The sequence below is a fragment of the Pan troglodytes genome, chromosome 23, assembly GCF_028858775.2.
Source record: "Pan troglodytes isolate AG18354 chromosome 23, NHGRI_mPanTro3-v2.0_pri, whole genome shotgun sequence".
NCBI classification, from domain to species: Eukaryota; Metazoa; Chordata; class Mammalia; order Primates; family Hominidae; genus Pan; species Pan troglodytes.
In genome coordinates, this window is record NC_086016.1 from 11,636,741 (window position 1) to 11,708,829 (window position 72,089).

Sequence of the window (72,089 nt, forward strand, 5' to 3'; positions counted from 1 at the left end):
GGGTTGCCAGGGTCCGTGGGGCCCAGGGCAGGGGCTGATGGGAAGACACTTTCATCCGTGGGGGACCCAGGTCCCGCTTCTTTGCGGCGCGTTTTTTTTTTTTTTCTCTGCCACAGGTGTCTCACCTTCCCCTAATGAGCATTCTGCCCGCTTTGGGATACCCCTATTGGGCACGAGGCGCACCCTGGGCTCTAACCAGGGTCGCCAGTGTCCACGGGGCCCAGCGCAGGGGCTGATGTGAAGGCACTTTCGTCCGTTGGGGACCCAGGCCCCGCTTCTCCGCGGCGTGTTGTTGTTGTTTTTTTTTTTTTCTGCCACAGTTGCCTCACGTCTCCTCCCTCAAACCTCACCTTCCCCTCATGGGCCTTCTGTCCGACTTGGGGTACCCCTAGTGGCCAGACGCACACCCTGGGTTCGAAACTGGGACACCAGGGTCCCCGGGGCCCAGCGCAAGGGCTGATGCGAAGACACTTTCTTCCTCGGGGACCCAGGCTCTGCTTCTCTGTGACGTTTTTGTTTTTGTTTTTCGCTTTTCCCCAGGTGCCTCACCTTCCCCTCATGGGCTTTCTGCCCGCCTTGAGGTACCACTAGCGGGCCCAAAGCGCACCCTGGTTTCGAGCCAGGGACGCTAGGGTCTCCGGGGCCCAGTTCAGGGCTGATGGGTAGGGACGTTCGTCTGTGGGGGACCCAGGCCCCACTTCTGGGCAGCGCAGTTTTTTTATTTGTTTCTCTGCCCCAGGTGTCTCACCTTTCCCTCATGGGCCTTCTGTCTGCCTTGGGGTACCCCTAGCAGGCCGAGGCGCACGCTGGGCTCGAGCCAGGGATACCAGGGTCCCTGGGGCGCAGCGCAAGCGCTGATGTGAGGACAGTTTCTTCTGTGGGGGAGCCAGGCCCCGCTTATACGCGGCGCGGTTGTTTTTTTTTTTTTTTTCTCTGCCCCAGGTGCATCCCCTTCACCTCATGGGCCTTCTGCCCGCTTTTGGGTACCCCTAGCGGCCTGAAGCGCACCCTGGTCTCGAACTAGGAATGCCAGGGTCACCTGGGCCCAGCGCAAGGGCTTATGGGAAGACACTTTTGTCCGTTGGGGACCCAGGCTCTGCTTCTCCGTGGTGCGGTTTTTTTTTTTTTCTGCCACAGGTGCCTCACCTCGCCTTCCTCAAACCTCAACTGCCCCTCATGGGATTTCTGCCCGCTTGTCTTCCGAGGCTGCGGTGTGGATCTCACACTGCGGCCGCCTCGCATTGGCTGGGGAGAACCTCGGTGGGTAGGATTCAGATGGGCTTTTGGTTTCCCGTTTTCCACACTGAACCCTTCTAACTGGTCTCTGACCCTGATTATTAAGGGCTGCAAACAGGAAGGATTTTATTCACCATCGATGCGGCTCCGAGTAGTCCCAAAGCGAGGCAGTGCCCCCAAGGTCTGTGCTGAGAACGCTGCTCTGCCTTCGCGGTGTTCCCCGGGTGTGTGCTGAGCAGAACGCAGCTCCGCCCTCGCGGTGCCCCCCGCACGCCCGCCCAGGTCTGTGCTGAGGAGCACATGATCCGCTTCGCTGTATCTCCGAAGTCTATGCAGAGGAGAACTCACCTCCGCCCTGGCAATGCTCTCTGGGTCTGTGCTGAGGAGAAGGCAGCTCCGCCCTCGCAAAGGCACACGGCGCCGGCGCAGGCGCAGAGAGGCGCACGGGGGTACTCCTAGCGGGCCTGAGGCCTACCGGTGGCTCGAACCAGGGTCTCCAGGGTCCACAGGGCCCACAGCAGGAGCTGATGGGAAGGCATTTTCATCGTGGGGGACCCAGGCCCTGCTTCTCCGTGGCGCGAGTTGTTTTTTTTTTCTTTTTGTGTGACAGGTGCCTCACCACTCCTCCTTCAAAACTCACCTTCCCTCATGGGCTTTGTGCTCCCAAAGCTCCCATTGGGGTGCACTTAGCGACTGTGGCACACACTGAGCTTGAACCAGGGACACCAGGGTCCGCGGGTCCCAGTGCAGGGACTGATGGGAAGACACTTTCGTCCTTGGGGAATCAGGCCACGCTTCTCTGCGGCGAAGTTTTTCATTTCTCTGCCCCAGGTGCCTCACCTTCCCCTTATGGGCTTTCTGCCCACCTTGGGGTAACACTAGTGGCCCGAGGCGTACCCTGGGATCAAACCAGAGATGCCAGGGATGTCAGTGCCCAGCGAACGGGCTGAGGAGAAGACAATTTCCTCCTTGAGGGACCCAGGCACTGCTTCTCGGCAGCGCGTTTCTTTACTTTCTCTGCCTCAGGTGACTCACCTTGCGCTCATGGACCATTTGTTCGCTTTCTGGTACCGCAAGCGGTCCCGAAGCGCACCCTGGGCTCGAACTGGGGTCGTCACTGTCCACTCTGCCCAGCGTACGGCATGATGGGAAGGCACTTTCATCCATGGGGGACCCAGGCCCCGCTTCTCTGAGGCGAGGTCTCCTGTTTTTTTTTTTCTGCCCCTGGTGCCTCACCTCTATTCCCACAAACTTCAAATTCAACTCATGGGCCTTCTGTCCGAATTGGGGTACCCCTAGTGGCCCGACGCGAACCCTGGGCGCCAACGACGGATGCCAGGGTCCCTGGGGACCAGCGCAAGGGCTGATGGGAAGACACATTCGTCCGTGGATGACCCAGAAACGGCTTGGCGATGCATTTTCTTCTCTGCCCCAGGTGCCTCAACTTCCCCCCATCAGCCTCCTATCTCTCTGAACCTGCGTCGGCGCCGTGCGCCTCTCTGCGCCGCCACCGTTGCTGGGGGATGGGTCCCTGAGACTTGGCGAAGTAGGAGTACTGGACTCGCGCACAGGCACTGTCTCGCAGGTTTTCAGGTGCGCTTGGCGTTTCCTCCGCTTTGAGGGGCAGGTCTCCAGTGGCCCCCGGGCGCGGGCCTGGACATCACTGTCCGTCTCGTCGTCGCCCACTACGGCCTCAGAGACACGGGCTCACTGCATGTGCTCTTGGGGGACGTCAGGGCCACGTGTGGTCACACTGGCTCCGGCTCGGACTAGCCTCTGTCTCTGTTTGCCCGTGTCGCCGGAAGCCGCGTTGAGATGCCGGAGCCCCCGGGCCTTGGAGATGAAGGCAGGCCCTTGCTCCACCCAGGAAGGAGGGAGGCAGTGGGCTCGTGGGTCAGTGCCTTTGCAGCCGACAGCACGCCTTGCGGCCCTGGGGATCTTTCTGCGCCCCGGCGAGAGCCTTTCCGCCTCACTGCATTGTAACCCCATTCCCGATCACCGGGTGGGATCCATCATCGGATCCCAAGAGGAGTCCGCGCAGCCCAGCCGGCACCCCGAAGCTCCTCCTTCACCGGGAACCCAAGCAGAAGACCGATCAAGGAGGTCCTGACGACAGGACTCCTATGGGTCCGACCCTGGGTCTCCCGCAGGCCCCTCTGGTAGTCCTCTTCCCACCCGCCGCCTGGGGCTGCGCCGCAGCCGCCGCCGCAAGCTCCAGCACCGCCGCCCCAGTCCCAGCAGCCGCCGCGTCGCCGCCATTTTTTAAAGGGTCCGCAGCCTGACTCTGCCGAGTAAGGTGGGGTGGGGCGGGTGAGTCGGCCTCGCCAACGCGCATGCGCGAGGCCCGAGCCGCTGCTTTGGTCACAGTGACCGCCACCGTTGCCCGGGGATGGGTCCCTGAGACTTGGCGAAGTGGGAGCCCTGTGTGATCGTGCGTCAGAGTCGGGGCTGAGACCAGCCCCGGCCAGGGCAGTTACCGGGACGGTCTCCGGAGGCCGGGATTCCCGGAGGGTCCACCAGCAGGAAGAAACCCCAGGAGGAAGAAACCTCAGACATATCGCCGGGGAGGCAGCGTGGGATCCCAGCCTCAGGCGTGCGCGGACGGTGTGTGGGTGAGTCTCCCCAAAAGTGGCGGCCTTGTGATGTCGAGGACAGGTCTCCCTGTGTGCCCGTGGGCTGCTGTCTCACCGGCGGCTCGTAGTCGCGGAGAGCAGAACCCGGCAGCTTCAGGGGCTGCCTGGGGGTGGGTGTTACCTGCTGTATGTCTGTGTGCGTTATGGGGGTATGTGTGCGCGTCTGTGTGTCTGTGTGTTTGTGCGCGCGCGCGCGTGCGTGTCTGTGTGCCCACTACTGTCTCTCTCTTAAGTCTCTCTCTCTCTCTCCCTTCTCGCTCTTAACGTCGCCCTCTCTTTATGTCTGTCCGTCTGTGTGTGCGTGCGCCTTGGGACACATGTTCCCTGTGCGCCGGAGGCTGGGTTTCTTGCACGTCGGCCTTTCTTCTGGTCAGCCTCTCCCCGCGTCTCTGCCTGGGTGTTGTGGCCGGTTGGCAATCGTTTTCCCGGCGGTTCCGGTTTGGGGGTCTGTGAAGGCCTGGGCAACGTGGGCATCTGCGTGGGAGCCATAGGGGCTTTCATTCCCTCCCCATCCGGAGCAGCCTCTTTGCTAGGCTAGATCCAGAGGACCGCTCCCCAACCAAGGACAATGGCCTCCCAGGCGCTCATTGTCCACCCGCAGGAGGGTGCCCGCAGACCTTCCAGAAGATGCTTCTCACGCCTCTCGCCCTCTGCTCTCATGGAGAAATCTAGCCACAGCTCGACGCAGGGACGGAGAAGGAAGCTGTCAACGGGATGGGGCAAGCCTCTCTCTCACTCAAAGGCAGTATAGAGGTCCACCACAGAGGCATATCTAGTATGGTGCCCACCACCTCATCTTGGGGCTGGGTGAAGGGCAAGTGGCACTGCAGAAAATAGTAGCCTTGTTCTCTGTCCTCAAGTTGTTCCAAGATTGCAGCCCACACCAGTGCTTGGGCTTGTGAGAATGGAGGGCTCTCCAACAGTTCATAAACAAGCAGTCTGCCGCAGGGGTGAGAGGAGCAAAAGACACCCCCACCTATGCTTTTCCATGGAACATCAAGTCCCTCAGAGTATAATCTCTGCTGGATTTTTGCTTCCTTATTTTTCTGTGTTCAAGTTTCTTCTTGTGGTGCTCTAGCACTCTTCCGTCAATATAGATATTGGAATTAATGATTATTTATCCATAACTTTGCTTTCTCTTTCTGAGAATAACTAGATTCGAATATCTATAGTCAGTCATATTGAAGAAAAACCTCAGAAATATACTTCTTAGTAACTCAACACCCAAGAGCAAATCATAATGGAAATTATAAAATATTTTTAATTAAAAAATGTACACTACATTATAAAATGTGTCATTTTAGAGGAAAATGTAGAACCTTAAATTCTTATTTTATGAGGACAACAAATTAATATTTAAAATGTTTTGAATTTATTGGAAGAAGTTAGAAATATCAACAGAAATAAAAGGAAATAAAAAATACATGCATAGTGATTAAGAATACAGGGAAAGAAAAGTCAAGAAATATGGCCAAAAGTTTGTTAGTTGTTGTAGGAGCCATATAATTACAAAACTATGGAGAAATGGCTTGATAAAATTAAGAGAAGAAACAAGTATGCAATCTCAGGAATCAAAATAGGAAATAATTATACATCAGGTGTCAAGAATTTTTTTTGTTTTTTGGAAAGGATCAGGTGGTAAATATTTTAGGTTTTTGGGCTATATGGTTTGTTGCAACTAATCAATTCTATTGTTGTGGCATAAATTGACAGTATGTCAATGAATGAGCATGACAGTGTTCCAGTAATACTTTATTTATAAATACTGTCTGGCTTATTTGCCACAGTTTATTGAGTTTTGTTATAAATAATACAAATATCAAGAAGGTAAATTAGTGTAGTATGAAAACCTTTAATTCAATAAATTTGGAAATATGTGTAAAATGTGTGCAATTACTTGAAACAAGCATTTTTCCAAAAGTAACCTAAAGTGAAAAGAAAAATCTGAATTGTGCTACAACAAATGCATGTAATCAGTAGTCAGAAATCATATCATAAAGATAATTTCAAGCCATGATGACTTTACTGGCAAGTTGTTTCAAACATGAAACAAAACAATAATTCCAATCTTACATACAATTCTTTCTGAGAATGAAACAGGAAAGAACATACTCCATTTCATTTTATTATGCTATTATGACTCTGATATTATAACCTGACAAGGATAGTAAAGGGAAAGTAAATTAAACACCAATGTAATTTATGAAAATAATGAAGGAAAACTTAAAAAAGTTCCATGCAGAAATAAGCAATGCATTAAAATGTAAGACATCACAGCCAATGTTTATTCTAAGAAACCCTGGGAAGCAATAATGGCCTCATGTAAAGGTATCAATTAATATGATACACCACAACAAATAACTTAACAATATTATAAGCATATTTAATTTTATTTTCTTAAAAAGTCATACATTTTAACAACCCGAAATTAAAAGAGAATCTAGTTTAACTGATAACATTTGTTTTCAAAAGTTCTATTGAAATTATAACACTTAACAATGGAATGTTAAAATATTTCCTTTGTGATTGGGAACAAAATAAACATAGATGGTACAAGCAATTTTATTTATCCTTTTGCAAGTCTTAGACTTGGATAGGATTGTAAATATTAAAAAAATAAGAATTATGAAAGAGAAAACAGATTACTATGTTACCGATGACACTAAGTACACAGAAAATTCAAAATGATTGTAAGATACATTATACTAATGAATATGAGCTTTTAGCAAGATGCTTTGACACAAACGTATTATGCAATATTGAAATGCATTTCATATAAGTAGAGAACTTTATTTAGATGTGTCAATGTGGCTTACTCTCACAAACATAATATTTAGTGGCATGATTAATTCACAAAAGAATATGTACAGTATAACTCAGTTTAAATAAAGTTCAAATAAACATAGACATAACATTGACATAAATATATTCTTGAATAGAAAGACTTTAATGAAATCACTTCTCCCCAAAATTAATCTTTGTAACTAGTGCATCCAAAGTAAAACCCAGTAAGGTTTGATTTAGATATTGACAAGCTAATTCTAGAATTTATGTAAACTCTAAAAATATTAAAATTCAGTTAATAATTTATTGAGGAAGAAAGAATATATTACAGGAAATATTATAAGAATTAATGCAATGTGGTATTAACAAAGTAATAAATAATCAATGAAATGGAATAGGTAGACTACAGTAAGGAAAATATAAGAACCCATGATATGTAAGAAAGCTAGTATTATAGATCAGTGGTGAAAAATAAATTTGCCAATAAATGAGAGTGAGAAAACTGGCTATACATATGGAAAATAATTAAAGTGATTCTTTACCTTATATTATATGTAACAATCAATTCCTTGGCGATCAATATTTAAATGTAAAGCCAGGAAAAATTACAGAAAACCCGACAGTAAAACAAAGAAAATGGCTTGCACATGTGCTTTACAAAATGTAAAATATAAGTGTCCACCATACATATTTAGAATCACTTTAACTTATTTTTAACACAAAAATGCAAATGAAAATGTTTTATATGTACATTATTACTTATACAACAGATTGACCAAAAACAGTCTGACAAGAAAGACTTCTGGCAAACATATAGAGCAATAATAATTTCATATGCTTTCCTGGAAATGGAAATTATATCCGTTTTAAAAAGAGGCTTGTATTACCTAGTAATATTGAAGATGACCATATATTCTAATCAGCAATTGGCTTTCACTCCTTATTTTGTATGTACGTGGTTGGCCACTAAGAAATGTGATCCAAAATATTTACAGGCTCAGTTAAGTACTATAAGCAATGCAAAAGTTAAACAACAGTAGAATGTGGTAGATTCATACAGTGGAATACTACACTTTAGAAAAACATAGATAACTTTATTTAGATATGTTAATGTGGCTTACTCTCACAAATGTAATATGCAGTGATATGATTAAGTCACAAAAGTATATGTACAATATAATTCAGTTTAAATAAAGTTCAAGAACACAAAACAGCAAGTTGGATTGTTTATAAAATGTTTACTGGACACTAAATCTATAAAGATAATAATAGAAATTATTTTAACACATCCTTCAATTACCTTTCATTCCTCCAGAAATTTGTTGAAACCTCTTGAATGCCTATGACCTTTCTCATTTCCTCCACTGTTTAATTTCCTTTTATACTTTGTTTAAAACTTTGAATGGACATATGAGAGATGAAGTCATATTTTTCTAAAGTTCAAAAATATTTTGCTTTAAAATATAAGTAGTGATTAAATTTCTAAGAATTGAGCAATAGTTGAATGTTATAAATTTAGTTTTCATGAATATTTCTCTCTCCACATTTCTTCTTCTCAACTTGCTCATATCCCTTCAAATAACAAAATACTTAGAAGTATTTGAGTCAAGTTAGATATATTTTTGAAGATATTATTTGCTTATTTATCTATGAGAGGTCAACAACAACTTCCATGAATATTAGGAAAGCAAATGTCGGTAGGTCTATTCACTTCAATATTGAATTCACCTATATCTGAAATTTAAATGTCAGTGATAAGACTGACAGAAAGTGACAATTTCTTTAGGTAACACAGCACTAAGTGGCAATACTTTAATATTGTCACTATTACATTTTTCAGATATACAATATATACTTTACCAAGCATCCTAGTCTATTATGTTCTAAGGATGAGCTGTCTTTATACAAATTCACAATAAATAGCTGTGTAAATAAGAGTTACCATTTTTATTTTATAGCATAAAATGTATTTCAAATAGTTGTACAAATCAGATATGTTATAAAAGAAACATATTTCCTATTATTGAATTACCCAAAGTTGCTTACCTAACATATAATCTTGTGGAAGAAAATAGGCCAGTGAAATTCAGTGATTATTCATTATGATCAAGGTGATTAGTACAGAAATCTCCATGACTATTCTGTGCAGTGTCTTTTCTTTAACAATATTTTATAATCATTCTTATTTTTACTTTCTGTAGACAAATCCTTTCTTGTTTTGCCTCCTTTTAGGTACCTTTGAGATTATGAAAGTATATAGTAAAAACAAATGCACACACAAAACTATTCGGTTGGTATACTTAATTTTGTCAGAATAGATTTAGTTCAGGTATATTCCAGTGGTTTCTTACTGAGAGTCCATCCTAGTCCCCTGATTATTACTTGAGTGTTCAATGATGGTTTTTCCTTCATGTTAACAGGAAATAGTTTTGGTTTCTGCTAAAAATGGCAGTTGCCACCAGTATGTGTGAGTTTTATTTCTTAGAAAATAACTATATTTTATATTTGGTGAATATCTTAGTTTTGCATTTAGTTTGCTAAGCAGAATCAATGCAATCACTATCATATTCTATAGTTTTTCCTAACAGATTGATAGAGTAAAATGTATGGTTTTTGTAATTTTTAACATTTGTGTCCAATAAAATGACCTTATATAATTTTTTTCTTGTTGGTTCTTTTTTTTCCAGTCAAAGTTTCTTCTTTAGTTTCTCATATAATTGATTCAAAACTCCTAAGTGATGATCACAGTAACCTTAGGTATTTCTTAATTCTCCATAATAAATATAGCATCTGAGCCTAATTTCTTCTGGGAGATTTATTAACTTTTAAGATTATGTGTCACTTACATAATCTAACAATGCATTTTGCATACTAAAATGATGAAACATTCTTAATGAATTTAAATAGCTACTTTATCAGAAACAGGAGTCATAGGTTGAATTTTTATGTGAGTAGTAGAGCTAAGAATATTTGTAAAACAGCTCTCCATGATGGGCTCCAACAGGATGAAGTAAGACCACCTACCAAGGAAGTAAGATCAATCCCAAAATGAACTGTACATGAAATTCTGCTCTAAGATCTTCTTGCTTTTTAACATGATTTCAGAAAAGGCTAATTTTTGTAATGGACTACAATACTTGTTTTGCTACATAAGCTTTCAGGATTTTTTTCTTTTATTTTTATTTTAAAATTAATTTTTGAGCAGCATTCTTGACTGCAAGAAAGCTTCTGTCAGTTTCCCAAATTACTCAAATAACATGTATTTTACACTGAAAATCATGAGCTCCTTAACTCAAAGCTTTTCCTTGTTGTTTTTGTAACTATTTACCATACAATTACTTGTAAATGAAATGTATAACATAAATATGCGCTAACATAAAGGAAGATGTTTAAATATTTTTTAAACTTCTGAAAAAAGATAAAATTCTCAGTTTTTAAGAACATTGTATCTTTCATTTTATCCTTCTTTCTCCTCCAAATATATTAATAACTATCCTTCTATTTGTTACCTTCTTTTACTTAAAGGGACTAAAGTATAAATCAGGTAATTAATACACAAAACTTTATTCTGTCCCTTGCTTGTAGCACTACTTCATTCCAATTTCCTCAGAGTTTATTATATAAAGCAGACAGATTTGTAAATAAGTATTTTACAGTCTACATTTATTTGATTATGAAAATGGGAACAGAATAAAATGTGAACAGATAATAAACTTTACTTGTGTGTTTCTCCATCTTTTCAAGTTGATCAGGTATATGCATGGCATTTTAAATAATATGTTAAATTTAGAGAATACATTAAATAGAAAAGAAAATTGTGGGAAATAGGAAAGCCTTTCCATTAAGGTTTTAGATATAAAATGTTCTATTCAGTTACAAACTAAACCTAAAATGAGAGGTTTTTTTTGTTTAACTGAAAGAGCTAGAGAGTAATTAAAGGTAATTGGCATGTTATTATTCTTAAAAGGTTCGCTTTTCTGTTCTAAGAATACCAGGGAACAATTGAATAGATAAAAAGCAAACTATAAATTGCCAAATAGATCTTTTGTATAATAATACATCTCCCAAGACAAAAGATATTTCAGACCCATAAAAGATAAGGGAAGTGTATTTGCCTGACTGGTCTTGCATCTTGCCTGACCACAATGAATTTGCATCAGATTTTAAACTCACACAGTTATAAAATATCTTAATGTGTTAAGAGGGAATCAAAAGTGAATGTGATTAACTTGAAGGAACTAGTTGGCAGACTTTAATATTAGGCTAGTAGAAACTATTTAATAAATAAAACTGAAAGCAGAAAAATACTTTTCTTAAATAACTATTAGTGGCAGATTGATACTGTTAATATTATTGATTCAATCTGGGAAGTCCTCCCTCTTGCCCTTTCTCTACCCAGATCTTGCATTCTTTTGCAAAATAAGAACAATACAAACTCATTATTATTATTATTATTATTTATTATTATTTTTTTTTTGGAGACAGAGTCTCGCTCTATCGCCCAGGCTGGAGTGTAGTGGCGCGATCTTGGCTCACTCAACCTCCGCCTCCTGGGTTCACGCCATTCTCCTGCCTCAGCCTCCCGACTAGCTGGGACTGCAGGCTCCCGCCACCATGCCCGGCTAATTTTTTGTATTTTGTTTAGTAGAGACCGGGTTTCACTGTGTTAGCCAGGATGGTCTTGATCCCCTGACCTCGTGATCCGCCCGCCTCGGCCTCCCAAAGTGCTGGGATTACACGCTTGAGCCACTGCGCCGGGCAACAAACTCATTATTAAGTCACTTATTTACTACTCTATTCCTCAATGAACTCTTTTGTAGACTTCTACCCCATCTATAACCAATGCAGTGGTACTCCTCCCTCTCATATTTAGTTTCTCAGCTCAAGTAAGACTTCCTCAGAGGTTTAATCTAATTAATCTTCATCTAATTAAAATAGAAACCCTTACCCATTTATTCTGTCCAAAGCAACATGTTTCCCCTCCCCTCCCCTTCCCCTCCCCTTCCCCTCCCCTTCCCCTCCCCTTCTCCTCCCCTTCCCTTCCCCTTCCCTTCCCCTTCCCTTCCCCTTCCCTTCCCCTTCCCTTCCCCTTCCCTTCCCCTTCCCTTCCCCTTCCCTTCCCCTTCCCTTCCCCTTCCCTTCCCCTTCTCCTCCCCTTCTCCTCCCCTTCTCCTCCCCTTCCCCTCCCCTTCTCTTCCCCTTCCCTTCCCCTTCCCTTCCACTTCCTTCCCTTCCCCTTCTCTTCCCCTTCTCTTCCCCTTCTCTTCCCCTTCCCTTCCCCTTCTCTTCCCCTTCCCTTCCCCTTCTCTTCCCCTTCCCTTCCCCTTCTCTTCCCCTTCCCTTCCCCTTCCCTTCCCCTTCTCTTCCCCTTCCCTTCCCCTTCTCTTCCCGTTCTCTTCCCCTTCTCTTCCCCTTCCCTTCCACTTCCTTTCCTTCCCCTTCTTTCCCCTTGCCTTCCTTCCTGCCTTCTTTCTTTTCCTTCTTTCTGTCTTTTCTAATACAAGGCTTGACCACTGGGGTAAAATTGTCAAAATGTAAAAAGGAGATAATTAAAAAATAAATAGTACCTAAGTAGTATGCTAAAATATACATGGGGCAAGATCATCTTTGCATTTTATCCTTGGATGCATTCTGGACCATCTTAATCTTTTTTTTTTTTTTCCTAAGACAGAGTCTCTCTCTGTCATGCAGGCTGGAATGCAGTGGCACCATGATGACTCACTACAGCCTCCACCTCCCAGGCTCAAGTGATTAATCTTAAATAGTGCAATTATTCTATTTAATCACAAATATCAGCATCTCTTTTCTTTAGTTTTGGCACATGATTTTCACCTTTCATCCTCTCTCTCTCTCTCTCTCTCTCTCCATGCTTCATTATATTAGTTCCCTAGGCTATCACAACAAATTGACACAAACTAAATGACTTCAACAACAGCAATGTATTCTAAAACAGTTCTAGAGGCTAGAAGTCCTAAATACAGTGGGGCCACACTCGCTCTGAGGTCCCTAGAGAGAATCCATTCTGTAGATCTTCCAGCTTCTGGGGGCTGTCAGCATTCCTTTACTCATGCCAGCATTCCTTTTCCCCAGCTTCTGGGGGCTGCACCACTCCAATCTCTGCTCCCTGGTCACATTGCCTCCTCTTCTGTGTGTCAAGTCTCCCTCTGACTCACTCTTAAAAAAACATTTGTCAGGCCAGGCACAGTGGCTCATGCCTGTAATCCCAGCAATTTGGGAGGCCGAGGAGGGCGAATAACTTGAGGTCAGGAGTTTGAGACCAGCCTGGCTAACATGGTGAAACCCTTCCTCTAATAAAAGTACAAAAATTATCTGGGCATGATGGCAGGCGCTTGTAATCCCACTCCTCAGGAGGCTGAAGCAGGAGAATTGCTTGAACCCGGGAGGCAGAGGTTGCAGTGAGCAGAGATCTCACCACTGCACTCCTCCAGCCTGGGCGAAAGAACAAGACTCCATCTCAAAAAAAAAAAAAAGAAGAAGAACATTTGTCATTGAATTAAAGACCCGTGAGTATATTTCAGAATAAGCCCCTTCCCTTAAAGTCCTTAACTTAATCACAAGCATTGCCATATAAGGTAATATTCACTGTTTAATGTGTCATTATATTCAAAGATTCCAAGGATTAACGCATCACATATCTTTTAGAAAAAACTATTCGGCCTACTAAACTCGATGAGTCTTCATCTACTACGACTCAGGCCAAGTCAGATAAAAAGCTTTATAATATTCCACACCTCTCTCTACACGTGTTAAAAACAAGGAGAAAGAGTCTCTCTTAAAATTTTAAGTTCATTAAAAATAGAACAAAAGCAGAAACAATTGAGGTTTTTGTGGTTGTTGCTGTTTGTGTCTTTATTTTTTTTTTTTATTTTTTTTTTGTTTGTTTGTTTGTTTTGTTTGTTTGTTTGTTTGTTTTTATTTATTTATTTTTTTTATTATACTTTTAAGTTTTCGGGTACATGTGCACATTGTGCAGGTTAGTTACATATGTATACATGTGCCATGCGGGAAAGATTCTACTTTGTACCATATACACATGGTAAATTATTCATTATCATATCTGCTCCTTTTTTTTCATTTGAAGTAATCATATTCCATGGAAAATATTTAAATTCCCAGGCATTGTTAGTTGTAGAGCTCATAAAATGTTCAATGCTTCAGTGAGTTGCAAATTGAAAACAAATAAATTCTTGGAGAAAAACTTGACAGTATTCTACACACTTTGCTCTTGATTGATGTCATGTGGTGATTCCAATAAATGACTTTTTTCAAACAACTTAAACTATAACTGATTTAAGTAAATGGGGGTGCAATGGTTCTTTCTTATAGATCTCATCTGCTGAGATGCTATACACAGAATTTCAATCATCTTACCCTATGATTTTTCAAAGGTATATAAGAATGAATAATAATAATATTATTATTATTCTAAAAATAAAAATAATTATAATATTCATTATTCTAAAAATAAATTTTTGTTTATTATTAATAAAATAACATTATAAGGATACATTTATTTATTACAATCATGAAAATATTTAGAATGTACCATTTTCTAGGTAGTAAACTAGTGCTTCACATATTTTTGTTCATTTAATCTTTATTTTTATAAGTCAACAACTATAGACATTATTTTATATTATTTATACTTTATAAAATATAATAAAGACATTTTAAAATATATATCAAATATATAATAAAGTATTACATTATAAAATACCATATTTTATAAAGTAGATGACTATCAATATAGTCATTATATAGATGAGTAAACTGAGGCATATTGTTTCGTAAAAACCTCCAGAGCGCACATAAAATAAATGCTGCAGACAATGAGCCAAAACATCATACTAAGGATTTTGCTTCCAGAAGCTGCACTCTTAACTACTAGGCTCTAATGCCTTTTTTTATATAAATGATATCATATTGTTCTCTTTTGATCTGGCTTCTATTAATTAGCATATTTATTGAGATTAATCTATTTTATAGTATGGATGAAAGTTTCATTTCTTTTATTGCTTGTAGTATTTCAAAATATGGATATATCAAAGCTTGCTTATTCATTTATCTGTTAATGAATATTTGATTGTTACATGCTCTTCATTATTAGCCCCTCTCTCCCATAAAAAAGTGCTGTGAATGTTTTGGTACAAGTTTTTTATGTACATATACTTTCATTTCCCTACAAATTGATTGGCAGTCATATGATAGGTGCATACGTCAAAATATTTTAAAAACTGACAAGCCTTTTTCCAGAGTCATTGTACTAATTTCCATTACCATTAGCAGTGCATGTATGTTGGTTTTCCTCTATAGTTTTGCCAACACTTGGCATGGCCAGCCTTTTTAACTTTGGCCATTCTTTTTTCTTTCTTTCTTTCTTTTTTTTGAGATGAAGTTTCACTCTTGTTGCTCAGGCTGGAGTGCAATGGCACAATCTCGGCTCACTGCAATCTACACCTCCCGGGTTCAAACAGTTCTCCTGCCTCAGCCTCCCAAGTAGCTGGGATATAGGCGTGCATCACCATGCCCAGCTAATTTTTGTATTTTTAGTAGAGCTGGGGTTTCACCATGTTGGTCAGGCTGGTCTCGATCTCTTGACCTCAGGTGATCCACCCACCTTGACCTCCCAGAGTGCTGCGATTACAGGTGTGAGCCACTGCGCCTGGCCTCTTTTTTTCTTTTTTGAGATAGGTTCTTGCTCTGTCACGCAGGCTGGAGTGCATTGGCACAACCATAGTTCACTGCAGGCTCCACCTCCTGGGCTCAAGTGATTCTCCCACCTCAGCTTCCGAGTAGCTGGTACTACAGGCATGTGCCACCATGCCTAGCTACATAGAGACACCATGCCATGTCTTTTTCTTTTTTGTAGAGACAGGATCTCACTATGTTGCCCAGGCTGCTCTCTAACTCCTGGGGTCAAGAAACCCTGCTGCCTTGACCTTCCAAAGTGCTGGGATTACAAGCTTGAGCAACTGTACCCAACCCATTTTTGACAGACACAGATCAATTCCCTAATGACTAATGATATTGAGGATCTTTCCATGTGTTTACTTTCTATCTACATATGTTCTTTAGAGAAGAAGTATTCATTTAAGTCATTTGCCTACTTTTATTAGAGTTGCTAGATTTATTATCAAGTTTTGAGAGTTCTTATATTTTCTGGACACAACTTTTTTGCCAGACATATATTTTGCAAATATTGTTCTCAGTAGTGTCTTATATTTCTATTTGTTTTACAGTGTTTCCTGAGGAACATATGTTTTACATTTTGATGAACTGGAGTTGTCAATTTCTACTTTGATGAAACATGGTGTTTGTGTCATGTCTAAGTAGTATTGAGGTCAAAGACTTTTCTATATTTTCTCCTATACGTAATTTTTCTTCCTTTTGTTTCACTTTGTTTTTACATTTTACATTTAGGCATATGATCTGTACTAAATTAATTTTTGTATCATGAGTTACGTGTTAAAGTTCTACTTTTTGCATATGAGTATCTAATTGTTCCAGCAGAATTTGTTGAAGGGCTATCTTTTATTTACTGAATTACCTTTGTATCTTTGGAGAACACCAATTTACCAAAATTCTGTACATATATTTCTGAATTTTCTATTATCTTCCAATGACATTTCTGTCTATCTTTATGCCAATATCACACTATTTTCATTACTGTAGCCTTATAAGCTTTGGTATTAGATTGTGCTAATCCTTCAAAAATATTCTTATTTTTAAGAATTATTTTGGCTATTTTAGACTCTTTGCATTTCTACTGAAGTTTTAAAATTAGTGTGTAAATTCCTATAAACAATGCCTAATAATATTTTAATTGGGATTGTATTGAATCTATATTTAGGGATAATCACATTTTACCATGTGAATTTTCTAACCCATATTCATATTACATCTTTCCATTTATTTAAGTCTTCTTTAACTTTCTGCAGTGTTTTGAGTTTTAGTGTACCAGACTCTCACATCATTTGATAGATTAATTCCTAATTCTTCTACATTTTTCATGATATTATTAATAGTACTTTTATTTTAATTTTTTATTGTTCATTGCTGGTATATGGAAATATTAGTTTAATATGTTGCTTTTTTTCTTTTTTATGTTGCTAACTCACTTATTATAGCCAGCAGTGTTTTTGTAGATTTCAGTGGACTTTCTACATAGACATGCCATCTATAAATAAAACCAATCTACATTTTCCTTTCCCATCTGTAATTCTTTTGCTTATGTTTTTTGTCTATTTTACTTGGTAGAACGTCTAGTGGAATGTTAAAACAAAGTGCTAAGAGTTAATGGACTCATCTTGTTCCTGAAATAGGGGGAAATAAACTGATTTTTCTTCATTAAGTATGATGCCAGCTATTGTTTTTACATAGATATCTTTTATTAGGATATTCTTGAATTTCTTCTAGACGGTAATAACTTAGATCTTGTTTTATTGATCCAATCTGCTTTTAAATTGGTATATTTAGACCATTTATATGTAATGTGGTTATGTGTGCAAATATATATTTTTTTCTTTTTTCTTTTTTTTTTTTTTTGAGACAGAGTCTGGCTCTGTTACCCAGGCTGGAGTGCAATGCGATGATCTTGGCTCACTGCAACTTCTGCCTCCTGGGTTCAAGCCATTCTCCTGCCTCAGCCTTCTGAGTAGCTGGCATTACAGGTGCCCACCACCATGCCTGGCTAATTTTTTGTATTTTTAGTAGAGACAGGGTTTCACTATGTTGGCCAGGCTGGTCTCGAACTCCTGACTTCATGATCTGCCCACCTCAGTCTCCCAAAGTGCTGGGATTATAGGCGTGAGCCACCGCACCTGGATATTTTTAGCTTTAAACCTATTATTTTGCTTTTGCTTTCTATCTTTCCTGAAGGAATTCAGAACCAGATACCCCAAAACGTGCCACTTTGGCATATTGATTTTTTTGAGTTAAAGACACTTGAAAAATAGCAGATGCAAGAAAAGCACTCTGATTTTCCTTTAAAGCACTCTGATTTTCCTTTTTCTTAAAAGTAGGAGGTAAAATTTCTACATGAAAGTTGCCCTCTTTATACAAGAAGGAAAGTAACAGTCTCATCACCCAGGATGAGAAGTTGAGGCAAGGGAAACCTGTACAAACAGACCTTGTTAAACCAACCCTTATCCTGTTAATCACCTCTTCACCCAATTAACTACACTAGTTCCAGCTCCTTTGTCTTGTCATATTTCACAATTTACTACTCTGTGTCTACTTCAGAACATAAGTGATTATGTCATGGAGTCTTCCTTCCTTAAAGAATCTCTCATGCCACATAATACATGTATTAAATAAACTTGTATGCATTTTCCTGTTGATCTGTCTTATATCAATTTAATTCTCAGGCTTAGCAGAGGAAAAAAAAACTAAGAAGACGGTAATAAAATTTTGCTTCCCCTACCATCCCATCTGTTTTTTGCTTATTTTCCCTCTTGTTTGCCTTCTTTTCTATGAATTAAATATATTTTACGGTTTCATCTTATCTCCTTTTTTACTTGAGAATTAAAACTCTCTGTATTGTTAATTTTAATGGTTGCTTTTGAGTTTGTAGTATACATGTTTAACTCATCACATTCTACCTTCAAATTATAATATACTACTTTACATACAGTATCATGAATAACAACATTTTCTTTATTTTATCCTAACTGTTGTTCTGTTATTGTCATGTAATTTATTTTTATATATGTTGTAAACTCATTATAAATTGTTATTATTCTTGTTTAAATTAGAGGTTAATAATGTTGTTTTCTTCTCTCTCTCTCTCTTTTTTTTTTTTTTGAGACAGAGTCTATCTTTGTACCAGGCTGCAGTGCAGTAGTGCCATCTCAGCTCACTGCAACCTCTGCCTCCCGGGTTCAAGCGATTGTCCTGCCTCAGCCTCCCGAGTAGCTGGGATTACAGGCACATGCCACCACACCCAGCTAATGTTTGTATTTTTAGTAGACACGGGGTTTCATCATGTTGCCCAGGATGGTCTCAATTTCCTGACCTCGTGATCCGCACATCTCGGCCTCCCAAAATGCTGGGATTACAGGCATGAGCCACCAGAACTGGACATGCTTTCCTTAAAAGCTAAATATTTTAGGCTTGTGTGCCATTAGGCTCTGTTACAACTACTTAATTCTGCTTTTGTAATTCTATAGCACCCATTGATAATACACAAACAAATGAGCATGAATGTGTCTCACTAAAAATTTGTTCACATAAACAGGCAGTCCACCCATGAAGCTATAGCTTGCTGACCCCTTGTTTAAACAATCAATTGAATTCAAACAGAAATAAAAGGATCTTATATATTTAACCATGTTGATACCATTTCCAGTACTTTTCATTCTTCTATGTAGATCCAAATTTCCTTTTGATATTATTTTACTTCTGCCTGAAACATTTTCTTTAACATTTTTTATAGTGTTGTTTTAATGGTGATGATTTCTTTCAGGTTCTAAGTGCCAGAACAAAATCTTTATTTCACCTACATCTTGAAAGATGGTTTCTCTGAGTCTACAATTTCCAGCTGACAATGTTTATCTTCCAGTACTTTAAAGATGTTGCTTCATTATCTTCTAATTTTCTTTGTTTCCAATAAATTGTTTGCTGGCATTTTTTGTTCCTCTGTGCAAACCGTGTTTTTGTCATTGGCTGCTTTGAGAATTTTTCTTTATCACTAGTTTTAAGCAATTTTATTTTAGTGTATTTTGTGCACAAGACAAGGATGCCCTCTTTCACCACTCCTGTTCAACATAGTATTGGAAGTCCTTGCCAAAACAGTTAGGCAAGAGAAAGAAATAAAGGTACCCAAATAGGAAGAAAGGACGTCAAACTATCCCTGTCTGTAGATTACATGATCCTATATGTAGAAAACTTTATAGGCCCAAAAGCTTAAGGCCCGAAAGCTCCTTAAGATGAAAAACACCTTTGGCAGAGTCTCAGGATACAAAAAGAACATACAAAAATTACTCGCATTCCCATACACCAACAAGAGTCAAGCGGAGAGCCAAATCAGGAATGCAATCTGATTCACAATTGCTGCAAAAAGAATCAAATACCTAGGAATACAGCTAACTAGTGAGGTGAAAGATCTCTGTAAGAACTAAAAACACCAAAGATATCAGAGAGGATGAAACAAATGAAAAAACATTCTATGCTCATGGATAGGAAGAATCAATATCATTAAAATGGCCATATTGTCCTTATTTTCAAGTATGCTATTGCACTCTATGACTGATCCAAACTCCTGCCAGATATAATTCTAAAAATCTGTTTGTTAATTTTATTATTTTATTTTTGGAATTTCTTCAGACATTGATGGTCTTGTCCCAGTTATTAACAACATCTACATGTTTAAGAATAAATTTTCTTTTCTATCTACTTCTTATTCCATTGAAAATTACCTTTCTATCCTCCTACTCTGGAAGTCTTTATGATTGTGTCCTAATCATTAGTATCCCATTGCTTCTTCAAGAGATGTCTATCAGTAGAATTTCTCCATTAATATAAGTTCATACTTCTATAAAAACTTTAAATCTCAAGTCTACAGTATTTCTAGTTCTAAAAAATATTTAAATTAGTTCTTTAATTATTTCCATCTTTATGTTTACTTTCGTTTTTTTTCTAGCATTTTAAACAACTTTATGTCAACAATTCTTTATCTTCACTTTACCTCCCTTTACCTTTCTTCATTTTATCCTAGCCATTGGATTCAGAGAAAATTATTCAACTTTTAAACTTCAAACTTGCTAGATCTATATTTAACTATGTCTATTGTTCTCTTCAGAACATCTGTTGAGTTTTTAATCCAAGAGCTATTATCAGTATTTTCTAAAATGCAACCTCTTCTTGCATGTCTCTGAAGATATGAATTACACTTACTGTAATTACATTTGTTTCTTGTCTTAATTCTGATTCTCTGAAATTACTTATTCTGTTTGATAAGTTTTGTATCTTCTTTCTTGTTTTTCTTAGAAGTTGGGTGACAATATTTTACATGGGTAGTTTTTCTGTTAATCATAGCTTATCTCCAATGATTAGGAAAATAACAACTATGAAGTAGGACAAAGTAACCTGGTTTCTCGTGTTTCAGCATTGCTGCTCCCTGTTCCTTCCTGGTTTTGTTAATTACCTGAGACTCTGCCCTGTTGATGTTAGTCAGATTCTAAGACTCACCTTGCCAAGCAAGCACTGCTTTGTTATTCCAAAGTGAAGTTCATTCTTACTTTGTCTGGAAAGCAGTCTCCACATCTTTTACCTCATTATTTCCCTCCTTTCATATTATGTTTCTTCCTTTACCAATTTTAATGGAGCTTCCCCTTTTTCGTCTCTAAGATCTCCTCAAAAACAAAACAAAAAAACATTATCAGCATTAACATATACAACAGAGAGCTTCATTGATGTGGTTTGGCTGTGTCCCCACCCAAATCTCATCTTGAATTCCCATACCTTGTGGGAGGAACCTGGTGGGAGGTAATTGAATCATGGAGGTAGGCTTTTCCTGTGCTGTTTTCCTGATAGTGAGTAAGTCTCATGAGGTCTGATGGTTATTATAAGGGGGAGTTTTCCTGCACAAGCTCTCTTTGCCTGCTGCCATTCATGTAAGATATGACTTGCTCCTCTTTGCTTTCCACCATGATTGTGAGGCTTCCCCAGCTACATGAAACTGTAAGTCCAATTAAACCTTTTTTCTTTTGTCAATTGCCCAGTCTTGGGTATGTCTCTATCAGCAGCATTAAAACAGACTAATACAGTAAACTGGTATCAGTAGAGTGGGATGCTGCTGAAAAGATACCTGAAAATGCGGAAGCAATTTTGGAACTGCGTAACAGGCAGGGGTTGGAACAGTTTGAAGGGCTCAGCAGAAGACAGGAAAATGCAGGAAAGTTTGGAACTTCCTAGAGACGTTTTGAATGGCTTTGACCAAAACGCTGATAATGATGTGAACAATGAGATCCAGGCTGATGTGGTCTCAGATGGAGTTGAGGAACTTGTTAGAAACTAGAGCAAAGTTGACTCTTGTTATGTTTTAGCAAAGAGACTGGCAGCATTTTGCCCATGCCCTAAAGATTAGTGAAACTTAGAACTTGGCAGATGAATTAGGGTATCTGACAGAAGAAATTTCTAAACAGCAAAGCATTGAAGAAGTGACTTGGGTGCTTTTAAAGGCATTCAGTTTATAAGGCAAGCAGAGCATAAAAGTTCAGAAAATTTGCAGCCTGACAATGTGATAGAAGAGAAAAACCCATTTTCTGAGGAGAAATTTAAGCTGGCTGCAGAAATTTGCATAAGTAACAAGGAACTGAATGTCAATCCCCAAGACAATGGTGAAAATGTCTCCTGGGCATGTTAGAAGTCTTCACAGCAGCCCTTCCCATCACAGTCTCAGAGGCCTAGAATAAAATGGTTTTGCTGGGCCCAGGGTCCCCATGCTGTGTGCAGTGTACGGTGTTGGTGCCCTGCATCCCAGCCACTCCAGCTGTGACTAAAAGGGACCAAAGTACAGCTTGAGCTGTTGCTTCATAGGGTGGAAGCCCCAAGCCTTGGCAGCTTCCACGTGGTGTTGAGCCTGTGGATGCACAGAAATCAAGAATTGAGGTTTGGGAACTTCTGCTTAGATTTCAGAAGATATATGGAAACACCTGGATGCCCATGCAAAAGTTTGCTGCAGAGATGGGGCCCTCATTGACAACCTCTGCTATGGCAGTGAGGAATTGAAATGTTGGGTGGGAGCCCCCACACAGAGTCCCTACTGGGGCACCGCCTGGTGGACCTGTGGGAAGAGGGCCACCATCCTCCAGACCTCAGAATGTTAGATCCACCAACAACACCACGTGCCTGGGAAAGCCACAGACACTCAACACCAGCCCACAAAAGCAGCCAGAAGGCAGGCTATATCCCGCAAAGCCACAGGGGCAGAGCTGCCCAATACCATGGGAACCCACCTCTTGCATCTGCATGATCAGGATGTGAGACATGGAGTCAAAGGAGATCATTTTGGAGCTTTAAGATTTGGCTGCCTCTCTGGATTTCGGACTTGCATGGGGTCAAGAAATGAAAAGCATAAAAATTGAAAAGTGAAAAGAAAAAATATTTTTATTCACAGAACATATATATGTATATTGTATATGAAGAAAATCCTAATACATTTATTTAAAAAGTTGTGAATAATAAGAATCAAATTCAATAATGGTGCAGAATGTGTAGAATGCGAGGTCAATACACAAAATACAATATGTAAAATTAATGGAATTTCTAAATACTAGAAATAAACAATTGAGAACACATTTAAAAGTAAAATTTTAATGGTATAAAAATAGTTAAGAATAATTTAAGTGAAACCTTTAAAAATCTTTCACACTAAAACTTTTTAAAATTTCTTGTAGAGAAACATTACAGAAGACCTAAATAAATGTAAAGAACTACCATATTCATAGATTTGAAGATGCAACATTGTTTGATGTGAATTCTCTGGAAGTTAATCTTTAGAATCAATGCAGTAGGGGCTGGGCACGGTTGCTCATGTCTGTAATCCCAGCACTTTGGGAGGCCAAGGTGGGCAGATCACAAGGTCAGGAGATCAAGACTATACTGGCTAACATGATAAAACCCTGTCTCTACTAAAAAAAAATACAAAAAAATTAGCCAGGCATGGTGGCACGGGCCTGTAGTCCCAGCTACTCAGGAAGCTGAGGCAGGATAATTGCTTGAATCTGGGAGGCTGAGGTTGCAGTGAGCCGAGATTGTGCCACTGCACTCCAACCTGGGTGACAAGGTGAGATTCTGTCTCAAAAAAAAAAAAAAAAAAGCATCAATGCAATCTATAGTTTGTAATTTATTGACTACAATGAATTCTATATCTATTTACTACAACTCTGTAGTAAATTGTGGCAAACATTTTGAGAGAAATTCACAAGCTGTTTCCAAAATTTGTTTGGAAAATTCATAGGACCTAGAATTTTGAGAAAAAAATAGAGCCAATTTTCAGACATCTAAGAAAGCTGCAGTATCAAAGCATCGTAACACAAAAATAATAAAGATAAAGAAGGGTTCAAAATTAGACCTCCACCTATGCAGTAAATTAAATGTTTATAAGGGCATGTAGATAATTCAGTGGGGAAAGTAAGTCTTTAACAAAGGCTTTTGAAATAAATGCATTCTCATATTAAAAAAATACATGCATCAGTCCTTTGTATACACAAAACTAATCCAATATTTTTAATGTAGGCATAAAAATGAAAAAGCAAAATTCAGAAAGCTTTTAAAAGAAAAAAATTAAACAATATCTGTGAGCTATTATAATAGGAAAAATATTTCTGAACAGAGAAAGCACTATCATAAGAGTAAAAATTGATAAATTGTAGATATTAATTAAAAATGTATCCTAATAAAACTGCAAAATGTAAGAAAATATAATTTTAAGCCATAGACTGTGATAAATTATTCCATATATGTATGAGAAAAAAACTGCGTGTTCAAAACGCACAGAGTACTCCTGAGATCCACTAAATAGTTATAAGAATCTTGAACAGGTATTTCACAAAACAAGAGATACAAGTGGCTTATAGGAATGTGAAAAGATGCTCCATATTATTAGATAAGGGGAAATGCAACCAAAATGCATCGAAACTGGAAAGACTACCATTTAAAATGATAATACTAATATTGGCAAATATGTGGGGAAACTAGAAGTCGTGTCTATTTCTTGTGAGAGTGTAAAATAGAACAACCGGCTGGGTGCGGTGGCTCATGCCTGTAATCACAGCACTTTGGGGGGCCGAGGCGGGCGGATCACGGGGTCATGAGATCGAGACTATCCTGGCTAACATGGTGAAACCCCGTCTCTAATAAAAATACAAAAAAAAAAAAAAAAAAATTAGCCGGGTGTGGTGGCGGGCGCCTGTAGTCCCAACTAATCAGGAAGCTGAGGCAGGAGAATGGCGTGAACCTGAGAAGTGGAGCTTGCGGTGAGCCCAGATCACGCCAGTGCACTCCAGCCCGGGCGACAGCGCGAGACTGTGTCTCAAAAAAAAAAAAAAAAAAAAAAAAAAAGCGGAACAACCGCTTTGAAAAATAATTCGCTTCTCAATAAGGCCAACATATATCTACCCTATAGCACAGCAATTTCAATTCTAGAAATTTATCCAACACAAATAAAAGCATATATTTACACAAAAACCTGTTTGAGAATGCACCTAAGTCCTTTATTTGTAAAAGCTAATTCTGAAAGCAATCTGAATATTCACTAACAGACTAATGAATAAGCAAACTCTGACAAATACATAGGCAACACAGAAATATGAGGAAAAATAAACAAATGATACACACAAATATTTGGCTAAATCTCAAATATTTATTTATGCTAAAGAAAATAAACCAGATACGCACTCACACACACATCCTGTAGGAATTCTAATTATTGGAATTTGAAGATGAACAAAATTAATCAATCATGATAGAAATTATAAGGGTTTAATCCGAGTTATTTGGGATGCTGAAGCCGGAGAATCGCTTGAACCCGGGAGGCGGAGGTTGCAGTGACCTCACATTGTACCACTGCACTCTAGCCTGGGTAACAGAGTAAGACTACGTCTTAAAACAAACAAACCAAAGAAATTATACAGGTTTGCCTCTGAAGAAGAGAAGAGAAGTTTGAATAAGCACAATAGTATTTTCTAGATTTAGTGTAATTAGGTAAATATATCAATTAATAAGAAGTACGAAACCACATTTTTGACACGTTTATTATATTTAAAATATAGCGCAATAAAATAAGGTTAGGAAATGATTGCATATTACTCTCTGAGAGGAAGAATGTTATCTGTTGGTAGAATTAATAAAGTTACTCATTTCTTATAAGAAGTAAAGATATATTGGCCGGGTGCGGTGGCTCGCGCCTATAATCCCAGCACTTTGGGAGGCTGAGGCAGGCGGATCACAATGTCAGGAGATTGAGACCATCCTGGCTAACACGGTGAAACCCTATCGCTACTAAAAATACAAAAAATAAGACGGGCGTGGTGGCGGGTAACTGTAGTCCCAGCTATTCAGGAGGCTGAGGTAGGAGGACAGCGTGAACTTGGGAGGCAGAGCTTGCAGTGAGCCGAGATCATGTCACTGCACTCCAACCTGGGCTGCAGAGTGAGACTCTGTCTCAAAAAAAAAGAAAAAAGAAGAAAGATATATCTATTAACCTGTATAGGTATATATAAGCTAAAAACAACCATTCAACTTTTGTGGGCATAGTAGTCTGTGTCAGGCATTTTTGTATAAATCATAAACATTTAATTCTCATTCAAATAATAAATATATTATCTCATGGTTATAAAGGTATAATAAGTACAATTTTAAAAAATAGACAAACTTTTCTGAATATTTCCAGTACAGTGGTATATCATTTTTTTCTGATAGAATAAATAGAAAAATACTCAAACTCTGGGTAATATTTTGCAGAAAATGAATTAGTTACACTTATTGAAGTTGAATTATTCTAGTTCCTCAATTTTATATTCCAGAAAAATATATGCTGACTATATTTTTAATGCTTTTTTTTAATTAGAGAAGTTTGTTTATTGATATGTACATCGCTTTTACTAATTCAGTTTTGAGCAAGGTGTGACTCTTTATTCAATTTTCCAAAGAGTTCCAAACCAAAACTTGTGGATTTCCAGTTGATCTGTATATCACCTTGCCACCTCTGGCTTTTTTCTCTCTAATACAGGTATAAGAATAACATTTAACAATAAATGATTTGCGAAGCCAGTTGAAAAATGTTCATGCTGTATTAATCAACTTGATAAAATGCATTAAATTTATGAATTTCTACAGGTTTGTTAGTGCCTGGAATTTATAGGTAGAGACACCCATAAAAAAGTCTTATAAGCTATATAACTTAGTGAAAAATCAATAAGGCATACTAATGTTTGCATAGGATGACAACCTGGTCATATTAATTTTTCTGAGAAAATAATCTCAAATGAAAAATCACTTCCCTAAAGCATTATTTGTTTTTATATCAGATTTATTTCAGTTCAACCAACATTTATTGCATGCTCTAAGTATTAGATATTGTGATTGGTCCTGGGAATGCTAAGATAAAAATTTCTCCTTTTCTAACCTTGAATTCACAGAGAGGTAGAAGCAAGAGAAGCATAAACATATAATTTCAATGCAATATGGTAAGTAAAATGATAGTGGTACTTTTTCTGAATTTTCAGATATCAATTATTTATTTATAAACAGTTCTTTAGAGGGTGATTTATTTTCTCTATAGACGTCAACAAGATACACTTGCCTTGTATGGCAAAAATAAATTAATTTTAGCTTTGTGCAGATACATCCTATTGAGTTACAAAGTGATGCTATCAAACACCACTGACAACAACAAATGCAGGATTTATGGCTCTCTTTGTCTCTGTTTCTCTCTCCTTCTCTCTCTCTCTCTGTGTGTATATATATATACATATATGTATATTATACATATATAGTTTAGGATACATGTGTATTTATATATAATTTTATTTTTTAGAACAAAATTAAAAATAAAGTGTCTTTAAATGAAAGTCTGTGTTTGTAACACAATCTTATGACATCAGCATTAAAAAGGCTATTCAGAACACTTCCTCAAATTGAAACTACTACCAATACTGAGTTAAATATTTTAGGACTACTTCATTATCTAGGAAATTTGAGAAGCAAATTAACTCTTTGCTCAGAGTATTGTGATACCATATCTTTTCTTGTAAAATAAGATATTGTTTAATTATAAAATATTGTCAAATTTCTGAAAAAGTGTTTATATAAGTGTTAGGGATATGTTAGCCCTGGGAGCCATGTGTTACTTATCATTGTACAGATCTTCTTGCTGACACAACTGGGTATGGTAGACGGCCTGATAGGATTAACTGCAAGTAAAGCAGAAATTATTAAAAACAATATTGAGGCCAGGCAAGGTGGCTCATGCCTGTAATTCCAGCACTTTGGGAGGTCGAGGCAGGTGGATCACAAGGTCAGGCATTCAAGACTAGCCTGACCAAGATGGTGAAACCCCGTCTTTACTAAAAATACAAAATTAGGTGGGCCTGGTGGTGGGTTCCTGTAATCCCAGGCTGAGGAAGATAATTGCTTGAACCCAGAAGGTGGAGGTGGAGGTTGCAGTGAGTCGAGATCACACCACTGCACTCTAGCCTACGTGACAGAGTAAGACAACGTCTCAAAAACAAAAACAAAAACAAAACAAACAAACAAACAAACAAAAATTAAATTAACTGGATGTTAAATGTGGTTTCTTTACATTTACCAGAATTTCTGCCAAGGTCCTAATGGCCCCAAATAATAGGTGCTACATTATCAAGCAGATATATCAAGAGATTGTGATAATGTTAATGAAACCCCTTTGCTCATCACTCATTTCCAAAATTTATATTTTCAAAGGGAATTTTGTACAGAGTTCCTAAAAAAAGGGATCATGATGCCAGTGTACTGCCTCACTGATTGCTAAATGAAGAGGACTATACTGAAGCATTCAAAGAACGTGATGTGCCTCTGGGGCAACTGAAGGATTGCTATCTGACTTATGCATTTAAAACCTTCGAAGTGGAAGTTTGTCTGGAATGGCTTAGGCAAACAGACTGGGTTGGATTGAGAATTGAATGTATACATAAAATTTGGTTTGGTCAGATGAGAACACCAAATGTGGTAGCTAGATCACCGTTATTTATGAGATTTTTATTGGGTTGATTTGTCTTGAAAGAATCAAATCTAAGAGAAATGTTTGGAATGGCTAGATGATCCTAACAGAAGAAATCTTACAGGTCTTTACTGCTAAAGCTAAGGAGATGAGAGTAAACAGTAAGTGGCCAACTCAAAGAAGCATGGACTATGTTGAAACATGGACTATAGCTGCAATTTCCCAGTGGTGCAGTTTTCAAGCGTTTTACCCCAGGAAAGAAAAAAATAAATAAATGAAAAGTAGCCATTTCACCATTCAGAGGATAGATACTGTTGCCCAGTGAAAACTACATGAATTATGTAATAGTTTTATGCTTGTTTCCCCCACTCACCATTCCAAAACTGTAAGACTTCAAGATAGAACAGGAGGTATGACATTTTAACAGCACATAAAAAAATAGTGAACATTCTATCCCCGCACTTCATTGCCATTACTAAGGCTAAGGCAGGACTGAGTTTAGAATGCAGCAAAGCTTTGAAATGTATAAGAGATAATATCTCTAATATTCAAATGCACCATAAACTCAAAACTTAGAATCAATCCTGCTTCTAAAATACTGAATGTGACAAGAAACGTTATAAAAGTTTTCAAGATATCAGTATATGATAGAAAGAGATGTATTGCTTTAGCACAAATCATTCTACAAAAAAAAAATTCTTCTAAAATAAATTAGTTATCCATATCCTACAAATTTTCTTTTTTCTTTCTCTTTTTTTTTTTTTTTTTTTTTTTTTGAGACAGAGTTTCACTCTTGTTGCCCAGGCTGTAGTGCAGTGGCTTGATCTCAGCTTACTGCAAACTCTGCCTCCCGGGTTCAAGCAATTCTCCTGCCAAGGCCTCCCAAGTAGCTGGGATTACAGGTGCCAGCCACCATGCCCAGCTATTTTTTTTGTATTTTTAGTAGAGATGGGGTTTCACCGTGTTGGCCAGGCTGGTCTTGGATGGCTGACTTCAGCTGATCCACCGGCCTTGGCCTCCTGAAATGCTGGGATTGCAGGCATGAGTTGCCGTGCCCAGCCACAAATTTTCTTTTACCTTGGAAAACATATATGCAAATATACTTGTCAACTATCCGACAAAGGTCTTCGGTATGTATGTATGGATTCATTGAACATTGTTTCTTTTTACATAATGAATATTTTATGATTTTTAGCTTTGGTTTTTTGAAATGAACCAATAAATTGAAGAGACACAAGAAGTAATATGTGTGTAAATACCAGCACGCTTAGCCCCTCAAATAAACCTCTTACAGGTGTCTGACTCCTAAATCCAATTTGACTTTTTTCAGAACTTGTCTTTATCAATTATTTACATTCTGCTTCATTTTCTGATTTGTTTTTTTACTTTCACACTCACTGATCATTGTTTTACACAATAGTTGTTTACTACAGTAACAATTATATCTGACATAAATGTACTGAGGAACAAAACAACCATCTTATGGCATACAAATTAGCAGTGGGAGAAGGCTAACCCCAAACATATGCCAAGCCAGGGGCCAGGAAATCAAGGGATGTGGTTAGGCAGAAACTGGGAAGACACTTTATAGCGATTCCTATCTTTGTTACAGACATGAAGGAGATAAATTATAATTTGAAAAAATGGCCCTCCCAGTTCTAAAGAGATTAACTAAAAGTCTAGTACCTTTTAAAGATCTGAATAGGAAACACTTGTCATTTATGGTCTCTAAGGGCAGCCACTGTAAGACTTCAAAACAACCTTGGTCTCCACAATCTTTTATCTTAACCTGAACATTCCCTTTCTATCAATCCCAGGTCTTGAAACAAACTCAACCAATTATCAACCAGAAAAAGTTTAAATTCACCTATAGCCTGGAACCAACCCCCAAACCCCAATACCCTCCCATCCCCCAAACCCCCTGCCACCCCCAACCCCTCCCACCCCCACTCCCTCTGCTTTGAGTTGTCCCACCTTTCTGGATCAAACTGATGTATTTCTCAAGTGTAGTTAATTGATGTCTCATGCCTCTCTAAAATGTATAAAAGCAAGCTGCATCCCAACCACCTTGGGCACATGTTCTCAGGACCTCCTGAGTGCTGTGTCACTGGCCATGGTGACTCATATTTGGCTTAGAATAAATCTCTTCAAATATATTTTTTTAAAGAAGAAAGAAAAAGGAAAAACAAGTGCTTTTGCAGAAGCCAAGAAGAAAGTGAAGGGAAATAAATGAGAGTGGAAAAATGAGAGATCAATTGCGGTGAGATATGCTTTTTTTGGCAATTAATTGCAACAAGTGCCCAAAATGCCAATTATAACATAGTTTGCTATCTACCATTGCTTTATTTAACTGAAGTATTCAACCATAGATATGGAAAAAAGACTGACCTAGTTTAGAAAAGTTCTATCCTGATACATTTAAGCACTAGAGAGTATACACAAATAAAAACACAAACTTACTTTTCTTAAAAACTTTTACTGAGTCAAATATTAAAAGAGAACACTTGTTTGTAAAGCATCTCATGAAGTTGATTTTTGATTTTTCAGTCCTTCAGTAACTAATAATCTTTATTTTGACATTGATGGTTATCTGATGGAAGAATAACTGCAAGATATTAATAACAGAAATCATTTGCATCAGCCGGGTACAGTGGCTCACTCCTGTAATCCCAGAACACTGGGAGGCCAAGGTGGGCAGATCGCTTCAGCCCACGAGTTGGAGACCAGCCTGGGCAATGTGGCAAAACCTTGTTTCTACTAAAGATACAAAAATTAGCTGGGCATGGCGGCATGTGCCTGTAGTCCCAGCTACACAGGAGGCTGAGATGGGAGGATTGCATGAGCACATGGCACTTCAGCCTGGGCAACATAGTAAGATCCTGTCACAAAAAAAATATCATTTGTGTCAAATGATTTTTGTATCAAAGCTTTCAGAAAAAGGAGTGGAAAGAAAATTTAAAAAGCTTTTGTCCATCATTCTTAGATGTCATATTCAATTAAATATTTCTTCAGACTTAATAAAAAAATTGAACAATAATAACAAGTGTGATTTTATTTCCATTAACCTGAAATTTACTGCTATTTCAAATTCTACTCAATTTAGAGTTTTTAAGATTAAAAACAAGAAATATTAAATAGAAGTTACAATATTTTTGAAGTAATTGGTGAGAATTTGTTTAATAATGCCTACGTATTTGGTAATTTGATCTTAGTTCCACAAATTTCACTATCACGAACTCTTCCCTGTCCGTTACCTCAGCTACAAGATTTATCAGACTGTCAATGATAACTATGTCTCATATGGTAGGACCCTTTGCTTTAATGAGGGTGATTAGCTAAAATTGATGTTCATTGCCTTAATACAGACATACTATATTTAGATATATTTAACTCTATTACACATACTGCAAACACATACTCTTGTTGTCTTCTACACTATTATATATTTTACTTGTTATAGTAGATATTTATTTTCGATGGATAACTAAGTATAATAAAATAGATAGCAGAGGAATTAATTATCTCATATGGATATCATTTCACCTGATCTTGATGAACAAGGAAATGGGTGATTTACCCAGGAATAAATGTAAAGTTCTGTATGGTTTGGAAAGCACAAATGGTCACCTAATTTTGAAACACTTTAGGTAAATTCCCATTCAGAAAAACATTTATCACTTATATAACTAATGAAATGCTTAGGGGAAAGTGTTTTGGCTGACAACCATACTTTGCTTTTAGAGACTATTTTTATATTTGAATATTTCATAAAAACTATTTCTAAGCCAAGGAAAAAAAACTAAATAAAAAGGCAAAGATGTATTTTTGAAAGTGAAATATTTACGTATAACCGTAGTTAGAAAAGAAGTGGAAATCAGTATGTGATTTCAGATGATTGCGTATTTTATAACTATTAGGGATAAAGTGCATTAGAGCTTCCTGTTGCCAGTTGCTGAAAGGCTTTGATTCAGAGGTAGCATCTGTACAAAAAGATACTGCCATTTTTATGGTAAATGCTTTTTAAATTGAACTAGAAAGTAAATAGTCACACATTTTGAAAAAAATATGAATTTTTAAAAGTCTGTGTTTGAACATCAATAAAGAAATCAACGTAACTATGAATTAAGAGAAATCTAGAAATACTTTATTTAAGCAAAAACATTGCAAACATTTATGTCATAATATTTACTTTCTTAAAATAGAAACAAAAGCAGTTGGAGATTTAATTCACTATAAGAAAGAAAAGTTTTTGTACATAATGTTTTCTAAGGTAGTAAATGTAAACCTAAGTAACATGGCATGGAATGAAAATAAATTACTGAGAATGGCTTTGTATTGATTACGTATGTTCTGAGATTTTTCCGTATTGAAACAAACCTACACAGTGGAAGAAAATATGTACTTAAAACTGGCATCTGATGTGATTAGTGTATTACATACATACAAATTTGCAATAGTCTCTGAAGAGAAAATGAGATTTCTACCTTTTCCATTTCCAATTCAGTCCAGTCATTTTGGTGTATTTCTCTGATAGTGTCTCTATTAAAACGTAATTTATTTTATTTTATTTCTATAAATTTATGGAGTGCAACTGTAATTTTGTTACACCCATAGGTTGCATAGTGAAGTCAGGATGTTCAGCATATTCATCACCTGAAAAGCATACCTTGTACTCATTAAGTAATTTCTTATCATTTACTCCCCTCTCACTCTCCCCCAACTCTTTCAAGTCTTCATGTCCAAGTCTCTATCATTGCACACTCTATGTCCATGTGAACTCATTGATTACCTCCCATTTATAAATGAGAACACGCAGTATCTGTCTTTCTGTGTCTGACTTTCATCTAAGATAATGTCCTCCAGTTCCATCCAAACTGCTCCAAAATACATGTTTCATGAGTATATTATTTTTAAAGGCTTAATTGTATTCCATTGTGTATATCATCATATTTTCTTATCTTTAGGTGGAAATCTTTTTTATTATACTTTAAGTTCTGGGGTACATGTGCAGAACTTGCAGATTTGTTATGTAGGTATACACGTGCCATAGTGGTTTGCTGCACTCATCAACCTGTCATCTACATTAGGTCTTTCTCTAAATGCTATCCCTCCCCTAGCCCCTCACCCTCTGACAGGCTGTGGAGTGTGATGTTCCCCTCCTTGTGTCCATGTATTCTCATTGTTCAACTCCCACTTATGAGTGAGAGCATGCAGTGTTTGGTTTTCTGTTCTTGTGTTAGCTTGCTGAGAATGATGTTTGCCAATTTCATTCATGTCCCTGCAAAGGACATGAACTCATCATTTTTTATGGCTGCATAGTATTCCATGATGTATATGTGCCACATTTTCTTTATCCAGTCTATCATTGTTGGACATTTGGGTTGGTTCCAAGTCTTTGCTATTGTGAACAGTGCTGCAATAAACATATGTGTGCATGTGTCTTCAGAGTAGGATGATTTATAATCCTTTGGGTATATACCCAGTAATGGGATTGCTGGGTCAAAATGTATTTCTAGTTCTAGATCCCTGAAGAATCGCCACACTGTCTTCCACAATGGTTAAACTAATTTACACTCCCACCAACAGTGTAAAAGCATGCCTATTGCTCCACATTCTCTCCAGTATCTGTTGTTTTCTGACTTTTTAGTGATCTCCATTCTAACTGGAGTGAGATGGTACCATCTCACATTTTCTTTATCAAATCATCTATTGGTGGACACTTAGGTTGATTCAGTATCTTTGCTACTGTGAATAGTGCTGTGATAAGTGCTGGTATGTTTATGATATAAGGATTTCAAATAGACTGTAAGAGTGTAAAAAGTTTCCACTGAACTTTGGACTGGAAATATGATAAGAGAAGATCCTTTCACTAATAGAGGTGGAGCGTTAAGAGATAAAATCAATAACTAATTTTATGCTGCACTAAACAGGGAAGAAAGAGAAAGTGAGTAAAAAGCAAGTTTTGTGGTTGGCCAGGTTTTGGATTACATAACGAAAATAGACAAACATACTTTATTAAGCATATTGCATAACCTATGCTACTTTCAGCTGATTTATATTCATTTAATCCCTCATTCAACTTAATATAATATCCTCCTTTCCTTCCTGGCTTTCTACCTGCCTGTTCTCATTCATTAACTTGTTTTAGCCAATGAGTCACGAGTAGCTACTCTGTTCAGGCATTGTTCTCAGTTCTAGTGATACAGTAGCATACAATTTTAACAAAATATCTGCCCTCATGAAGCTACATTTTAGAGGAAGGAACTCAATGAACAAGTCAAAAGAAAAATATAAAATATTTTAGAATACAAATAATTGGTATGAAGAAAAACCAGTCAAATGAGGGGTAAGACATATTCAAGGTAGAGAACAATCTACAATTACATTGAGCCCTGAACAAAGAGAGAAAATAAGCTATACATAAATTTGGGGAAGAACATTTCAGGAAGAGGGAAGTGTACAGGCTCTAATGAAATCAAAAAGCTAGTGTATTCCAAAAAGAGCAAAAAAACATTATGCTTGAAATTGAATTGAATGAGCAGTGAGAAGAATAGTAAAAATGAGATCAAACAATAATCTAGAGCTAGATCAGAAAAAAGTCTAAAAGCTAAAATGAAGATATGCATCTTATTCTAGAGTGTGAAGAGATCTGATCAGGAGAACTACATGATCTGATTACTATTTCAAAATAAGGATTCTTGATGCTATTTGGAAAATGATGGCCTACTATAATGATAAGAGATTATTTTAAACATGTAGTAATGTGATAAAATGACATGAATGAATGTTTTTATTTATAATGAGCATACCAGTGTGTAGCCTCTTTAGTACTTGTATACTTGGAAGCAGTTTATTCTCTGAAGTTTTTTTTTCTTTATTTCTTCTCTAACTTGTTTATTCTTTTTAAATTTAATGTCAATATAATATGCTTTAACTTTAAACATTTAGGTGCTTTATGAGTGGAATCTCAGTTAAAAAATGTTATTATTCAGTAGGTACTAAATTGAGTTCCTGTTTTACTTTACAAACCAAGCACCATAGGTTGTTACAGAAAACCATTATAAGTCACATTTTTTAAAAGTTTCTTCAGTGAAGTAGACATTACAAAAGTTATATTTAAACACAACACTATGAACTCAAGTCACAGAGGCAAAGAGAAACTATTGTATTTGCTTTGAGCATCTACACATTGTAAAAAAGGTTATTGAATGCAATTCAAATCTAACTTCATTTGAGGATAACCCCAGGCACTTTGTGTCTGTATTTCTTGTAGTTTTGTACTGACTATTGGAAACTCATTCAGTTTTGCCTTAAAGCACCCAGTAACCTATGAACAAAATGCATAAAAACTATTACATGATGTTTAGCCTCTGTAGACCAAACACAACAGGTATATGCAATTGCATAGTGCTGATGACTCACAAAAACAAAACAAAACAAAACAAAAAACTCTGTCCTCAGACTGATTTGTGAAAATAACTATTTAATCTAAAAATAAACTGAAAAGTGAAAATGAGAATTAGCAAATAGAGCTGAAGGTGTGTGTCAAAATGGATTGTATTTTATATAGCCTTTTACTATAATTATTCTTATAACAGGGCTTGTTTTCCTCTATTAGACTGCAAATGTGTTGGTTACTGAGGCGGTTGCCCTTGTTTTTGTATCACTTATGAAACCTAGTATAGTGCTTTGTATTATAATAATCATTCATTAGATATTATATGAATGATTTGAATTATATTTCATAGTAGCTCAAAGTTAGTCTTGATGGATAAATGAATGTAATACAACCATATACATTATTAGTAAGGAACTTAATAATATCATGAAGTATCTTTAACCAAAGTAATAATTAAAAAGTAGGAGTAAACCATAATAAGTTCAAATTTAGAATTAGATAGATAATGGAGATTACTTTTTAGGCCTAAATATTGAAGGATAGATGTTTATGAAACTTTGAGGTTCAAATTATTTGTAGAAATGTTTATTTAATATTATATTCAAGATATTAAAATGACAACAATAGGAAAATGTATAAGAGATTTGTTAAACACATCCTGAAAGCATGGAAATAACCATATATCTTAGCCTAATGCATGAAATAGTATAGCAAATATAAGCAGGATGTTTTTATTTTTATTTTAAAATTGTGTTTATCACTGGATAGGGATAATAAATTTATTCTATTTATTTTTTGCTGTTAAACATATACTTTAATAAACTAAACACATTTGTTTCTGCAGTGGATGGAAATATGTTTGTCACAGGTAAAACTGTCACTTGGGTAAATTTTATCTCAAGCAACTCCTTTTTAGTTTTAATACTTTCTATGTTGCCCAAATCAAGTCTTATTTCCATGAATCACTGTTTTATGTAATAATTTTCTTGGTGAGGTCAATTTACAGAGTTTTGGTACTTTCATGTCAGATTGCTAAGGTAGTATAATTTAGTTTAGAGGAAGAATTTCTACACAGATCATGTAATTGTCTCTTCATTATATATCAGGGTAAAATCTATAAAAAACAAAATTGGTTTGAGAACAAAGCTGTCATTACTTGCAAGATGAAAACAGAAAAATTACATGTGTTTATTAAAACACAGAAGTATATTACCGTGCAAATTAGCCCAGATTCTGAAGTGAAAGACAGGACTTTTGAGAGATTTTGAGTCCAAGGGTTCACCTCTTCAAACACAACAGAAAAAACTCTAATTTTTTTATTTTTAAATCTAATCAGTTTATATATGCCCAGGTCCAGCAAAAAAAAGCTGGGTTGATGATGTGTTTTGCAGTTATTCAAGCTAGTTTGAAAGAGTACCTGGCAGTGATTGTGAAGACCAATGATTATGCTACTAAGGTCTCTCAATTGCCAGACCCCCACCAAGTATTTTTTAAATATGCTATTGTGTTTTGAAACTCAAAACCTCATATATTTGTTAATCTAGTTACCTGCCAAACCAAACAGGAATCCAAAGTTTCATAACCCTGCTGTGTTCTCTGGTTATTAGAAATAAGCATATTTTTGATGTTTTAACAACCTTTTAAAATAATAATTTCTAATAATGAAATCGAATATTTCTATTTTAAGTAGCTATTGGGTATATCTTTACATAACTAGATGATTATGTTAAATGGGTTTTTTAGATGAATGATGTGCATGCATAGATATTTTTAAAACGAAATATGTTTTTTCCTTTTTTACTTAAATTTCTTTTTAGAACATACTGTTATGAACATTAACATTTATTCAAGTCCTTGGGACAATTCTTCTTCAGTTACCCGTTAAAATTTTCATGATCTCTGCAAAACACAGATTAGAAATATAAAATAACATAAATTTTAGAATACAGTGAGATGACTTACACAACAATTTGATATTTTATATAATATTTTATGATTAACCAGTTAACTGAAACCTCAAAACCTGTATTAACTGATTAATATTGTAGCAAAATATCAGTTCATGTTATTGTATCAATCACTTCTGGATACATGATTATGCTGTCGTGATATGATTTCTAACAATTGTCTTGTCACTTTTAGCTTTTACTATTATAATTTTAATTAGAATATATTAAAGTCACTATGTCATAACAGACTTTATATTGTGCCATGCGGTCCTATTGCTCTTTTGTTTCAAATATCATATAGTCTAAAGCAATGATTCTCATTAAATACATGCATCAAAATCAACTGCAGTTATTACATGCTAACTCAAACTTACAAAATCAAGCTCTCTGTGATCCTGGTTAATACCTCTAAGTACTTGAGCCAATAATCCAAGTGCTTTGGGGGGTCGAGGTGAGAGGATAGCATGTGGCCAGAAGTTCAAGACCAGCCTGGGCAACATAGCGAGACTCCATCTCCACAAAAAAAATGTTAAAAATTAGCCAGACATGGTGGTTCATGTCTTAGTTCTAACTACTCAGGAGGCTGAGAAAGGAAGATTACTTTAGCCCAGGAGATCAAAGGTGCAGTGAGCTGTGACTGCACTCCAGCCCGTCTAAAAAAAAAAAAAAAAAAAAAAAAACGGAAAGAAAAGAAAAAAAGAAATAAAAATGTATACACATTTTTTTTTCTGAAGTGGATGGAAATATGTCATGTCAGAGGTAAATTGTGACTTGAGTAAGTTTTATGTTGAGCAACTCTTTTTGTTTACATTTTCTTTTTTTTTTCTTCTTTTTTTTTCTTTTTATTTATTTATTTATTTATTTTTTATTATACTTTAAGTTTTAGGGTACATGTGCACATTGTGCAGGTTAGTTACATATGTATACATGTGCCATGCTGGTGCGCTGCACCCACTAACTTGTCATCTAGCATTAGGTATATCTCCCAATGCTATCCCTCCCCCCTCCCCCCTCCCCACCACAGTCCCCAGAGTATGGTATTCCCCTTCCTGTGACCATGTGATCTCATTGTTCAATTCCCACCTATGAGTGAGAATATGCGGTGTTTGGTTTTTTGTTCTTGCGATAGTTTACTGAGAATGATGGTTTCCAATTTCATCCATGTCCCTACAAAGGATATGAACTCATCATTTTTTATGGCTGCATAGTATTCCATGGTGTATATGTGCCACATTTTCTTAATCCAGTCTATCATTGTTGGACATTTGGGATGTGAAGCACCTCTTCAAGGAGAACTACAAACCACTGCTCAAGGAAATAAAAGAGGATACAAACAAATGGAAGAACATTCCTTGCTCATGGGTAGGAAGAATCAATATCATGAAAATGGCCATACTGCCCAAGGTAATTTACAGATTCAATGCCATCCCCATCAAGCTACCAATGACTTTCTTCACAGAATTGGAAAAAACTACTTTAAAGTTCATATGGAACCAAAAGAGAGCCCGCATCGCCAAGTCAATCCTAAGCCAAAAGAACAAAGCTGGAGGCATCACACTACCTGACTTCAAACTATACTACAAGGCTACAGTAACCAAAACAGCATGGTACTGGTACCAAAACAGAAATATAGATCAATGGAACGGAACAGAGCCCTCAGAAATAACGCCGCTTACCTACAACTATCTGATCTTTGACAAACCTGAGAAAAACAAGCAATGGGGAAAGGATTCCCTATTTAATAAATGGTGCTGCAAAAACTGGCTAGCCATATGTAGAAAGCTGAAACTGGATCCCTTCCTTACACCTTATACAAAAATCAATTCAAGATGGATTAAAGATTTAAACGTTAGACCTAAAACCATAAAAACCCTAGAAGAAAACCTAGGCATTACCATTCAGGACATAGGCGTGGGCAAGGACTTCATGTCCAAAACACCAAAAGCAATGGCAACAAAAGCCAAAATTGACAAATGGGATCTAATTAAACTAAAGAGCTTCTGCACAGCAAAAGAAACTACCATCAGAGTGAATAGGCAACCTACAACATGGGAGAAAATTTTCGCAACCTACTCATCTGACAAAGGGCTAATATCCAGAATCTACAGTGAACTCAAACAAATTTACAAGAAAAAAACAAACAACCCCATCAAAAAGTGGGCGAAGGACATGAACAGGCACTTCTCAAAAGAAGACATTTATGCAGCCAAAAAACACATGAAAAAATGCTCATCATCACTGGCCATCAGAGAAATGCAAATCAAAACCACTATGAGATATCATCTCACACCAGTTAGAATGGCAATCATTCAAAAGTCAGGAAACAACAGGTGCTGGAGAGGATGTGGAGAAATAGGAACACTTTTACACTGTTGGTGGGACTGTAAACTAGTTCAACCATTGTGGAAGTCAGTGTGGCGATTCCTCAGGGATCTAGAACTAGAAATACCATTTGACCCAGCCATCCCATTACTGGGTATATACCCAAATGACTATAAATCATGCTGCTATAAAGACACATGCACACGTATGTTTATTGCGGCATGTTTACATTTTCTATGTTGCCCAAATAAAGTCTTATTTTCATAAATCACTGCTTTACGTAACAACTTTTCCTGCAGCCCTGGGTATAGTGGCACACAATTGTAGTCCCAGGTACACTGGATGCTGAGGCAAAGGGATCATTTGAACTCAGAACTTCAAGGTCAACCTGGGCAACATAGCAAGATCCTATCTGTAACAAAAAATTTTTAATGATAATTCTCATGCAAAATTCAGTTTGCACTGTTTTAAAAAATGAAACTCTTATAAGAGCATGGTCATAAGGCAATTCTGACATGGTGTCAAGCCATTTAAACTTAGATGTAACCTAGGATTTAGGATCCTTGCTATTGTTTACATAGTAAGTCCACATTTAATATCAGTAGATTATTGGAAACTGCAACTATCAGCAAAATGGTGAACAATGAAACAAATTTTACCATAGGCCAATTGATACAACAATATATAAGTTCCTACTGCATATTTCTGGTCAGAATATTATCACTGTACTTCTAAATGAAGACTAAAACACTTATAACATTCAACACTGAAATAAGTGTGAGGTATACATACATTTTTAAAAAGATTAATAAAAACAAGTGATTATTTACCCAATTATTCCAGTTCAGAGTCTCGGGTGGCAAGAGCCTATTCTTACTCAGCATGCAATGCAGGAATAAACCCTGCACAGGATGCTATTCCATGGCAGGGCACAACCACATTCACTCACATGGGGACACACAGTGGGGAAATGCCAATTAACCAGACATGCACATCTTGGGGATGTGAGAGGAAGCAGGAGTTCCTGGAGAAAACCCATGCAGGCATGGGGAGAACATGCAGACCCTACACAGATGGTAGCCCTGTCCAGGAATCAATATTTATTCTCATCTACATTATAGCGAAACAACATTGAACAAAACAACTTTATTTGAGGACCTGTTTTACTTGTACATCTTTGGGAAAATCTTTTAACTTTTATTACTCATAATCTCAATAAAAGTGTGTTAAGAATACATATTTCAGGAGGTTTTTTGAGACAATCAAATGTGGCAATGCATGCAGAATTAATAGCCCATAAGGCATTTTATACAGTATGTTCTTAGTAATCTATTTTTAATTGATAATTGCTCTATAAAATAATCTGATTACTTTTGGTATAAAGGATAACATATTCCACTAATACTGTGAAGTTTCAGTGATATAAACACTTAGAAATCGTCTGCTCTGTTATGGAAAAAAACATCTAGAAGTATCTTTCAGATTGAAAAATGTTTTTAAGGTGCTGGAATAATGGTACCTCTTGCAGATTTGTCTAGCATTACCCAATGTTTGTGATTGCTGAGTAATATTAGTGAAATAAGTATGCAAATCTTTTAATAACTGAATAGAATCCTTCCCTGAATAATTTCCCAGGTGTTATTGCTGTTGCTATCTTATTAAATATTCAATGCCATCTATTATATCCTATACAGAGTCAAATAATAAGCTTACATAAACTAATATTTAATATAATACTAATAAATTTAAGATGATATAAAGCAGAATAAAATAACATTTCAGAATAAAAAGACTTTGAAGCTTCCCTGTATTACTTGATAAGATTTAGGTACAGTCTCAAGAAAACATTTTTTTTTCCTTCTTCTGCATCAGCTCATCTACAAACAATTTATTTCTGAAACAGGCCCCAGGGGCAGGCTGGTTGGTGACTGTAATGGGGGATATCTGACTGGCCACTCAAGGAAATTGCTATGGACTTTTAATCTTATTTTGATTAAGTTCTGTGCAGATTGTGTCTGCCAGGCTAGCACTAAGATTACTGTTTCTGAGATCTTTTGGCTGCTATCAGACTGGACTCAATTTTTTTTCTACATTCTCAAGGTTAAGTTGAAACAGTATTACCCATTATTTATAAATGGTAAGTGTTTAGGTTTTACCTTGTGTTACAAACTAGAATGTTAATAAAAATACTATATTTAACAAGTTGCAAATTTATGAAAGTCATTGTTTTTGAAAGAAAGTTTTAGATTAAAAAAAACAAAAGAAAACAAAAGAAAAATCCTTTAAGAGGAAACAATGTCTTTATGTGTTTAAAGTTTCAAAAGGTAATTTATAAAGAAATCAAATATAGTTAAAAATAACTAATCAAAAATGAATATTTAGTGTAGAGGAACATGGATATTGATAAACTGTAGGATATTTTATTTATCTTTTTCTTTCAGCAAAGATCTAACCAAAATTAGAGAAATGATGTGTTTTATTCTAGAACCATCACAATACAAACAATAATATGTTGTTTTTCATCTTGTATTGGATAAACACTATTAATCCCATTAATCCATTCCTCTTTGCTTCTTCAATTAAAATCCCGTGTATTATATAAATACCTCCCTCTACCCTCTGCAGTGTAGGAGAATCAGGGAAATCTCATCCCATCTCCCGAAACAGAGATGTATCCTGTATGTACCTTGCCAATGATGGCAACTTCTTTTCCTTTGTTGAGATATAATAGAAACCCCGGGTTGACACCATTTAGTTCATGATATCACTTCCAGATTGATATTGGTGGAAAGGTGACTTAATCTGGCTAAATCAGGTGCAAGAGATGGACTTGTGTTCTATTATTAGAATATAAATTTCTTGTCTTTCTCTATATGAATAGCAAAGCATGCTGCAACAATTGTTCTTATCAGCAAAGAAAAATTCTGATAAGCACCTGGAAATATGGCACCCGGAAGCCCTCATTCCTCAGGACTTGATAAAAGAATTCAATATTATTAAAGCAAGTTAAGAGCCAGGATTACTGTTACTTGTCTTGAAAGCATGTTGACATCTCTATTGTTCCATATGCCTTGTCAGAATGATCTCTGGCTTAGGGAAAACTTTTCAGCTATCTGCTCTAGCACACTGGTGTGAAAGATGTGTTAAGGGAGAGGTGATAGCTTGATCCTTAGTGCTGTTAGACATCAGGTGAGTCTTAGATAGCTCGAATCATCAGGTCACTTTTTTCAGCCATGAGTAGTATGCTCTACAGCAGTTATTAATTTATATAAATGCTGTAGATTTAAAAATGGTAGTGAAGTGCTAATTCAGAGTATCTGATTTATAATTCAGAGCAATTTAATGGGTCATAGTTAAGTTGGCAGGAGTATTCTAGTTATCTCTCCAAATATAATAATTTTAAATATTGTCCACACAAGGAAAAAACCTAACATCTTTCTCCATATCCTTAAAACTCCAGATATGAATTTGATCATGCAGTGCTTGTCTTTCTGTGCCTTTCTTATTTCACTTAACAAAATGTCCTCCAACTTCATCCACATTGCTAAAAATAACAGCATTTTATGGCTGAATATTGTTCTGGAGGGGTGGATAGATAGATGATAAATAGATGATAGATAGATAGATAGATAGATATACATTTATACACCACATTTTCTTTATCCATTTGTTGTTAGATGAGCATTTAGGCAGATTCCATATCACGGCTATTTTGAATGATGCTTCAATATCCCTGGGTGCAGATGTCTCTTTGACATACTAATTTCATTTTTTTTGATTACGTACGCAGTAGTGGGATTGCTGGGTAATATAATAGTTCTCTTTTTTATTTTTTGTGGAAACTCCATACTGCTTTTCATAACAGCTATACTATTTTATATTCCCACCAACAGTGTATAACATTCCTCTTTCTCCACATTATCGTTTCCATTTGTTATATTTTGTCTTCTTGATAATATCCATCATTTAAACTGGGGTAAGGTAATAGCTCATTGTGGTTTTGTTTTGCATTTTTCTGAGGCTTAATGATGTTGAGCATTTCTTTATATATTTTTTGGCCATTTGTATGTCTTCTTTTGTCCATTTTTAAATCAACTTTTTCTTTTGCTATTGAGTTTTTTGAGTTCCTTATATATTCTGGATATTAAACCTTGTGGAATACATAGTTTGCAAACACCTTATCCTGTTCTGTAATTGTCTGTTCATTTTATTGATTGATAAGAAGTAGGTTAATTGTGCTATATAAGTGCAAACTTTGTCTAAAGGAGAATATGTGTTCTTTGAAGGCAAATGTCCATTTGTCAAGCCCCCCAGTACTTTCTTTTATGTGGGAATGCCAATATAGGACCTTTCCATTTTGAAGCTGTTTGTGAGTAGATTTTTCTCTTCCCACCACCTGGAGGCTAAAATGTAAACCAGAGACCCAAGAATAGCCACTCATTCCTTGCATTTTTAACCTTGCAAGGTAAGAAGTAGGCAGAGAGTCTGAAATTATTCCTGTCGGATGGATAGATTTTTGGAATCCAATGGTAAAGTGGGAAGTGACAAACTAAAGCAGAGCCCAGCAGAATTCCAGAAAATGCCTGTGCGTGCTTTGCTGGCAGTGGCCAGTGGTCATGACTGACAGGACAATAGCCACATGAAAAGCAGAACTTCCTTTTTCTGATATTGGTTCTGACTTGCTCTCTGATTCCTGCCTGAGCCTGGTTCACCTACTTTTTTTTCAATTCTAAGAGCTGCGTTGTGCTTTCCCAACACATTCGTTTTTGCTTGCTTTAAATTCCAAGTAATTTCTATTGTCTTTAAACAACTGCCTAAAATAGTTATTAAATATATAGCTAAAACACTAAATTAAATAAACTTACATTGTTTTCCTTGCTGTAAGAATTCTCTAAGCCTTTCTTATTTTAATATGCATCATGAACCTCCAGTTGAGGCAATGTGCAACACATTTTGAGAGACATGATCTACCTGTTGGAATCTTAACATTTAGAACAGATATATTGATCAGTGTATAATTTTTGGATTATCAAAGATGGGAATAAAATTGAGCTATAATATATAAAATAAGAGGATTTATATATGTTTGTTTTTTTACTCCCCATCTCACCTGCTACTTCTTTATGGATAACAGTTATCCCACTTGATGGAATTTTTCTCCTTTCATCCATTACTTTTTTATTTAAAGTATTCCCTCTCCTAGGATGTAAGTTTCTATAGACTGAAATGTTGTTATTTATGGTAATAAGCCTTAATTTCAGGCTGCTTTACAGAATTTTGGCTTTGTCTTTTGTTTTCTTCATTGTACTTTTCTTACTCCACTCAGAATTTGTTGACCTGCTTAAATCTGCTTATATCTGTCTTCAATCAGTACTAAAAACATTCTCTATTATTTCCTTAGTTATTGCCTTTGTCTCTTTTTTGCTGGTAAAGTTTAGACATATATTAATATTTAACTCTATCCTTTGTATCTTGAAACTTTTCTTCAATAATTTATTTTCTTTCTTCCTACTGCACTTCATTAATTTTCCAGTAGTTCTCTGTTACTTCTAGCAGGTATTTCCTTTCTAAATCTACCATGATCATATTTGTATTTTCCTGTGTGCATCTTTAAGCATATGTTTTGTTCTTTAACTTCTGTCTGATAATTCTATTACTTAAATTGTTTTTCTTGTCTGTCGATTTGTTTCCGGATGTTGTTATCCTTAACAATATACTGATTCTTCTCTGTGTATGTGTGTCTCTCTCTCCATCTCTCTCTAAACACATGCACACAAACTCTCTCTCTCTCTCTCATGTACGCTATATTGCATACAAATCATTTACCAAAATAATTGACTTTATTTTTAATACAGACCTACAAGTTAGTTACTTTCATATTCACGTTACAGTTGACGAAACTGAGACTCAAAGGGAAAAATGACTTGGCCAAGTTTATACACCCAATTAGTGTCAGGATAGTTTAAGTTTACCTTGTTGTCTACTATGGAGATAAGTTCCTCCAGAAGTTTTGATTATGCAAGCATTACCCATATCAGATCATCTTAAATCAGGGTGAAAATATGAGTATCTGAACAACTCATATTTGGTCCCAGACTTCAAGTATGCTCAAGAGTTTGTTCTTGTTTTCTCCTTCATTGGAGTGTATTAACCTTAAGATTCTAGCTTAGAGTAGCAAAAGTCTCTGGGCAGACTCTCTATATTTTGTCAGCCATAGACTATAATTTCTGTCTTTTTTCATCTGAGAATTCTATCTGAACAAAAGTTAACTTGGCTTGCAAGGAAAAGTTCCCCAAATTCAGTGATAGTTTTCCTCTTTGAGCTCCCATCTTCTTTAACTCTTATCATGTTTTTCTGGTAGCTCTGTTCTGCTTCTTCATTTGGCTTCCATTGAATTGGGTAACTTTTTTTTTCCTCTTCCCGATGTACATAAATGACTTAAAGTATATCAATATCACTATATTCTCTATAACACACAAATAACTAGCATAAATAAGTGGCATTTAGACAGTATAGTCTAAATACAAGTTCCCTGTCCTATTTTGTAGGTCTTTGAATGTTGTTTAAAAAAATACAACTAAGACATGTTAAATTTCACTAAGTTTATTTGACCAAGAAAAAGGTTTGAGAACTAGGCACCATCTCAGAACGAAGATTGTTCAGAGTGACTCCACATCCAGAGTGGTGAGATGTATTTATAACCAGAACATAGAAAATTATATTCAGAGTTTCCGTGATTGGTGCAGTTCAATATTTGCCTTATTTGGGCATAATTTGGCAGCATTCAGCTTGGGATTGACTAAGGGTTTGGCTCCTATGATTGGTTGAGTCTCAGTTGCTTGGTTACAAGTCCATATATCTACATTAGCTTACAACTTATTTACACATTAAGTTAGAGTACAGTCACTATGTATGGATGCCACTTTGGGCCAAACTTAATTAGGCAAGTACAATGGGCACTTTGAGCCAAACTTAACTCAGCTTAACAATGTTCTCTAGTATTTGTTTTACTTTATTGTATTTGTTTGATTCAATATAGCAAATGCTTCTTTAGACTTACCCACATGTTTATATATATATTACTGTTTTGCCTCCGTTGAACATGCCTTCTACTTCCTAATTTGTGCCAGAATTGACTAGTGGATGCTATGAATGCATCATGCTCTTTGGCCCATTTCGAACACTCAGGTATGTCTGTACTCTTAGTTCATCTATTCATCATTGCTTCTAGAGTTCCCTCATGCTTTAAAAAATATGTAGCTTTTATAATTTATCCAGCTTTTTCTTGTCATTTTAATAAGAGTATGTGTCTTATACAACTACTATATTCATCCCAGAAGTAGAAGCAAACTATTATAATCCCATTATTTTTATACCTACTATTCTCTTTTCAGAATTTCTTTTAGATATTCCTTGGATAGTTTTATTCAATACTCCATGTCTTTCAGCTTATCTTATGTTCTATCTTTTGGTTCATATTCTGCATTCTGGATAATTCTTTATCTTCACTTTCTAGTTTGTTGATATTCCTTTTGGTGACTATAAGCTGCTCTTTAAAATGGTCAATAATGCCTAAGATGTTTATTATCTTGCCCTTTGCAGAAAAAAATTTTCAGCTTTTGCTCTGGAATGATTTTGCATCTCTTCCACAAAGCTTCCAGTGTATCAATGGCCAGAAAATAATCTATATGTTAATTTGTTAATTTGATGGTTCATGGCTCAAGGCTGTATAATTTATAAGTTTGAAGTCAAACAACACATGATGGATAATCCTGATGTTACAGATTCTCAGGGGAGAATATGTATTTGTTTTTTCTACCAATTGTTCTAGTATTTACAGACAAACTTCTTAATTGTACTGGGTTGGTTAATAAGTATTTTTCTTTACTCTTTCAATCTAGGTCCAGCTATGCATCACCCCTTCGCTGATGAGCCTTAAGAAAATCCAAATTTATAAATTGCTGGGTCCATCTCTCTTGCCATCCAGAAAAGTCAGAGCAACTGGTCTTGCTGGTTTTAAGTGTTGCCTGTGTTTCTGGCATTGGTAATTTTCTTTGTTTTCCTGTAGTTTTAGGTATACATATATAATGACATCTCCAAAATTCATCAATATTAGCATTTGTTATGAAGATTTTTCAGGCAGTTGGCTTACCATATGGCCTAAATCTGATTCTAAAGTCCACGTTTCACTTTCTCAAATATAAAAACTGCTTGCTAATAAGCGTTAGAAAAATATTTCGAAGAAGAACATTTTGATAAATATGATTGTACAATATTCACTGCAGTAAATAACCATTGCATACTCAAAGGAGTTTCATTTGCATATATAACATGAGATGAAAACCAATAATAAATGGTGACTTTTAATAAAATAGATCAGAAATAGTATCTTGTGCAAATAATCTGATGCAAGAATAATTACCCCTCTAATTAGTAAAATTCAATAAGAAGGTAGAATTTTCATTTACATGTGATCAAATAACTTTTTTTACAATACCTTTGCCTTTTGAATTCTTTAATAAAATACATCAGAAATAGTATCTTGTGCAAATAATCTGATGTGAGAATAATTACCCCTCTAATTAGTAAAATTCAATAAGAAGGTAGAATTTTCATTTACATGTGATCAAATAACTTTTTTTACAGTACCTTTTGCCTTTTGAATTCTTTATTGTTTTCATTTAAGAAATGTGGAAATCTGAAACAAACTATATTCTCAATCATGTTAGAAAAAGTATATGTAATATGTATTTTTTAAATGTCCAGTGGCTAAGAACTTAGACTGGGTTTTGAAATAATAATTTCCTAACACAGTTTCTCAGTATGTTTCCTCTAGGCAAGAGAAAACTCTGTAATTATAAGATTCTTAATTTACCCTGGTAATTTCATAAGAAAAATGATTAATTACTTTGAGCAATCAGTTATACAGATAATCATGGTTCTTTATTTAAACCACAAAAAATAGAAAGAAAGCAGAGAAGCTTAGGCATAAAACATAAAGAAAAATTCAGTCATTTAGTAAAAATGAAATCAGTGTTAAAATATTTCTTTTGACACAGTCAGCTAACATCTTTCTATTTTTGCTGAGTAACTATTAATTATATTTTAAGTTCAACTAACTCTTGACACAGCAATGGAATTTGAAGTGAATATACTACTTTAAAAAATAAATGATGTATTTAGAGTGTTGACATTTAGAAAATGGTAGTTTTGTGAAATTTGCAATGTGTTTTAGAATTACAAATGCTAAAGTAAATGAATGCATGATTATATTTAATAGAATAAAAACAGAAGAATTTTTTAAGTCTTGACGACCCAAGGCAGAGTTCTGTTTTAAGTATTCCCCTTTCAATCAACATTACAGCTATCCTAACTTAAAACTGCTTCAACTAATAATGTGTATTTATATTAAAAATGTAATCCATGTCTCTGAACCCTGGCTTCCTAGTAGAATCACATGGCAAGATTTTAAGTAATACTCATTTCTTGGCTCTACTAAAGTCCAATTAAAACAAAACTTCAGTTTTTAGAAAGAGGTGTGGGTAGTTTGAATGTTCCACATTATTCTAAGATGTGGGTGAGATTAAGAACCAGTAAGCACACCAGTCAGAATGGCTATTATTAAAAAGTCAAAAAATAGCAGGTGCTGGTAAGGTTGCAGAGAAAAAGGAACACTATACACTGTTAAAGAGAATGTAAATTAATTCAGCCATTGTGGAAAACAGTGTGGTGATTCCTCAAAGACCTAAAAACAGAACTACCATTAGACCCAGCAATCCCATTACTGGGTATATACCCAAAGGAATATAAATTGTTCTATTATAAAGACACACGCACACATATGTTCACTGCAGCACTATTCACATTAACAAAGACATGGAATAGACCTAAATGGCCATCAATAGTAAAGACTAGATAAACAAAATCTTGAACATATACACCAGGGAATAAGATGTAGCCATAAAAAGGAACGAGATCATGTGTTTTGAAGGAATATGGATGGAATTGAAGGCCATTATCCTTAGCAAAAGAATGTAGGAACGAAAAAACAAATGTCACATTCTCTCACTTGTAAGTGCAAGCTAAATGATGAGAACACATGCACACAAAGAAGGGAACAACAGACACCGGGGCCTACAAGAGGGCAGAAGGTCAGGGGAGGGAGACGATCTGGAAAAATAACTAATGAATCATAGGCTTAATGCCTGGGTAATGAATTAATCTGTAAAACAAACCCCCACGATGCAAATGTATTTATATAACAAACCTGCACATGTACCCCTGAAATTAAAGGTTAAAAAAAAGAAACAAGGAGCATTGCTAGGCTATATTTAGTAAGCACCAACTGCGCATACTTAACGTATAAAATGCCTAAAATATAGATAGTAAAAATGCCTAAAATATAGATAGTAAAAAAATATAGATAGTAAAAAAAATATAGATAGTAAAAAAAATAGATAGAGTGACATAAAACAAGAATTCAGATATAGCAGTTGTTTTTATTTGTTTAAGAATAAATTCAAAATTCAGAATTATAATTGTATACTATTATAAGAGAAAACAGATTCATTTTATATAAAATATATTGTGCTAATTTACACACTTTTTGATCCCTAATAATAAATACAACTCTGTTAGATGGCTTAAAAGCAATCTTTACATTGCTTAGAGAACGTTAAATATCAATTGTGTATTTAAATTTTCTACTTATATGACAGCATGCTATTTTTCCTTAACTTTGGGTAAATAATTTTATGGTGTGATTAAACCGATCTGACTTTTTGAAAAAGGGCATGTTTTTAAATGAAATATAAAAGAGTTGTAATTTTAGTTATTCACTGTTGCGCAAACCTACTTTTTTGGCTTCATTTGCAAAAGGTTGTTGGATAACCTTTATCTTTTACCACTAACTTCTTACTCTGATCCAAAATATTTGGCTTTTAAAATTCTCCTTATTTCATTATTTGTCTTCATATTTAAAATATCTTCTGTGATATTTCACTTCTAATTTTTTAATATTTTTACATAAACAGAGATGAATACTGATATCCCTGATTTTTAAGAGAGGATTTTTATTGCCCTGTTAATTTGGAAATAAACATGCGATAATATGATTTTAAAATGCTAAAGTGGAGCTCTAGTAATTCAACTGAAAATAGCATTATGAATAAACTATACTATGGCAATTCTTTAACATAATAAAGGAGGACATCAACAGAGCAGAAAATTGATGAATTTTGGAATATATGAAGCATGTTGTATCAAATTGCCAGAGAAAGTAATGATTTTCTGTTACTGAACTTAGGTCACAAAGCCTACTGCCTGCTAATCGGCAAGTGGACCTGTTTCTCTAACAATGGCCCGAAACTTCACAACATCAAAGGAGAAATCATTGCCAGCAAAAGCATTTCCGGGTAGTAGGAAAGAATACAAGTGAATAACATTAGTCCAGAAGTTTTAATAATATTCTTTGCTGGTTGAAATTCATGTTTAATATGATGTAAATTACTTGATAAGCAAATTAAGAACTATGCTACTACAGACTCCAAATAAGACGCAAGAAAAATGAGGGGAAATACATTAAAGGAAGATCTTAAAAAACAGCTGCACAGAAGATAAATTATTTTTCCAGGAGTTTTAAACATAGTTGCTTTTGTTTGTTTGCTTTGCTGTTTTTTCTTAATAATTGTTTTAGTAAGCTCAGGCTGCTATATAAAAATAAGATAGGCACTGGTCTGAACAATAGACATTTATTTCTTATAGTTCTTGAACCTGGCAAGTCTGAGGAGGGTCATCTTCTGGGCTTTCAAAGGGCTGCCTTTTTCCTATGTACGTACATAGCGAATAGAAAGCGTTAGCTCTCTGGTCTCTTCCTGTAAGAGCACTAATTCCACCATGAAGACCCCATCCTTATGGGCTCATTTAAACCTAATTACTTCCAAAGGTCCCACCTCCAAATGCTAACACATTGAGAGTTAAGGCTTCAACATATTAATTTTGGGGAAACAAGACACAGTCCATATCAAATATATATATATATATATGTAATATATATGTATAATATATATGTATACTATATATGTATATAATATGTATGTCTAATATATATACAAATATATATAATATATATTACATATACCCAAATATATATTATATATATTTGTATATATATTATGTATGTTATGTAATACAACTATATACACTCTACAAAGGCAGTGGAATATAGACATACTTCAATTGACTGTGCTTTGCTTCCCTTGGCTTCACAGATAATGTGTTTTTCACAAATTGAAGGTTTATGACCACCCTGCATCAAGCAACTTTATTGGCACCACTTTTTAATAGCATGTGTTCATTTGTATCTCTGTGCCATATCTAGGCAAATCTCACAATATTTCAAACTTTTTAATTATAATTATATTTGATATGATAATCTGTAACCAGTGACCTTTGATGTTACTATTGTAATTGTTTTGGGCACCATGAACCACATCCATATAAGACAATAAATGTAATCAATAAATGTGTGTGTTCTGACTGCTCCGCCAACTTAGACAATTAGTTTTAGATCTTTTATTTAGACGATGAGAAAATTTAAACTACAAATAGGCCAGGTCTCGTGGCTTATGCCTGGAATCCCAGCATTTTGGGAGGCTGAGGTGGGAGGCTCACTGGAGGCCAGGAGTTCAAAACCAGCCTGGGCAACATAGGGAGACCTTAGCTCTACAATTGAAAAAAAAATAGCCAGGTGTGGTCATGGTGGTACCTGTCTGTATTCCAGCCACTTGGGAGGCTGAGTCAGGAGGTTTGCTTGAGTCCAGGAGTTTGAGGTTGCGGTGAGCTACACAATGAATGAGCTATGGTGGCACTACTACACTCCAGCCTGGGCCATAGAGTAAGGCCCTGTGTCTAACTGGAAGTCCAAAGAGGGATCTACTTCCAAGACTATTAATTTAATAGATCAATAAATTAATCAAGAATATGATTTTTTTCTCATTTTTCTTTGTAGTAATATTTTATACAGACTTTTTGTTTAAGTAATCTCTCTTTATGGGCAGACAATGATTTCAGAAACACCACAAATTATTCTCAAAGAGAAAAGACGAGGATATTTTTTTTTTTAGAAAATGTAACTCTTTTCAGTAGCTCTTGGCAGACCTACCCTCACATTTTCTTGACTAAAAACAGTCATTAAAAAAAGTCAGTCACAAACAGGTGAATTTAAATTATCATGGTTTACCTATACTTAACAAGCTTTATCCTCAGAGGTAAGGATAGGGTTACTTTCCTGAATTTTAGATATGTGGAAATATTTGGAGTTATGTCAATAAATGAAAAAGTATGATGGATATAGTGCTTGCCATGGAATATATCAAATACAGATATTCTGAAAACTTTAAGTTCAGTAATATGCCAGGGGTTCCCAAGACCACTTGAGACCTGGTAATTTATTGGAAATCTCTAAGGGAATCAGAAGCTGTAGTACTCATTGTTACAGTATATTACAGTAAAAACAGTACAGATAGAAGTCAGCTAAGAGAAAAGACAAATGAAGTGAACTCCAGGAGAAACCAAGTCCAAGCTCTCAGGTGTCCCCTCCCAGAGCAGTTGCATGGGGTCATGTTTAATTATCCCAGCAACAATATGTAAAGTGCAAAGCATTGCCAACCAGGAACACTCGCTGGAGCCTAGTTGTCGAAGGTGTTTACTGGGATCAGTCACATAGTCATGTAATGCCCATATGATTGACCTCAGCTCCATGACATTTAAGCACAACTTTCTTCCTACACCTAGAGTAAAAACAGATGTTCACATAAGTCACGTTGATAACATAACCTGTTCTGGTCGAACTGGGAGAGTATGGCCCAAGACTTCAGGAAAACAAGAACACTTTTATCAAGCAAAATACTCCAAGGGCTCAGAGATGAACTTCTAGACTAAGGTCTAGTCCTGCAGAGGGACCCCTCTTTGGAATGTACAGTATTTGAGCAATTCAGGCCAGTCAAGTTAAACCTTTTCACCCATGCCTAAATGCTATTTAAGAAATGTAAATAACAATGACGAGATAGTTTATTAAACATTTTTATTGAAATACACAAATAGTATATAGTTAATTAATTTTAACAAAGTGATTGTACATATTTCACAATAAAATTCCCTTAAATTACCATCTGCTCCATCTGCAAGTAATTATTATTCTGATTGCTAATAACATAGACTTTTTTAAACCTATTTTTGAACTTTTATAATAGAATTAAACAATATATATTCTTTTCTGGATGGCTTCTCTTACTCAGAAATGTATTTGGGAGAGTCATCCAAGCTCTCTTGGGTATACCATTTATCCTTCTTGCTTGATAATACTCCATGTATGTATATATATGCTATGATGTGTTTATTTCACTCTTGATGGATAACTGCAAAACTTCCAATTTAAGCTGTTGTGAATAATTCTTTAATAAACAATTTTGTACATTTGCTGAATATGTTTATGTGTTCCTGTTGGATGATAGTAGCAGAATTATTGGTCACAGGGTATGCATATACTTAATTTTAACAGATAAGGTCAAATACTTTCCAAATTCATTTTAACAATTACAGTCAACCTGCATTGTTTAGAGCCCCGATTGCAGGGTCATTTTGGATTAGTTTGTCTTTCTCTTGTTGATTTTAATGGATAGTGTTAGGCTGTAAATAAAGTTATTTATGCATAGTAAGAACTTTCTCAACAAATTGTACTCAGACTTCTGCTCTACGCTAAGAACTAGCTCTGGAAATTAATTCACAGAAAGAACATGGTTAGGGGCCATCCTGAGGGATTTACCTCACTAGGGATATATATTTACATTTCAAGAGAAGATGAGACACAGTAGATGCATCCCAGAAGTTACAAAGCTGGAGACTCTAGTGTTATCTTTCCCCTGGAGAGATTTATTTTTATCCAAATGGTTAGAGTAAGAACTCAGATTTTTTTCCATTTTGTGACTATGGAGACACACTCAGAAGGGGGTCAGAGCAACTGGGTCACTCTTCCACAAAAATGCTCAGGTTCTTTTTTCCAGAGTTCTTTGCCTACAGCAGATCCCCTTACATGTAGGACATCTGGTTCTCACCACATCACCACCACAGTAAGAATTAGTGGAAAGGAGAGCTAGGTTAAGGGCAGCTGTTTCTTTCCTTCTCTGCAGCCTCTGGTACCAAGTACTGCATGGCATGTGTCTCACAACATTCTCTGCCTCTGCACCTCTGTGCTACGACACTGGATGAATCTATGGAGTGAGCAATAGAAAGTCTCTGAACTGCCAGAAACAACTTCATTTTACATGGAAGTGGCTTTAAATCAAACACATTAACCTCAATGAACTGAAATTAAATATGTCTCTATTCAACTTCCCCTTAGCTGAATACTAAAAGTGCTGTAGGCTGGACCCGCACTACCTGACAGGGAGATAAATGACTAAAGGCAAATGGGAGTCAAAACGGGTGTGGCTTTTCTTATTTTTAATTAAGCATCTTACATAGCAAATTTTGCAAAACTCATATGACCCCGAGAAAGACCCATACATATGAAAGCTCTTAAAGATTTAACTTTCTTAGCTTTAACGTAAGCTTTCCACTGGATTTTCCCATTACACTCATTCCATAAAGAAATGAAATAATCATATATCTCATATATAATTATACTAAATTGATCTCAACACATTTTCTTAGCAATATATACCAACATTGTTTCCAATATTGTTTATTAGAAATGATGCTACAGTTGAAATCTTTATATCTGAACGCTTGTGTGTGTGTGTGTGTGTGTGTGTGTGTTTGTACCTATTCTGTGTATAACACTGATTTTATTTATTTGTATAGGCCTTGAAGTGGAAATACTGTGACATAAAATAGAGGCACAGCAAATTATTCAAGATGTCGACAAACAGCATTGTTTCCAAGTTTTTGTTCCCTTACAATCCTTGCCGTTGGCCAATTTCTCAAAATCCTGTGTTGCTTAACATTTAGTAGGTTAGTAAATATTTTAAATCTCAGAGATTTTACCCAACTGATACCAGGGTTTTTAAAATTTGTTTATATAGATTAAGCGTCTTTGAAGAAATAACAGTATGCAAAAAATATGGTTGCTATTCTTCATGTTAAAACTATCTTAAACTCTTTTCCAGAGGAAAAAATAACAAAATAGAAACCAATGAAGGTCTTTTGCTTGGTGATTACGTAATTGATTACCTGTGTAAGTTAAACAGAATGGGAAAAGGAAATATCCAAAATTGTGCCTAGATTATATCATGACATCATGTATATATGTAAATAAGTTAATTTTTGCAATTGCAACATAGAGAAAAATGTCATTTTAAGTGAATAAAAATAAATAGAACATAAAGTAATATTTCAGCATATTAAATTTAGGAGTAAAAACCTTTGACATCCCTGAAAATCTTTGGTAAAAAGTCCAGATTATGATAAGTTGGCTTTAATGAACTAGGAAATAGATGGATAATAGCACACACATTTTTAGCATTGTAGGGATTATTTTCACTGGTTGTAGGATCAACACACTTGGTTTAAATAATGGTTCTGAGAACTTAATTAATTAATTTAATACATTTTTGTTAGGAAAATAAATTCATTTCTAGACACAGGATATTTTATAATTGGATCGTATTTCAAAAAAGGAATCACTGTGTTTTTAATGAACAAATGTCACATAAAGAAGTCTTTTCAAAAAGTGCTTCAAAAACTTAAATTTGAAATATATGCAACGGATCCACAAGGTATCTAATAATTTTTATTTTTACCAAGCTCATGAGTAAGTTAGTTAGCCCTGAAACAGTTTCGGAGAAAAAAAAAGTGTTTTAGTTTCTTCATCTGTAAAATATTTATGTGGCAAATGATTGAGCAAATATATAAATTTAAGCAGTTTGATCCTAGAACTTGTTGTGTTTAAGAATATGGATTATTGAGAAGTACTTCACCATAGTATTTATCACATAGTATGTCCTAATTTAAGATTAAGTATGGTTGTAATCATAATAAAGTATTTTGAAAATTCTTTTGAAAACTGTTTTAATGAACTATAGATTGAACACTGAGATAAGATGGAGTTATCCATGATCTTTAAGACAGCAAAATTAGGTCTTGAAATTAAAATTGAAATGAATATAATACACATATATTGATTTTATCTCGATGTTTTATAATCAAATCTGATTAGAAAAAGGAAATTGGTATAAAGGTTCTCCACATCTTCTCAGTCACCCGACTTCATATTTCTTGTTATATAGCAGTATCTTTTCCTCGATTTCTTGGCTTGCTTCTGCTCTCTTCTGCTATGCCTATCCATTAGTTTCCAGAGCTCAGAAAAACAGTTTTTAACAGCCTAATATATGTATTTGGCAATTTCCTCCCATAACTATGATTTAATATTCATGGCCACATAAAGGGTATAAAATATTTTGCACTTGGTGTATACACATTTTCTTTATATCACTTTATCTTTCATCAATAACTCAATGGAAATCCCGTTAAGAGAATATGAATAGCTCTAGTTGGTATTCAATGTCTGCCTAACATTTCATGTTGACAAATTATCATAAACTATTCAATAGAAGAATTTTACTAACAATATATCATTAACATTCTAAAATATTTTTGTATAATCTAGACTTTGGTGGGAACAAACCTTGGAACAAACTGGTTCCAAGGTTTCTTGGAAGGGAGTGGTGAAAAAGAAATGGGGAAATTTATGTTTTTTGAATTTGTCAACTTATTGGGAGGGGTAAGTAGAGAAATTGACTAATTTGCTAAGACAATATAAGGTATCTTTATTTCAAATAGTACTTGAAAATTATGCATCTAATTGTGAGGTCAAAAAATTGAAGATACCCCTTAATAAAGAAATAAAGGATAGATCTTCCAAAATAACAAGGATGTAGTGGAATGAATAAAAATGTATCAAGTCAGCAGCAATAAGGTAAAAATATTAGAAAAGTAATGTTAAATAGTTGTCAGATGGAAGTATATATTTGAGCAAATATTTTGTTAAATAGATGACAAAAAGGTAATATTTATACATTACATATATGTGTATGTATGTATGTATGTATGTATTTATTTTGAGATATAGTCTTGCCTGTCACCCAGGCTGGTATGCAGTGGCACGATCTCGGCTCACTGCAACCTCCGCCTCCCGGGTTCAGACAATTCTCCTGCCTCAACCTCCCGAGTAGTTGGAACTGCAGGCGAGCGCCACCATACCTAGCTAATTTTTTTCTTTTTAGTACAGACGAGGTTTCACCATGTTGGCCAGGCTGGTCTTGAACTCCTGGCCTCGTGATCCACCTGCCTCAGCCTCTCAAAGTGCTGGGATTACAGGTGTGAGCCACCATGCCCAGCCTCACAGATATCTTAAAATTCACCTGATAAAGTTAGGAGCCTCAAGAAAAATTAGCAGAGGAAAATAATAGGTAGTTACTATTTAGGGTAAACTAAACTGTTCTAAGGAATAGAAAATAAAAATTCCATGTCTTCAAAAATAATTCTTCCCTCTCAATCTCTCTGAATATCTCATAAGAGTATTCAGGCCACAGAAATAACTACCATTTAGCCACTCAGAGGCTTATAGTAGTTCTACTAACTTTAACATTTGGCAACCAAAATTACTCTAAGAATCATCACCCAAGTCAGACAAACAGGTAAGATAACAAGAAAAAGTGCTTGTATAAGGATTTAAGACTAAGGCTCAGGGACAGCAAATATTCTATTTGCTAAAACTAAGCCACATGCACACACCAAGCAAGAGAGCCAGGGAAGTGGATAGGCACAGGCAGTCAGTCCACCGAAGAATGAATCAAAGTGCTGAACTTTCATAGAAAAAATCTGTTAAGATTCATGGGTGGTAAAGAAAATACAAATTAAAATAACACAGGAATGTCACCAGAAAAACCATCAAATAGGTAGCATTTAAAGATAACTATAGGACTTATTGTTTCTAGTGTTCTCTCATATATTTCTGGTGAAGAATAATTTATTGTAGAGCTTTTTGAAACAATCTGACAATTTATATTGCAATTAATTGTACTTATGCCATCTGTCCAAACAATGTAACTCCTAGGCTTTTTGCCTATATGACTAAAATCATATGCACAATAGTGGTTATTACCTTCTTTAGCCCAGTAGCCATTAAATTCCTTGTGCCCTTAAAACCTAAAAGTTCACAGAGAGAAGACCTCTTACTGACTTGTAGAATCTCAATACTACTTATCTTCAAATTTCAGTAAGTGTTAGGTAAAAGAGTTCATTTGGGATAATCACACTATGATAGTCTTTAGCTTTTGAATTGGAATCCAAATTTTAGTTTAGAACAGCAAAGTTTGCGCCTAAAGATTTCATGAAGTAAAAATACTAATTGTGATTATATATCTAAATATTTGCACATCTAAAATTGTCTTTTACTCGTAACCAGAATAAATGATACCTTTTTTTTAAAAAAAAAGAAGAGTAATCTATCTAGAAAATGAAAACATTAGGCTAAAATGGTGACTTAAGTAATTTAAATGGATATAGATTTATAAAATTAAACTATTTCTCAATTTTGAGAGGAAAAAATCAAGGAAATCAAATATACCTTCTCTTTCTTTTGCCAACAGATGTATGCTGTCTTAATTGATGCTTAATTTATTTTTCCATTACATAATTTTAATATTGTAATAATTATAACAACACACGAAATGAAATTTCTGTATATTTATGAAAAATGCTAAAATTGTAAAGTAATTTAAATATATAGGTTTAATTTATTCATAAGATTTAAAATTTTATGTCATTTTATTTTATTTCTTAATTATTGCTATAATTAAATGTTAATAAAATAAAGTCTTTAAAAATTCTGATTTGGCCTTGCAATATGCGATTAGAACACTTGTAAAAATGCAAACATATAAATAATGCAAAAATAATATTTGAAAAATGTAATCGTTCTTAATGTTATTGAACATCCAAAAGTTATTGACGAAGTATTCAGAAGCATTTTAGATTATTGTAAAATATTATTTAAATTATATTTAATTAAAAAATGATATACATTACTCCGTAAAAAGAAAAATAGATAATCAAGAAAAGCAAAACTGAAAAGATGAAAATGTTTTAATATTCAAGAAGCAATCCTGTCTTTTTTACTGAATTAAGGGCCTTCCCTGCAATAAAATCGATTATGCTCACATAATAAAGGTATATCTTAATAATTTAAGTGAAGAAATAAAATCTGTCATCACTTTCACTTTCATCTGGAAAATAGTACCTCGTAAGTTTTTTCCGTTGAAGACTATAAACATAGAAGCAAATTTATTAACTTGGCACTATTACATAAGGTGCATAATGAGAGTTTGTAAAATGGCAAAATAGTTTTTTCTAGTCCTATAATCAATTTATCATCAGAATAGCCTCAGACTCTATACAGATTCAATCTATAAACAGTATTGGTGAAAAATCAGATGTGTTTCTGTTTTCTGTTTGTTTGTTTGAGACTATCATTGTTGAATATACATCAAGCAAAATAGTTAAAGAAAAGCCTTTGGAGTAACGTGGTAAATTCAATAATATGTATATGTGCACACACACAAATACACATCCCAAACAACCACAAGAGGAATAACAAATTTATAACCCGGGTGGGCGCGGTGGCTCATGCCTGTAATCCCAGCACTCTGGGAGGCCGAGGCAGGCAGATCACTTGAGGTCAGGAGTGAGACCAGCCTGGCCAACATGGTGAAACTCCATCTCTACTAAAAATGCAAAAAATTAGCCAGGGCGTGGTGGTGCGCACCTGTCAGCTACTCAGGAGGCTGAGGCAGGAGAATCGCTTAAACCCAGGAGGTGGAGGTTGCAGGGAGTGGAGATTGCACCACTGCACTTCAACCTGGTTGGCAAAGCAAGAATCTGCCTCAAAAAAAATATTATTACCAAAAATCTCACTAATTCTGTACGTCAGCATTTATTAAAATAAGGATAAGAGAGAGCTACTGTAGATATCTCTAAGAAAATAAATAAATGATTATTGAATGTGTAGTTAATCTTCTTTTTGTTTGCCCATTTCTCTTTAGAGCCATGCGCATGAATTGCACTTGCGGGCTGGATTACCAAGGGCTTCTCTGAAATGGCAAAGAAAATAATGTTTGATTTCAAAATGCAATAATAGTAGCTATATGAAAACATGACCTTTGAGAGATTATTCAGCAAATAATACACTTAATGAAATTTGTTTTTTAAGAAATAGATATTTCAGAAAATATGGTACTACATATGATTGTTGCCAAATCATTCTGTATACTTAATGGTTGTTCAGCACTTTCTGTTTTATAAAGTACTTTCAAATATATCAATTCAGTTAGCTAGTACCCAAATCCTTGATGTAATCACTGTCATATACAAGCAAACTGTGTGTAATGAATCACACTGCAGTTGGAGTACAAGAGTAGGCATCAGGAAAGTGGCAGGTGTGTCATTTTGAATAAAGGCTGTTGTGGGAAAGGTTCCTTCAGACAGATCCCTCTCCCTAGGTATTTATGTGGTGAGAAGAGCGGGTGGGGTTTGTGGAGTAGAGTCCGGGGCTTGTGCATCCTTAATTCAAGTAACAGCACTTGAATTAAAGGTTTATCCTAACTATAAAGCTATACATTTTTCTTACGATGTATTTGAATATATTCTTTTGTAGGAAAGAAAAAAATATAGTCATATACATTTTCAGGTCATGAAGTATAAGTATGTCACTTATTGCTAGTCTCTTCTGTATTTTATGTGAATTCCACAAACATTTTTAAAATTTTAAAGAAGTAAACATACATACAACATAGATTTTTAAAATGAGATATATGCCGAAACAAGGCTTTGAGGAGGTATAATGTTCTGAAATGTAATTAGATGACAAATTATTTCTGGTACACATTTCCTAGCACTTATATTTTTCACCCACTCATAAAACAATGTGAATTAGGTCATACTGAGTCACCAAATTAAACATTCAAGTTATTCTACATCTCCAAAAGTAGCCCATAATTAAAAGGAATTTCATATTGGAATAACTGGACCTAATTTGCTTATTCATTAAATTGTGTCCAAGTGTAGTCTCTGAATTATATCAATTAGGGAACGAGAAGGCATACTTAAAAAGAGCTGAATTAACAGTGCAAATAAAGTAACCACTGTGGATACTTTTGAAAATTCTAGTATTAATTTTGTTAGTCAATGCAATGGAAATACATCAGTAGCATAGTAATAAAAAATTATTTCTTTTTATAGCATCTTTGATAATTATAAAATTAATAAAGATTTATTATTTAAAAACTGAATAATTCCTACATCATTAAAATCACAAGTAACTCCACTGTCTAATTACAAAAACTATTGCGGTTTTTATGTATTTTCTTTTTTTTTTTTTTGAGACGGAGTCTCGCTCTGTCACCCAGGCTGGAGTGCAGTGGCGCGATCTCGGCTCACTGCAAGCTCCGCCTCCCGGGTTCACGCCATTCTCCTGCCTCAGCCTCCCGAGTAGCTGGGACTACAGGCGCCCGCTACCACGCCCGGCTAATTTTTTGTATTTTTAGTAGAGACGGGGTTTCACCGTGTTAGCCAGGATGGTCTCGATCTCTTGACCTCGTGATCCGCCCGCCTCGGCCTCCCAAAGTGCTGGGATTACAGGCGTGAGCCACCGCGCCCGGCCTATGTATTTTCTTATCATTTTATTTATTTATAATTGATAGGTGAGTATTAAAATATAGCCTGACATTATTTTATGATTAATAGTTTATTTAAAATATATTATATGATTGTCTATTTAAAATTAAGCCTGTCAAAAATAAAACTATTGATCTTTCCTATCCTCTAATCCCAAATTTGCTGCTCCCAAATTTAAACCCAGGTGAGTAATTCCAACTCTGTTCCTCCCATAGTTCAGGCCAAAACATTGCCAATATCATGGACTTTTGCCTCTAATATACAGGGTTCAAATATATCTTGTTTGCATAGAACAATTTCAATTTATAATTTACATAGTTTATAGTTTAGAACAGCTTCAGCAATAGTTTACACGATAGTTTCCTCACTAATTTCCCTGTTTTCTCTTTTGCTATGCTATGGTCTATTTTCACAGATCAGTCAAACTGTTACTGCTAATTCTTTAAAGAGGCGATTGCTTTTCTGTTTAAAACCCTTCATGGCTGCCAATTAAATAAACAAACTTCTTACCATTTTCTAAGAAGCTTTATGTGACCATCTCCCCATGGAGTGTGACCTCATGTCCTCTGCTGTATCACATTGGCATCCTTAGTGGAACCTCACGGGTGCGTTCATACATCAAGGCCTCATTTGCTATTTCTGCTCCCTGAAAATATGTTCTCTCAATTATACTCTTGGCTCATTCTCTCATAACCACTCATTGTATTCAGATGATATCACCCAGTGAGGCTTTCAGCAACCATCTTGTTCAGTATCCAGCATCTCTTGTGCCCAGAACTCTCTATTCCCCTTCTTTGCCACATTTTTTAGAATAGAACTTAAACCATCTGGCATACAACACATGATACTTTGTGGTATTAATTACTGTTTTTCTCCCAACACTGGAACAACAGCTCTGTGAAGCCAAGACATTCTGAATGTTATTTTCACTATTTTTTCCCCAGTCCCTAGAAATGGGCGTAGAATATACATAGTAGATGCTCAATAATTTGTTGGGGAACAAATGAAAGTTGATCCTCAATAATATTTTATAATGAATAGGCTTACAATTTATGAAAAAGCCATAACTTATTTAGCCATCTCCCTAAATTTGCATCCTTTTGTAAGTAATAATATCATGGTTGTGAAAACAATTATGTGTGTATATACATATATGTATATAGGTATTTTATGGCAATGATATACATACATGTATAGTCTTCTGTAGTATTTACAGGTGCTTTTGTTTTGCTTGCATTATGCAGCATATATGATTTTATAGCTAGTATTCTGGATGTCCATGAAACATCAATTAAAAAGAAACTAATATTATTAAATAGCAGACCTGTTAAAGTGGTAGTCAAAATATTCTTTCCCCATTATATACCTCAGAGATTTCTGATGAACCCTTTTGAAACCTAATAGTGGCTGTAATCATAATAAATTTTTTCTAGATAGTTTTACAAACAATTTTTAATCTTCAAAATTCAAGGCTAATGTATGCATATTGAATGATTATGGCATTCATATATAAGCTATGTTTGGAACCAGAACTTACCAGTGCTTATATTTATGTGTAGGTATGATAGACAAAGCATAGGAATAACAAGATATCATTAGTTTACTATTCATTAAAAATATGAATAGAACTGGTTTTGCTCTGTAGTTTTTGCTATGATAAACCTTAGCCATGAACATAACCTGCTATTGAGCATGTGCGTCATCCATCTTATGACTCACCAAAAATAGGGAAATGAGTCTAGAACCATCAAAGCAGTTGACAACAGAAGTGAGATTTCAGCTTGGATGCATTTTATTATAAAAGTAGTATAATTATATTCAAGAATTTGTTAACCTTTTATCTCACTAAATAAATTTCAATATTCATTATAAATAACAAATTCAAGCATTTAAAATATTATTTATATATTCTTAATTTTTATTGTTTGTTTTAATTACACATGTCAATCCTGTTATGGAATGACATCAACATCCCCTTGGCAAGAGGATATTTTTAAATTTCCACGTGTACATTTTAAGAGTTTTATACAACCCTATTTATCCATGATTTTCTCTTTCCTATAATTAGTAATTTTCACTGTAGAAGACTCACTTATAAAAGTGTATATTATTATCATATTTGGATGATAAACTAAAATTTTGAAATATTTAGAAACATTGTTATGAACTCATTAAAATTATCAGAATCACTTCATATAAAATGATATTTAATATTTTCTTATACATAAATTAGTGACATTAATTGTTTTATACTTTTAATTTAATTTGATTATGAAAACTTTCTATGTGTTTTTGAATTTGTGTAACCTTAGACAGATTGCTAAGCCCATTTCATCATGCATTAATAGAATAGAATTAGATAATCTCTAAGGGTCCTTGGCTCTAAGATTATATGATTGTAATTAATGGCACTGCAGATCTTGTAGAGGGACATTAAAATGGACCCATACCTGAAGTTACTTTTCAATTGAATTCGTACTTAGGGAGTTGAGACAGTAGAAACAAGGAAGGCAAAACAGTCTTTCATAACAGATCATAATAAATTTGCTAATATTATAGAAAGGTCATTGGAAAGTGTTTGTCCTTTCTTTTTTTTTCAATAGGACCTTCCCATTTTCACTTACAGCTTTGAATACATTTATACATTTCCTTCTTCAAATGTCATCTAAATTAAAAGTGTTTCTATTTTCTCCAGATGGAGTTTCAATGCTCATAAACATTTACATTAGGAGAGAATATAGTACCTATTATCTAACTTAAGTTGAAAAAGAATGAAACTGTAAAATATATTTACCAAAATAACTAAGGATTTATTTACCTTCGGTAGGCCTCAATTAGCTTACCTTTAAAAAGCATTCATTGATACAAATTTTAAAAATCCATGTAACAGACATCAATCAAATGTGATTTTTCTCCAGTTTATTATTTTCTGCCAGGGGAAATAAAATGCAATAATCACATTTTAAATATACATCTTTTTAAATGATTCTGTTGTTATACATATGATTGTTATTCATATTTTTACTATTATTGAATGCCCCTTTACTGACCTTTCCAATTTGATAGTGCAGTAAGAAATAAACTTTTTTTAATATTGAGAATTGGAAATGACCTGGTAATTTCTTTGTACTGGAGACCACTAATTGTGCATATAATGCATTCTTTCATTTTGTTTAGTAATAGAATCCTAAGTACATATGACCACAAGCAGGAGATTACCTTCTATAGTCTCTTATCAGTGATTAATTTTGATCAAATATAATATGAATTATATTATGAGCATAAATTTAAGTTAATCTCCATAAAGACAAAGCCGATTGTTTTTACATCTCTTCTTACACATTTTACTGTCTGGAATGCAGAAGTATTGCTGAACTTAGCCATGAGGATGAAACACTAAGATAGGATTATAAAGAGAATACAAGATGAAAATCTCCTGGGGCCCGGGATGAACTCATGGAAAAAACATCCCCACCAACTCTCTTAATTGTTGGAGAGAAATATAAGACTACAATAAGGGTCACTCCTTATACTCATCATTTTTGAGTTAGAGATATTGACAAGTGTATCAAACTATATATTTTCTCCCACAAGACATTGAGGGGCACACTTCTTTTATTCTCCAAAAGTAACAAAAAATGCTTTGGTGTCTAAGTTTTAGCCTGCAAGGGCTGTCATAGTGTTGTTTTCAAAGACTTACATGTTTTATTTCCTTTCCTCACTGCAACATTATAAATTTATCTTCTGTGCTAACATCATGATAGCATCTAATGGTTCCAAGAGTGAAGATTATCACTAGTTTATGAACCTTTGTATTCCCCAAAAGAGAAAGAGATATTACGTAACCAAATTCCAAGTATGATTAACCAAGATTTTTCTAAAATTTTCCACCTCTCAATTCGGTCTACTAATTTGAAATAACTGAACAAAATACATTTGCAACATGATAATTCTTCAAACTCGGCTCTTATACCAAGCAGTACTGATGATTGGGGCATTAGCAAAACCAATAAAATTGTTTTGCAAAACAAAAACGAAGTGAAAAATATGCTCAGCTTACCTTACACAATATTGTTTTCTACATCGAAAATGGCTAGATAACCTTAGAAAAAGTGGCATATACATTGTTTACCTAAAAGTTATAGTAATCTGGGTAGAAGCTTAAAGTGATCTATCCTGTCATATTGTTGTCATTAACTAGGATATCAATTATTCTTAAAAGGATGCAAAATTTTTCCAAGGGATGTGCATCTGCAGACAGTTTTAAGGGACTATTGTCAAGAACTGTGAAGGATCTGAGCTTACAAGTTAGCCTGCTTCAGTTTTATGGATGCTGGCAGAAGACACATAACTGTTTGGTCAGAGACAGAAAGACTTCCATTATTTGCAGCACAGCACAGAGTTGCACGAGCTTCATCTTTGCTCTGGTTCCTGTTTTCCCTCAAGTTTCAGGCATGTTTTTGTGACATCTACCTTCTTCACCATGAACTCCTTCCTAACCATTATATCTAAAATAAATTATCAGCAAACATAAATAATGTGCTATTCCAGAACTACCTCACATGAGCTAGATGATGGGAGGCATAATTCATAATAAACAGACCCTACCTTTAAATTCTATAAAGCCACAGCATTTAAATTCTAACTATGCCACAGAGCAGTAACCTATTTTCCTATTAATTATATCCCATAAAAGCAATATACCTTCACTAATTAATTATACTTGAAGTAACAACTATGGCTTAATTAAATGAACCATTCCTAATAATGAAACCTTAAAATAATTGGACTCTTCTGTCTAGAGGCAATAACAATTATTGTCATTGGAAAGGATTTCAAAGATGGCTATGCTAAGCAAAGCTGATTCATAACTGACATTGAACCTGAGATTTCCTAGAGCAGTAGCTCTCAAAACCTTTCGTGAAGGGCCAACTATTAAGTATTTTAGAATGTACGTGCCATGTGATCTCTGTCACAAGTACCAGTATTTGCCGTCGTAGTGCATAAGTAGCCGTAAACAATATGTAAAATAAAAGGATGTCACTTTATTCTAATAAAACTTTGTTTACCAAAATGCATCAGTGGCCTGATTAGCTCTGTGCTTTGTAGTTTGATGACCTCTTATATAGAATCGAATTATTGAACTCATCTCTACTATGTTTCTAGATTTGCTACTATTGTATTCTAGGTTTCTATCTTTCTCATCTATCCATCTTAATAGTTAAGTTTTACAAACCCTTATCATATATAATATTATTTAAATTATATTAATCTGCATTTAACACACATCTTTCTCTATTTTGTAATTTAGCATTTTTGAGCCATTAAAGTTTAAATTACAGTAGAGATGTAGACATTATGTAAAGGTATATTACTTTGTTGTATATGTTCATAAAAGACAATAATGGCCACATTGAAATGACACAATACGATCCACCAAAAGCGAGTAAGGCAGAGATTGTGTACATAAGTAACCAAGTACAAGTTCTGTCCTTTAAGTGAACCCCTACGTCATTATTATTCCCTTATGGTGGAAATTCCAGAAGTAGATAGCACATAAATTTTACATCTTCTTATCTGATATATGGATACCTTTTTTATCAAGTATTCCTTTTTTTTTTTCTTTTTTCTGAGATGGAATCTCGCTCTGTCACCCAGGCTGGAGTGCAGTGGCATGATCTCAGCTCACTGCAAGCTCTGCCTCCCGGGTTCACGCCATTCTCCTGCCTCAGCCTCCTCCCGACTAGCTGGCACTACAGGTGCCCATCACCATGCCTGACTAATTTTTCCTATTTTTGGTAGAGACGGGGTTTCACCCTGTTAGCCAGAATGGTGTCGATCTCCTGACTTCATAACCGCCCACCTCGGCCTCCCAAAGTGCTGGGATTAGAAGCGTGAACCACCGCGCCCAGCCCATATGCCTTCTTTTATTCATGGTTTACTAATTATAATATTCTATTTGTATAATTGAGAATTCCTTGTTCCGTTTTTCTTTCTCATTTTCTTTCATCCTAGTCAATCATTTTCAGTCAAAATGTATATATATATGTGTGTATGTGTATATATATGTGTGTATATATATGTGTGTATATATATGTGTGTGTATATGTGTGTGTGTATATATATGTGTATATATATATGTGTATATATATGTGTATATATGTGTATATATATGTGTATATATGTGTGTATATATGTGTGTATATATATATGTGTATATATGTGTATATATATATGCGTATATATATATAGATGGGAAAGAAATACAGAGCAATCTAGGAAGCATTGTGAAAAAATGGTGTGAACGTATGCATCAAAAAGTAATATTACAATTTTATTCAGTATCCCATCCAAACTTTTCTCCTGCAGGACTTTCATGCTTGCTATTGTCAAATCTTCTCCCTTCTGCATAACTTTCATTTATCTTCTCTATTATTGCTATTGTCACATAAATGTGCTTTTATTTATCACATTAGAAAAATAGTCATTCTCCTCAGTCTACATGTCTCACAAATATAGAACTACTTTTTTTTCTTCTTTAGAGCAAACTTTCTCAAAAGTATTCAGAAAAGTACAATGTGTAAAACAAGCAGCAAGAGAGGACATCTGTGTTAGGGTGAATAATGGCCTCAAGAGATGTCAGGTCTTAATCCTTAGTACCTGTAAATGTAACCTTTATGGCAAAGAGACTTGCAGATGTGAGTAAGTGAAGAATTTTGTGATGGAAGATTATCATGAATTATCTTGGTGGGCTCTAAATGCAATCTTAAGTGTCCTTATAAGAGTGAGGGAGAGGGAGATTTGACATAGAATCTAGGTTACGTGATCATGGAAGTGGAGAAATATTTGAAAATTATACGCTGCTATCTTTGAAGATAGAAGAAGGGGCCTTTGAGACAAGAAATGTAGTTCTAGAAGCTGCGTTTCTGGAATAATTTCTAGAATTACTCTCCCCTGAGTTCTCTGGAAAAAATAGGGTGCTGATCACACCTTGGTTTTAGACCACTGATACTGATTATGAATTTTTGGCCTTCAGAACTATAAGAGAAAAAGTCTGTGTTGCTTTAAGCTACCCATTTTGTGGCAATTTGTTACAGCAGCATAGGAAAATAACAGAGAATCTCTTCTTGTTCCCAGGTTTAAAAGCAAGTCTTCTAACATTCCCACATTATTATGTCATAAGATATTGTTTACAGGATTTCAAAAGATACACTTTATCAACTTAATGAAGTGCATTTTAAATCCTAGTTTAATAAGAGCATATATATATACAGTAAATTAATGATGAATTTTATCAAATACTTCTTTGTATCAATATCTGTTAGGATACAGATCTTAACGTATCTGCATCTACTGAAATTATGTGATTTTTCTCATTTACTCTGTGAATGTGATGAATAATATTCTTTTTAATTGAATCTCAATTATAGAGAATTGAATTAATCATCATTTTGATTAATGACATACTTTCATCTTATGCCTATTCATGGTCATCTTTTATATGTAGGTAATTAAATAATAACTTTTTCAGTGTTGGAAGCAACCAGCATATAGCACCCTGCATAAAAGCTAAAACCTGAAGAATGACCACATTTAGCCATATAGTTTCTCACTCCCATCTCATCCTCTACAATTACCAGTGTTTGAACCACAACCTCTTTCTTCTCTAAACCACTAGCTGAAATCTAAACTCAGCACTCCAACCTCCCATTTATTGATTTCTGTTAGGCTTCTTGACGTCTCACCTTGTGCATACATATCTTTGATACTGGCCACACTTAAGGGGCATTTGTATGCAGATATTCAGGCTCTCTCTCTGTGGTTACCTCCTTCTTGGAAATTTGTCTCACGAGCCCCATACACACTAGATACTCTGAACTCTAATCTCTGTCACCTCAACACAGTAAAATTTCACTTTCTGTGTATGCTTTCTTTCTTCACATCAGTATTTGGGAAATGTTATTAGAGGAAATACGTCTGAGTGAATGTAATTTATAGTCTATAATTATTTCTTTTTAATAATAATCCCACTCAAGCTCTGTATACATTGATTGTTCTCCGGTGTCTTCCAACAGTTGTCTAACATATTTTGCCCAGCTTTTATAGCCAACTTCAGGGTGTGAGTTTGTGCTACTTTATCATGGCCTGAACCTGAAATCCTCTAATTTTATTGAAATGGATGGTTATTATAGTTCATGTTGCATTTCTTGTGTTTCCAATAAGATTTTAGATTTTCTATTTCTCCACAATTCTGGAATTAAGAATCCATTTGTTTCATTCTAATCTAGTTTCTTATACATAATGCTAAAGGGAGTGTTGTTTCAGTGACTGTCAATAACTTCTACATGGGCAGCATTCACATTTCCCAAAGTCTCAGCAGCATTTCAAATTGTTGAAAATTTCTTCCTCTTCAAAACATTGTTCATTATAGAGTTCTTTAAAAATATACCAACCTTGCTTTTCTTCTTGCCACCTCAGCTTTTTATTCCCAACTTAATTGCAACACATTTTTTTTCAGCTTATTTGGCATTAATTTCTATGGTCTGTTTCAACCCTTCCTTGGTGATTTAACAATAAAAATAAATAATTCCTTTAAAAGGCTCATAAGTGTCGGTAACTCCCATAGCTTTACTTTTACCTTTGCCTATTCTGCAACCTACAGACTTAGACACAAAGTTGTTTAATTACCATCTTGCATTTCTCTCATGCCAAACATCCACATGACTGATAGTTCTGTGATTTCTTTCTTCAAAGTATATATCAAATGCATTCACTCTTTCCATTGCCATTGCTACTATTACTGCTTTAGTCAATTCTGACTGCTATCACAAAGACCTATAGACTAGGTGGCTTAGAAAAAACAAAAATCAATTTTTTTCACAGTTCTAAAGGCTAGAAGTCTGAGACCATGGTACCAAAGTGACCAGGTTTCAGTGATCTCTCTCTTCTAAGTTGCAGACTACCATTTTCTTCTTGTATCCTCACATGCCAGAGAGTGAGAGAACTCTCTTGGGTCTATTATATAGGGGAACTATTTCCATTTAGAAGGGCTCCAACCTCATGATGTAACCACCTCCTGAAAGTCCCACCTCCTAATACCATCATATTAAGGGTTAGGATTTCCACCTATAAGTTTCAGAGACAGGGTGGCAACAGACATGCAGTCCATTGCAATCAGTATCCAAGACATTACCATCATCATTATCTCCATTCCATATTTTTTATTATTATTATTATACTTTAAGTCTTAGGGTACATGTGCACAATATGCAGGTTAGTTACATATGTATACATGTGCCATGTTGGTGTGCTGC

General features: G+C 35.5%; 1 long non-coding RNA gene across 2 annotated transcripts; it reads left to right on the forward strand.

Annotated features, from left to right (window-relative positions):
- The first annotated feature begins 3,606 nt into the window (after window positions 1–3,606).
- LOC129138428 (uncharacterized) lies at window positions 3,607–51,647 on the forward strand. Of its 2 annotated transcripts, XR_008541666.1 has the most exons (4): window positions 3,607–3,848; window positions 26,816–26,863; window positions 47,946–48,088; window positions 51,350–51,647. It is a non-coding gene; the product is annotated as an uncharacterized LOC129138428 (long non-coding RNA). The 2 variants fall into 2 exon arrangements; XR_010155968.1 differs by lacking the exon at window positions 26,816–26,863.
- Window positions 51,648–72,089: the final 20,442 nt, after the last annotated feature.